Below are 72,089 nucleotides of genomic sequence, written 5' to 3'. Positions count from 1 at the left end.
CCAGTTAAAGATCCTGCATTTACCAGACCTAAAATTTTCGGCTCTTATAACACGTCGACATAAATAACAATGGTGAAATAGGTTGTTAAGTAGACGCTTGTTAGAATAGACAGCGGCTTGTTGCTCCCTTTTGAACTGTTGCACATGTTAATCATTGCCGCAACGTAGAGTACATAAGTGATCGACCATTTGATATCGTGTTTGCTAGGATTTTATTTGGAGACAAGATAATTTTACAGCTACAGCTGGAACACTAGATATTTTTGAATCAAAGTATGAGCTTAAATATCTTCTTCTAAAAAAGACCTTGCAACAACGTAATTTGTGTGGCAGACAATTACACAGTTACTTTTTTCTCAACAGTTTGAATCGTAAGTATATTTTGTGACAATTTTTGTTGTTGATAAAATCCCAAGGCGCACCGCAACCACACTCAAACACACACACACGCACGCACGCACGCACATACACACTATCTCACACACTCTCTCACACACACTCACACACTTTCTCTCTCACACACACTTTCCCACACAGACATGCACTCACACACTCATACTCACACTCTCTCACATACACACAAACGCACTCACATACACACATTCTCACACACAAGCTCTCTCACACACTCACAACACAACACAACGGCGGAGATGTCAACATCAAAACCATTTACTTATTTCAGTGGAAGAAAATTAATAACCTCAAGGTGACCAAAAACCCAACAAATATTCGATCTAAAAACCCAACACGGCTCTTTTACCTCTGATAATGACGTCATTGGTACCAGACAGATTTCTTTGAGGCGATCATTATCGAGTGATCTTGTGCGTCTCATGTTACGGTACTAGGATAGAATGATGACTGGTGTGCTTCACATCAAGCAATACACAACGTGTGATGACATGATGTATCGAGTGTGTGAGATGGATGTAATGCTGCTTTAATGATGTATCCAGGAATCGCGGTAATCCAAAACCGCGCTCACACAAAAACTTGTTTTCAACTTCCGGGTCTAAATGTGATAATGCATACCAGTATATACGTGTTGTTAGGTCATTCCTGTGGGAATTCATGTTAAAATAAGACTCGAGCAACCCATGCTTGTCGTGAAAGGCGACGAAGTGGATCGGGTGGCCAGGCTTACTGATTTGGTTGATTTTGCAACACTGTACCCGACAGCGTAGGACGTTGCACATAATATCGATCGATGGTTTGTCCGGTTAAAATTCGACTATATACAGGTTCCCGCCTTGTAGGTGTAATATTTGTGAGTGATTTTAAACACCAAACACAACTACAACAACAACAACAACAACAACAACAACAATTGCATAGTAACGTACAAAGCAGCGTTAGACCCAACTCACTCAGACATGATCATCAGACATGATCATCAAGTGCTCACAATACAGACAACTATCACGTGTTCACCTCAGACAAAACCCTCAGGTCCTCAAAACATCGAAGGTCATCACGTACTCACATCAAATAAAACCACCATGTTTTCATCAGAATAAACAGGTAAGTGCTCACATCAGACAAAACCGGCACGTGCTCATATCAGACAAAACCATCAGGTGCTCTCATCAGACAAAATCACCACGTGCTCCCATCAGAAAAAACCCATAACGTTCATACGTCAGACAAAACCATCAAGTGCTCACATCAGACATTACCTTCACGTGCCCACATCAGACAAATCCCGGACCTGTTCACTTCAGAAAATGCCGGCACGTAATACTAATAATATCTAGTCACTGGGAACAGAATCATCTGACCTACAAGGAATGAAACACGATATCATATCGCACCATATGGTTGCACAAATCTTGACGTGGAGGGAATGTATTTGCTTCAGAAAGCTTTTAATCTATGGTACACTTTCCACAACTTTGCGACTCTGAAGAATATATTTACGCCTCTTTTTATCTTAATAGTTAGAAAGATCAAGCTATACGTTAGTTGTGGTTAGGAAATATGGAAAGGGTTTTGTCGCTTTATTAGGGATTTTCAGTGATCCATTCATATAAAAATATTGCCTTATATGATGTTTGTTTCTTTCTTCGTTGTTTAAAGCCGCACTCAGCAATATTCCAGCTAAATGACGATGGTCTGTAAATAATCAAGTCTGGACGAGACAATCCAGTGATTGACATCATGAGCATCGACCCACGCAATTGGGATACGATGACATGCATCAACCCAGTCAGCATGAACCATAGCTGGTCTTGTGTAATGTTGGCACGTGTATAATGCGTGTGATTTTCAGTGATCCATTCAAATAATTTCCACCACGACGTCGCCTTTGCACCCCATGGAATATGTTTGGTCGGATAATCGAGATTCGTAGTTCTCTGGCGTTGACGTTGTATATTCGCTGTGATAAATTAATCATCACGATTATTGGATTATGCCCACTTACCAGCTGTAACAATCAGTGTGGTGCAATCAACGCTGTATGTTTCTTCCACTTATGGTGTAATGCTTCGTCACTGAAATTGACCGCCTCCGTGGTCTAGTGGTAGAGCGTCCGCCCGGAGAGCGGAAGGTCCGGGGTTCGATTAACCGGTCGCGTCATACCAAAAGACGTTAAAAGATGTTTCTTGTTGTTACCCTGTCTGGCGCTCAGCATTAATGGGCTAAAACAAGGACTGGTCGGCTCGGAGTCAGTATACTGTGTCTGAGTGGGGTATTCATGTTAAACTGCAGCATGGTATCTAAGTGAGCTAGCACTATAAATCGGCATCAGTCCAGACTAGTACAAGAAGCCACACACACACACACACACACGTGCATGCACGTCGCTATATAAGTGCAATAATCTTGGACGCGATGTTCAACCCCATTTCACCTTACCTCACCGTCACTGAAATTAAGATTAATTCTGACACTATGTACGTAATTGTTCTATATTAATGCAAATCAGGGGTGGTGGTGTTACACTGTGATTAAAGCGTTCGCTCGTCATGCCGAAAGCCCGGGTTCAATTTTCCACATGGACACTTCGTGTGAAGCCAACTTCGGTTGTCTCCCCCGGGAAATGACGGGAATATTGCTGAAATAGGCGTAAAATCATACTAACTCACTCAGTTTGCAAAGCAAACTATCATTGACAAACGTATCAGGAACTGGACATACACAAAAAATGTAATCCTTTTTCAACACCTTATGTTGTCCCTCAACTCCTAAATGCCTTCTAGATGTGAGAACAAGCTACATAGCTGTATATTTAATCTACTGAATGCATTCAAGATTTTGAGTGAGTGAGTTAGTGAGTGAGTATGGTTTTACGCCGCTTTTAGCAATATTCCAGCAATATCACGGCGGGGGACACCAGAAATGGGCTTCACTCATTGTATCCATGTCGGGAATCGAACCCGGGTCTTCGGCGTGACCAGCAAACGCTTTAACCACTAGGCTACCCGACCGCCCCTACACGATTTTGAAATGAGATCGCCTCCGTGGTGTAGTGGGCAGAGCGCTTGTCCGGGGAGCGGCAGGTCAGTGGTTCGATTCCCTGGCCTCGTCATTCCATTAGGCCCTTAAAGGGTTGTTATCCTACCTAGCGCTCCGCATTTAGAGGATAAAACAAGTGCTGGTCTGCGTCTAGTGATGATGCCATATGATAAAAGGTGAGTGTGTCCTGCCCCAACGGTGATACACGTGACAAACACATGCACAGGCAAGTCAATTTATAAACGAGAAAACAAGGAAACATATGATACAAAACACATAGTACAACCCAGAGAAGTTTCAATTGAGGATATTATTTTGAATTATAAGAACAAAATGGCCTTGACAGTTGACATGACCTTGACATGGTATTCACAAAGGTATCTATCAAATTATGTGTTATCACTTATTAAAAAGGGATGTGTCAACACATGCAAAAATAACATTGCTGAGGTTTGCCCAATGTTTTATAGTATGACGTCTGAGGCGACAAAATTTGCTGTGACGTGTTGCGTCCCTTGGGCACCTATGATTGTGGGTTCGAATCCCGGTTCGCCCCTATTATGTTTCTGGGCGGTCGGGTAGCCTAGTGGTAAAAGCGTTCTCTCGTCATGCCGAAGACCCGGGTTCGATTCCCGACATGGGTACAATGTGTGAAGCCCATTTCTGGTGTCCCCCGCCGTGATATTGCTGGAATATTGCTAAAACGGCGTAAAACCATACTTACTCACTCACTCACTCACTATTATGTTTCTAGGGTAAGTGTTAAACGTCTGAGACAATCACTTCGGGCTTTCCTCCAACATTTAGCTGACACGCCGTGAAATAATTGGAATACTGTAAAAAGCGGCGTTAAACCCACTCACTCAGTACGTCAACCTTATTGTTCTCAAATGGAGATCAGGTATCGTTTGATAAAACTACTGGTATTTCTACTTGTTTTATGATAACTGACCTGGATCTTCTATGTCAGTCAAAGAATAAATAGTCCGGTCGAACACGAATATTACTGTAACAAATGTCTATAAAAGCATGTCAATATAACATATAACACTATACTATAATAACTTTTGACCATTGGATAACCGTGGCCGTAATGGATAGGGCGGCTACCGCAGAGGTCAAGCTCAATGGTTCGATGCCCTGGCCGCGTAACACCAAAACGGTTTGTTATCCTGCCAGGCGCAAGGCATTAATTGGATCAAACAAGGACTGGTCGGCTTCGAGTATAATCTGTCGGGTACCCATATCAAGTTGCGGCATGGTATCTCCGTGTTTGTTTGTTTGTGGTTTAACGCCGCACTGTAAATAATCTGTAAATAATCGAGTCGGGACCAGACAATCCAGTGATTGACAGCATGAACATCGATCAACGCAATTGTGATCGATGACATGTATCAACCAAGTCAGCGAGCCTGACCACCCGATCCCGTTTTTTGCCTTTTACGACAAGCAAAGTCGCCTTTTATGGCAAGTATGGGTTACTGAAGACCTATTCTACCCCGGAATCTTCCCGGGTCTGTATCTCCGTGAGCTAGCACGTGACATTGACAGTATCAAACCAGAATAGGTGCGGAGTTAGACTGACATAGAGTAAATTCTTGTATAAGGTTAATCGAAAATAATCTTAAACGCGACGTTAAGACACATTTCATCTCACCTGACAATGTCATCATGTATAAGTGTTCGTGTGCACTGACTGATTTTTGATCAAACTGACTATGCGACAGCCTGTTAATGTAGACTTGGAACGTGAAGGTTTTGACCTTTCAAAAGCCGGAGCCTTGAGGAAGTTAAAAATGTCACTTACGATGTCGTTTCACATGCATCATTTCACTTTGACACATATTAATCAAAATGTCTAAGCTAAAACATAAATCAATAAATCGTTAAGCACTTCGCCACTCACATCCACCGCACCGAGTCGTCCTTTACGTCACAACTCAAAAGATACATCACTGTACAAATCTACACTGACTGAAGCATTATATAAAGTCAAATTCTTTAAATGATTTTACATCGGATTTCATTCTCAATATTAACTGTAGAACAGGTATCAAACTGTCATTGCCATTATACATTGCCTGTAGCAAGCTTATGTCACGTCAAAGAAGCCACGTTGAAAATGTTACAGTTGTTTTATGAACATGTCAACTGTCAAAAGCGGACCTCATACTTGTGTAACATATGCTTTCGATACGTGTTTGTTCTTTATCAAATCATGTAATCAAATTTAAAAGTTTCTAAATCTTATCCAAACTTTGGATAGGCAATTGTGTGAAAAATATTAAATAATTAAATTGAAATACTGTTAAAATCAGCTTCATGATTACCTTAATATTGCAAACAGGGTTAACAGTTTGTGTCAGAATGTATCCCGGGGTTCAATAATTGGTAGGTGAAGCAGTCTTCAAACACACAGGAATCCGTGTATGTGTCCACAACACTTTTTGTATTAAGTTGGTTGGTTGGTTGGTTTGTTTGTTGTTTAACGCCGCACTCAGCAATATTCCAGCTATATGACGGCGGTCTGTAAATAATCGAGTCTGGAGCAGACAATCCAGTGATTGACATCATGAGCATCGATCCACGCAATTGGGATCGATGACATGCATCAACCAAGTCAGTGAGCCTGACCACCCAATCCAAGCATAGTCACCTTTTACGGCAAGCATGGGTTGCTGAAGACCTATTCTACCCCCGGAATCTTCACGGGTCTTTGCATTAAGTACAATAACACAATGGCAATAGTACAACGTACAGGCGGAATCTCGGAGGTGTTACTCAGCCAACCTACGTGGTCGTTGTGCCAGGGTCAAGTCCCGACTAACGCAAAGCATCCCACATTTAACACTTAGGCTAATGGCTGAACGTATTGTATAGAGTCACCAGTATGGTCAGCCTGCGGTACCAGCACCTCATCCACAATGCCATGCGTCAGTGGGCAACCGGACATTCTCCATCTTGCAGCCTAACTGCTTGTACATATATCTAATTTGACTGACAGCACTGTGAATACGTAGATATAATATATATTTAACCTACTTAACTCAAGGAATTTATACAACTTGTATGTATTCCCTGTTAAAACCCATATCCGGCCACAGTGCCTGCGATACTTGTCTGTGCCAACAGTGGAAAACCACAGAAATAACAGTCATTGCTGACTGAAGGGGAGACACGGTCCAAGGCTGATGGAGATTTAAAAGTAGAAAGGTTCTTCAACTGTTTGTGGCGGCATTGTTGGATTTGAACATTTTTTATCAACTTTCTGGAAACTAATACATTACATGACGTGAAAGAACAGGAGATTATTGAAACATTTTGCTGTGTTTAACAGAAAAACGACTTTCAATTGAATCAACATGGTGTTGGCTTTCTCTGGACATCTAAATGTCATTAATATATCAATTCTATTGATGATTTCTATTTTTTATCAATGTAGATCAGATTGACTTGATTTTCTTTTCGCCCATAATAGCGATCCAATTTAAATAATCCCTCATATTCGTGAAATTATCATTTTTAGTTTGAAAATCCCAATTTTCAGCATCAACATATTTAGTATCAGTACATTCACACATAGTAGTAGACCCGTGAAGATTCCGGGGTAGAATAGGTTTTCAGCAACCCATGCCTGCCGTAAAAGGTGACAATGCTTGTCCTAAAAGGCGACTAACAGGTTCGGGTGGTCAGGCTCGCTGACTTGGTTAATGCATGTCATCGATCCCAATTGCGTGGATCAATGCTCATGATATTAATCACTGGATTGTCTGGTCCAGACTCGATTATTTACAGACCGCTGTCATATAACTGCAATATCGCTGAGTGCGGCGTTAAACAACAAACCAACCAACCAACCAACACATAGTAGTAACGCTTTGTGACTTGGTTGACAGTTTGACGTTGGGCCACAATGGTGTGAATCGTTGATACTGATCACTGGATTGTCTCATTTACATGGCGATGTTGCGTGGCAGGAAGACTGGTTGTCATGCTTACCCTTTTCGCGAACACCCGGTGTCATCATTGATTTTAATTATCCATTAATACAATCTTCATCACTATTTTGCCATTCACGTACAATTGATCTGTTTGGGCGATAATCGGGAGTGATTATCCCCGTCTTTGGCGTCTACTGTGTTGATTCAACCTTTATCAGGGGAAACTGAATTAATCGCTGGCATATGTATTAGTCATAATCGCTTGCTTGTCAGTTTCTCTGACATTTCGGGGTCCTTTTCCAGCTGGTGGTTGTCTGGAGATGATGGCGGCAGAGTCTTCCTTATAATGTTAACCTTTTATTCCTCTCAGGTAATGGCTGACACATTTGTGGAAACCATATATGACCTCATCTAGAGATGTTGCTAGGCAGTTAGGCGGCGTTTTGTCGTGCAAGTCTACAATCGAGGTGTACTTGGGACAACAAAGTTCAAAGTATATACTATACACAGATGTGGTCTCTGGGTAGCAAGACCGGGATAAGTCTGGACTAGCACAAGCACCAGTACAAGAGGAAGATGTCAACAGGTAATAGTTATGTCATCTGTATAGCGCATTTCGGGTGTTAAATAATAGAAGTTTGTGGTACCCTACATCAAATATATGATACAGTAAACTACGGTTATAACGAACTCACAGGGACTACTAATTTTAGTTCGTTATAACCGTAGTTCGTTATAAGCATATATACAGCATAACTACAGCATATTGTCGGGACTAAAAAGTTAGTTCGTTATATCCGTTAGTTCGTTATAAGCTTGTTCGTTATAACCGTAGTTTACTGAACATATTTGTTTTTCTATTACCCGACATGAGTGCAATGAATGGTTTTGTCCGCTTTAAATTCATACAAATTATACAAAAAGTAAAATCCTGTGACAACAAAATACAATAACGATTATAATTGTTTCCATCAGCCTCGACTCGCCTCAACCGAGCTGTTGTTCCTGGCATTGTGCAGCAAGGGAAGAAGAAGTCGTTGGCGTTTTGGCATTGCCAACCAATTGCTCATTTAGCGCCATTTCACTCGGAACATCTTCTCAGCAGTTATAAGCAATACGTTATCACCTTGCAACGTGTCCCCACGGGAAGATGCACAGATAGCCTTAGAAGTTTTGAAGACACGAGCCATTTCTTAAGATTCTTTTTGCAGCTTGAACAGCTATATAATTGGTGTAGGGTTTATGGGACTGGGGTTTAAGTCGCCAATGTATCGATGTATAAAAGAAATGACTACTCGCTTAATTAATCGGATCAACAACTATTTGCTTTTCACGTGTGTCTGTATCGGTCAGGGGTGGGGTTTTGGAGAGGGGGTGGGGTGGGGTTTGGGAGAGGAAGTTAGTGCAGGATTTGGGTTGAGATCAACATATTAGTTTTAATTTTTAGGAAGTTATAAATATATTTTCTTCAGCATACGCAGGTGCTCATTTTTATTTGTTTTATAAATATATATCATATTAATGAATTGTATTCCTTGGACACTGTTCTATAGTAATAACCGGTTCACCCATTAAAATGAAGTGGTTGTTCCCTAATTTCAAGACCAATGCAGCTGACATTGTTTATGTTCTGTGACAATAGTGTATGGACTGGATTGTGCTGTTTATGTTATATTGTATTAATGTAGAACAATACAAGTACAAAAGAGAAACAACAATATGCACAAACATGTATGTTCATGTTTAACATGAAAAATATGTAGAATGAAATAAACAAGCTGTAAAAAACTTTTTTAACCATTTCATCCCTCAATCACACGAACTTATATAGCGTTTCCTAATGTCTGCTCACTGTGTCTTAATATGACCGTCACTGTGTATGTATCCCAAGCATTGTCTGCATTTACCCTTGATGATGCGGGCATCATATCTACAGACAATATACGACCGACATGGCGTTACATAATCTCAATTCAACCTTGGATCCAGGTGAGCTACAAACGAAAAGGGGCGGTGATGTAACCGAGTGGTTAAAGCGTCACACCGAAGACCCGGGTTCGATTCCCCTCATTGGTAAAAGATGTGAAGCCCATTTCTGGTGTCCCCTGTCGCGATGTTGTAATATTGATAAAGACGGCGTAAAACAATACTCGCTCATTCACTACAAACGACAAACACTTCCATAAAATGTATCTAAGGACATTCGGTATTCAACTACTGGTTAAGTAAAGTAAAGAGCCAGGGTGAGTGAGTGAATTGAGTTTTATGTCAACGGAATTACAGCAACAGTACGGCCATAACACGACAGAGAGAAGAACGTAAGACAACAGTACTGCACCGAATCGCTTGTTATACACGAGAAAGGTGACAGATCCAATTAATTATGCAGGCTGTAAAACTGACACAGAGCATTATTAAGATTTAGTGCACTTAGTGGACTGTCTGTCACGTGTCCGAATAAAGACGCCAGACATAGACTGGCCGATATCTGTTTATGACAATAAATCAACAATCCTCTGTTACCATCATCACTGTACTAACTTTCTCATTAACCCCACTTCAAGCCGGAATTAGAGTAATGACAATAGCCTGTGGAGTATTTGTCCCGAGCGGGTTGGTTGGTATAAGTTCTCAGACTCACGGAAGGAATAATATAAATAGGTGACATTTTAAGCTCTCCTGACCAAAAGTAAGGACGATGTTACAACATTTGCTGTATAGTTTTCAGAACTCTGCATGAATGCTTGTCTTCAAAATAAGGTGGGCGTGTTTTGAAATCCATTAAATGATCATGTTTGTTTGATTCATTTTACAGTTTAAAATATTGTTTGGTGTCCGAATTTCAAAATTATTGAACATGTTTCAAAAAGCCTACTTCGAATTTCGCTAAAAAAAGCAATATAAAAGCATATAAGGCCTACTTCTCAACTTTTGAGGTAGAATCGAGCACGTTCTTTCAACGAAGATTTCAAAATGGCTACTTCGACTCTTGCTTAAAGTTGTTTGGTCACGGTAACCTAAATAAAGCTATGAAAAGGTTTTAAGGCAGACATGGCGTCGCCTAAGAAACAAACAAACAACTAGAAATTAATTGATATGATTTTGAAGCAACAGTAAGTATCAATTTTCTCATTTACAGATAAATGTTATGTTTTTGTAAGAATACCCATATATAGTAGGAAGACATCTCCATAAGTAAATTCAATTGGCGTATTACGAATATTCTTGATCAAAGTTTTAACCCAAAGAAGAGATCACATACATGTAGTTGAGACAGCTTATTGTAATGAATTCATCACCCTTCATGGTGTAGTTCAGCTGACAGATCACAAATTTCACTCCCAATGTTCACATTGTAAGTTGATAAATGCTAACCAAATGGTTCTATCTCCAAATGAGTCGGAACTATGCAGTCCTATCTCATTGCCACATGATCTGTGTGAAGAATTTGACTTGACACATGGACATGGACATAGAACATCCTGGTTGTAAGTAACGTAAGAGTATTGGGACATAGAATAACCGAAAAACAACTTTCCAGAAACATGGGGCTTCATGAAATTTAGAACAATGTTAGAAAAATACCCATTTGGATAGAAAATGCTAAAACATTAATTTTGGTCAAATGTGGACATAGGACCATCTGGTTCTGGGGGAGGGCGCAATTTCCAAATTTGACGCGCCGGTGACCAAAATGATTCCCTGTTTTGATTTGTACCATACATTTCCATTGTTCTTATCAGTTGAACAAATGTCTTGCCTTTGCGTGTGTTTGTGGTGGTGCCACCGGTGGGTCAGGATACGCTCATCTTTGCGCGAACATCTGATATGTGCACTACTTAAAAGTGATTCTTTAACACTTGCTTATGATATAGTCGAACTCGTTCAATGGATGTCAGCAGATATTTCTTATTAAACCTTCAACCACGGATATGGTGTCGACAAACCAAGAAAAATTATCGGAGCGAACTGGGATTCGAGCCCACAATCATAGGTTTCTGGCGTGCCCAATGGACGCAACTATGCAAAGTCAATTGCGACGCATTAGATGACTGGGCCACCCGTGCCCTTACTTGTACTGTGAGGCTGAATGATGCAGATACTTTCATCAATTTGTGGAAAGAAATGCTATAAATGATGGAATACCCTTGGCTCTGCTCTTCTGCTGTCGAGAAGTTGAGTGCTTATTGTTCATTTATTATTGCAACCATTTAAGACAAGGTACATGCTGATAGTTACCATTCAGATTTGACATTTTCCCTATGAGAAATCTTCTTTGGGAAATAAGATATGAGACGTCCGAAAAAAACAATAATTTACTTTGTGTTACCTTCGGGTGTTTTAATAAAGATTACAAGCTTTTGATCACGAATCAACGGCGATATCAGGTCGGCGGCCTACTTTGTTGTATATGAATTTGACTACTCATCTGGCAAGAACTTCATGTAAGCACGATAACAATATTCATTTTAAAAATCAATCGATGTATACAGTTCAGTTTGTAACAATAGAAAAACCATTTCAAAAGTACTGTCATAAAAGTTTCAGCGCTGATCGAGAAATGCCATTGAAAGATTTGCTTGAGCGGTCGTAGTTCCAACGCCTCTCGATGACAGATTACGATGAAAGTTGCAGGTCTTGAAAGTACTGCAAGGCTCGTTACACCACTAGTTTCCGTTTTACAGGAAGACAGATAACATTTTCATTTGAACCAAAAACATGTGTAAATATGTATTTCTACATTACTTCGAATTTGGAAATTTAGATTATCAATGTCTCATTTCAACCTTCAGATAGAATGCCTCTATACCCTCAGTCATGGCCCCTTAATACACCTATCAATTTGAGGATGTTCGTTATAACCTAGCTGACGTTAAACTGTTGTCATTCAATTCTTCAAACTTTAAAAACCCCATCTGAAGACTGCCCTTTTTGATGTCAGGCCCAAATAATGCATGTTTCTGTTCAACGAATGAGATTTTCATTGCCAATTAATTTTGGACTAAATAAATGGAGGACAATGCTTCAGTGCGGATGACAAAAGTGCAATCGCATCTTGAGTGAAGTTTTTCTTAAATTATCAAAGCTTACGTGAGCGACAACGAAATGGACATTTGTCATTCTGTTCAAAAGTTCAGACTTCAATGAAGGCAAAAGGATATGTACTGGTATTGAATCTTGTGGGATATTCTCGCAAAGTCATTATGGCTTGTCTGGATCAGGTATACCCATTGACCCTGAGGTACAGCGTAATTCTATCACTGCCTGAATTGTTGTGGGGGCTGTGGAGACGGAGAGATAATTCAGAGAGTGCATTTAGATCACATATTCTGGTGAAGAGTAAAGGCTTCTCGAAATGTGTGTTGAAGGGGCAAAATCTACCTATATGTGTAATGTTCAAGGAGAAAGCTCTGCCCCTAAGTAATGTGTTGAGGGGGAATGCTGCACCTCTAGGCGCAATGTTGAAAGGGAAAGATCTACCTCGTATTGTTCTGCTCATTCTGGCGAGTTAAATTGTTATGGATACATATGACATCATCTATTTTCCATCAACTTTCCAGAGCGACACCATGTTTTTTACACAACTGAGAATTCACGTAGAGAGAGCTACGAATTTTTTGGATAGCTTTTCACATTTCGATAAACATTATATGTTTGACATTTGTGGGTATTTGCCTTTGATGCCTGGAATTGAAATACTCATCAACACCCGCAACTCTGAAAAAAACATTATGTTTATCACCTAAATTCCAATCTGTTGTTAGTTTGAACATGCACTTCTGAAACAAATCGTGCTTCTCTGAAACCACAGGAAACCCCAGAAGGCTTCGTAGTTAAAACTGAAGTGGTATTACAAAAACACGTTCTCCATGTAATTGGACTGAGTGTGTCTCACACTGTCACTTGACTGTTGAAGGGGCCTTGGATGTTATTTGCGCGTTGACTTCCCACCCACGTTAAAGCTCCAGCATTCCAACTGACCACAGTTGACATTGGCTTACGGTACCATTATATCTTTAACAGATTCATAACGTCACAACGACCAAACATGTTGCTAAGGCCGCTAGAGAAAATGATAATTTGATATTGCTCACTGTCGTCATTTCGCGATATGGGCATAATGCATGGGCAACGATGCAACGAGGGACTGCTTATTCTTTTCGGGAATACCAGGGCCAGCTTGCACAAAGCGATCTTAGCGCTAAGATGATCGTAGCTCCCATAATTTAACATAGGCTTACAATAGTCGTAGCACTAAGATCGCTTTGTGAAAGTGGGCCCTGGTGTCATGACTGATATCAAGCGATCCATTCATATTATTATCACCGTTATTTTGCATTTTACGCCAAATGGAATTTCTTTCGGTAATGTAAGCCATGGGTTATTGTGGTGGTGCACAGTTGATGGTGATGGAAGCCATGGCTTATTGTGGTGGTGCAGGGTTGATGGTGATGGAAGCCATGATTTATTGTTGTGGTGTAGGGTTGACGGTGATTTAAGCCATGGGTTATTATTGTGGTGTAGGGTTGATGGTGGTGGAATCCATTGGTTATTCTGTGGTGTAGGATTGACGGTGATGGCAGCCATGAGTTACTGTGGTGGTGAAGGGTTGACGGTGATGTAAGGGTTAGGTACACAGAGATTGAGTCCATGGGTTATTGTGGTGGTGTAGGGTTGACGTGATGGAAGCCATGGGTTATTGTTGAGGTGTAGGGTTGACGTGATGGAAGCCATGGGTTATTGTGGTGGTGTAGGGTTGGCGGTGATGGAAGCCACGGGTTATTGTGGTGGTGTAGGGTTGGCGGGGATGGAAGCTATGAGTTTTTGTTGTGGTGTAGGGTTGACGTAATGGAAGCCATGGGTTATTATTGTGGTGTAGGGTTGACGTGATTGAAGCCATGGGTTATTATGGTGGTGTAGGGTTGACGTGATGGAAGCCACAGGTTATTGTAGTGGTGTAGGGTTGACGGTGATGGAAACATAGGTTATTGTTGTGGTGTAGGGTTGACGTGATGGAAGCCATGGGTTATTGTTGTTGTGTAGGGTTGACGGTGATCGAAGCCATGGGTTATTGTTGTTGTGTAGGGTTGACGGTGATGGAAGACATGGGTGATTGTTGCGGGGCATGGTTGACGGTGATGAAAGGCATGGGTCATTGTGGTGGTATAGGGTTGACGAGGAAGGAGGGAAAGATGTTGATAATAATGAACACCCACATCTATACCAGTCCTCTGTACGCGTGCTCAGGGACGCATCTTATAAATATCGCCTTCCTGTTTTTAGCCTCTCAAAGCGGTGAAACCATGAAAAAAATGCATTCAAGGCTTCGATGTCATGCCTGCAAAGAAACTTACTTTACAAAATGAGTCATGCTATGAACCGTTAAGGGGCAGAAAATCAAAATAGCTTTGACCGACCCTTCCAAATGCACCCATACTGACATGCATTGCAGCTCCTCTCGGTTCTCTCGCCACGTGGAAGAAACAGGGTTAGAATATCAAAATTACAGAAGGAGCTTGTGGGTAGGTATTTCCTACTTTCAAACTTATGATTTATTCATTTTACGTTCATAAATAGCCATTACCCAGATCCCTGATGTTCTGGCCTAGTCAACTGTTAGCCTTCATCATCTTCGTCTTGACTTAAGCTGCAGCATTTGTGAAGCACATCTTGAAAGAAATATAAAATCTATTTAAGTGTCTTTGTCACCTAAGTCGGCCGATTTCCGACATTTTTTTTCAGAAAAGCCGAGCTTGAATGCAGTTGATTTGCGATTGAAAAACCTGTAGTTACAGATGTTAATTATGATGGCTTGTTTCACTGGGGAAAGCATGGCGTCTTGTTTTCCTTTGGGCAACTTTGAAGTCGTACGAAGCTAATCTAGATTTAGAATTTCAAAAAAAAAAAAATGAGGGCATTTAATAGAAATTAATTTTGATTATTGCAAGAATCCGTAGGCATATGCTTGGCCATTTGAAGAAACAGTTGCTTTGGTAACATGAGGTCGAAATGTGTCACGTGAAGAAGCTCTGTTGTGATTTTGTCTCTGGTGATGTAGAGTTGTAGAATGCAGTGGAGGCAGACTACATGGTAAGCCGTGAATGTTGTTTTTTTTAAAAACATTCGTTAAATTGTTCAAACACTGTAGGGCGACTGGAATTGTTGGCTATTGTGTCAAATGCTAGATCGACTTGAAATTCACCATTCTTGCTGCCAGGATTGATCTGTTCTATCACCAGTTATACAATTCAAAAACGTCGACCCCAGGGAATATGAAGTTTCGATTATCTGATTTCATTCAGCGTAAAAGGCAAAATAGTGATGAAAAATGATATGAATGGACCACAAAAAATCAGTGATGACACAAGATGTTCGCGAAAAGGGTAAGTGTGGTAGCACCCGCCACTCACACACTTTTCATAAACACGATCTAAATCGGATCAAGAACAGGATCTCACATGAACAGATGTTAAGTGACGATACCAAGAACTGTACACAATCTTGGAAAATAATTCATGCTTTTTAAAAACATATCCCATGTTGAAAGAATGATTTTCGAAGGTTTGTAGGGGCACCCGTACGTAAAATGTGCAAGATGTCATATCGGGAACATATGAACATGCACCAGACCAACTCAGCGCCTACCCCCAAAAAAGAAAACGCTCTCAGTCCCCCATCCGCGCGTCCATGTTTCGCTCAGTGAAGACGAGGGTAAACCTAGGGAATTTCACGCATGATCAACTCGATAAAAACTCCAAAGCGCTATGCACACTTAGCCTCCTCCACCGTATCAGTCACAGCCTTCTACCAGTTAAATTACATGTAGGCCTGTATAAACCGAGTCGTTTCTGGTGTTTATTAAACCTGATCACACAGTCTTCTAAGATAAAATGTACAACTTGTAGTCAGAGGTTATTGAAATTCGGATTACAAGGACGCTTTTTCGTTCTTACCCTTTGTGTACATTTAAAGTGCAAAACGTCTTGTTATACTGATCAAGCCTTCCAGTTGTTCAGACCAACGGTATTGTATGTACTTTCATTAGGGGCCTTTTCCTTTGAGAGTTTTATGGAAGACATGTGGAAGACAGTTCCAAATTGGACGCTTCAGTGACATAAATGCCTTTACCTATATATTGGGTGTTAATGTTTTTTTCTTCCGGGTCACAAATGACTGGCCTTTGCATGTGTTTGTGACGGATGCCACCGATTTCATATTCCAATACGATTTCCTTTAAAGCACTGGTCGCGGATTTAGGCATGCCGAAAGTCTGCGCAGATATAAAACAATATCGTCATCAATTCGTCGAGAAAGTGGTCACGGGTATATTCCTGTGACAATCAGATTTAAATTCTATATCATCCATCTCTAACCAACTGATAACCTTTAATAGCAATTTGGACCCGTGAAAATCCGGGGTAGAATAAGTCTTCAGGAGCCCATGCTTGCCGTTAAAGGCGAGTATGCTTGTCGTAAGAGGCAACTAACGGGATCGGGTGGTCAGGCTTGCTGACTTGGTTGATGCATGTAATCGTATCCCAATTTCACGGATCGATGCTCATGATCGATCACTTAATTGTCTGGTCCAGACTCGATTATTTACAGACCGCCGTCATATAGCTGGAATATTGCTGAATGCGGCGTTAAACAACGAACAAACAAATAAACAAAAAATAATAGCAATTTGGCAATACTGATATAACTGTTGCACTCCCATTTAATCTATTGAAACGTTGTCTCCAAATTCTAAAGAATATTTAATGTTTCTAGGTTTGTAAACGCTGGATTCCGGATAAAAGTGAGTTTGGTTTAACACCGCTTTAACGCCGCTTTGAAACGCTCCTGTCTACACCAGTTGGGAACATTAGTCAAACGTCTATTGAATCGATGTATGGAGATTAAAGATTAGAACCAAAAGAAAGTATACCGAGTTTGTTCTTTATGTATCATCGGATCATATGTTTTGGGACATCATACGTTTTCAGACGGCCATGTTTATTGCGATTACACGATGGCATGTTTTGAAGATAAATTCGTGGTTTGTAAGTGTGTGAGATGTTTTACAGTTGTTCTTGTGATCAGCGAGAAAACTACGAATGTTTCTTAAACGTCCGAAAACCCATAACACGGGGATAACTGAAAATTGAAAGAACTATTGTTTTTTTTTTATGTCCATTTAACAATCACTCATTCCTGCAACAGTTAGCAAAACGTAATCTGTAGCTGGGTAATTTTGACCAAACATAAATTGGTTCAATGAAGACTAAGGAAAGAAATGAACTTACAACCACATGATCGGTACCGCGTTTGAAATGTAAACGTGTGTCGAAAAAAAGCAAGATTTTCAAAGATAACAATCGGGGATACAAATCATCTGTTTTACTGTCATAATGCGGTTTTTGTTTCATTTTTAAAAGTATCAAATCAATTTATATATTGAAAGTAAAACTAAGAGCTTTGTGAGTTGACTAGGATATTTTCAATTGAAAATAAAAAAATATCTTAAAATCAACTGTTTCATTTGCTCCTCAGGTTAGTTCCAAATCACATCTTCCAGTCGACAGCATTTGCATATTTATTGGATCGTGACACCAAGTCTATAGGACTAGTTTATCGCATCGATGACACTATCCATTATGTGATAAAACAATGTCTAGACCTCGGGATGAATTAAGGCACAAGATCGTGAAGCGTAGTTCTTAACTTGAATAACTTTAGCATTGCTACAATTAATCATTTTTAGATAGACCAATACTACACTCAGTAACCAGTAGGATCCCTGGTTAAAATCGATCCACAACAACCGATGCTTGGCGGAAGAGTTTACTTGATGGATCGCGTTGACTTTGTTTATTGCGTGTCATCGCACCCCGGCGGTGTGGCAAGTTGCTCATAATATCAATCATCCAATTATCCGGTCCAAAATTGATTATGTACAGGCAGCTGTTATATAGCTGGAATTTTGCTGAGTGCGGCAAAACACGCACACGCATGCACACAAATGCCGTTTGACACTGCATATATGGATCGGGGATTTCGAGTTACAATCAGTCCCCAGCAACCTTTGTTGTGACGGCGCAATAGATCATGTGGTCAGATTCCGTGAGAAGGCCTCGTAAGTGTGTCACTTGTGCCTAATCCATCTGTGACTTGGTGTATTGCGGATTAACGTACCCGGGCGGCGTGGCAAGTTGCTCATAATATCAATCACTGGTCCAGGATGGATCGTGTACGCGCTGATGTTATTAACTGGCATTAACTAGCAACCAAGCAAGCAGCATAAAGACTTGTGAAGGTTTTATCTCCAGGTGTTTCTCCACTGATCCAGCAAATGCCTAATTTCAAAAGAAGAAGAATATTCCTCACATTCTCTCTCGTTTTTCTTTTTTAAATGAAAAACAAACAACATGAACTTTACCTTTATTGCACGTATTGCGCAAAAGAAAAATGATAACTCGTGTTCGTGCGCTATGTTGAACATAATCCATAATTGTATATAATCATATGTTCGTGTGATTCAATTTTCAAGATGTGATTGATTTACTCTTGGTCACTGTGTCAGATTCCATTGATCTCAGCTAACAGCAAATGTCAATTTAAAGTTAAAGTTTTAAGAAATATTCTTAAGGTTCCACACGTTAATCATCTGTTCTATAGATACTTTGTTATATGTTTCTTTTTAAGAAGTTCTTTTCATAAATCGATATGAATACGACGCACGAAATGTGATGGGTTTATTGTATTTTTATTTGTTTAGTATTTTATAAATGATGACGTAACTTCTCACTAGCCGGTTGTTAATGCTAGTATGTCATCATCTGGAAGATTATTTATATGATTAATAATTAATTTTAGTTATGTTTTTTTGCAGGGGTGGCAACGTGAAACCAGAGGAGGCGTACGGGAACTAATGATGATGGGTTCGGACTCGACCTAATTATGTTTCTATGTTTGATGGTTTGTTGTTTAACGCCGCACTCGGCAATATTGCAGTTTTATGACGGCGGTTTGTACGTAATCGAGTCTGGACCAGACAATCCAGTGATTGATATCATGAGCATCGACCCACGCTTTTGGGATACGATAACATGCAAGTTAGCGAGCTTGACCACCCGATCCCGTTAGTCGCCTTTTACGACAAGCATGGGTTGCTGAAGACCTATTCTATCCCGGATCTTCACGGGTCCCACCGTGAAGGGAGGGCAGAAAGGTTTTAAGCGTGGCGGGGAGAGCACTGACGTCCACAACTCCAGAAATGATGAAGAAAATCCACGATATGGTATTGTTAATTCAGTAAGCAATTCTCAGGAGAGACTACATTACTTTATCATTAAAACTTTGGCAGTTAAGACAGTATCAGCTCGTGTAGTTCTAAAGCTTCGGACATCTGATAAACACGCACAAAGGATAACATCTTTTGTGATAATCAAGCTGTTTGAAGATGATCCAGAAAGGTACTTGCAATGATTCGCGATTATGGATGAGTCCAAACAACAATCAAAACAGTGGAGGCATTTGACATCACCATCAAAGGTGGCAAAGACTGTCCCATGAGCTGGAACGGTTATGGCATTCTTGTTCTTGGATGTCGAGAATGCCATCATGGTGGATTATCTTCAAAAGTCTAGACAATAAACGAGGACTTTTGAGGCAAAATGCTCTTTGAGGCAAAACCTAATGCTCTTCTGAAAGAACAATGTTTTAGTGCACACATCGGTCATTGACGTGGCTACAATTCCTTCAGCATCACCTGTATTTTCAAATCAGGTTTCGTCAGATTTCCATCTGTTCCAAAACATAAAGAAAGCTCTAACTGGACCCTCTTACGATTCGAACGATGACGTCATAGCAGCTGTTTTAGACACCCAAGAGAAAAGGACCTTACCGAAACTGAGATGAAGGCCCTCAAACATCGTTCGCAAAAGTGTATCAATGTGGAAGGTGATTATGTTGAAATAAAAATGAATCATTATAATATCCTTAGGTCTTTCAGTGTGAGACTGGTTCAGTCCTCGCATGTCATCTACAGTCTGTAAGAGAGACTACACACACTAGTGTGTATTAATGAACGCTTGTAACGATTAACCAGGTTGGTAGCAGCGTGTGTTCGTGATGATGGGAACAAACTGGGATCATCGATGAACTTAAAAGTGTCACAAAAAGACTGAACACTGTTAGGTAACGTCGAAATAACGTAATGAGTTTTATATATTTTCCCCGTTCTTCAGGGAGTGTAATGTATCATTGTCTTGCTTGCACTTAGATTTATTTCCATTTAATGTTGTCGAGCGCCATCGAAATTGAATCACTTACTAACATAACAATAGATCCAAGTCAATAGCATGATGAAAAGGGTTTCCGGCATGTAAGAGTACTGCAGAGGTGCTGATAAGAAAATACCCATGTGGGCACGTTATTGACTCTTTGCATGTCAATAATGCATCAGCTGGTGTTTTCCCGCACGTTACAAATGTCATTGCAAATGAATTAGTCTCTGAATTTGTAATCGTGTTAGGATTGCGCCTCGGGAGATTATGGGACAAAATGCGTCTCCAATATCGCACGCACGTCGTAATAACAGACTTTAAAAGATCGGGTGGTCAGTCTCGGTGATTTGGTTCAGTATGTGTCTTTGTCCTGATGGCAGAGATCCTTCTTCATGCTCCCCGGTAAGACTTGATTCTTTTCGCGAACACCTGGACCCACTTGCACAAAGCGATCTTAGCGCTAAGATGATCTTAACTCCCATACTTTAACATAGGCTTACAATAGTTGTAGCGCTAAGATCGCTTTGTGCAAGTGGGCCCTGATGTCATCACTTATTTTCAGTGGTCCAGTCATATGATTGTCACCGCCTTTTTCGCCCAGTGGAATCTGCTTGATGAGTGATAATCTTGACTGGTTTCTCTGGCGTTGGCGTTTTATGCTTGCAAGCCGCCATGATAAAAACTAATGTCCAAAAGAAACGATACCACGTGTTTGAAAGGACATTACAAAAAAACTAACCCATACAGATATTTCAAATTGGTAAAAGACTTGTGAGTAATGTTTTCACAGTATGTGTACAAAAATTCATTGTAATCAATCCTTTACAATCATGAGGACAGACATGTAAAGACGCGGGGGTTCCAAAATGAAAATTTCATTTAAACACAGTTGATGAGTCAAGTGTGGAAAATGTCACAACACACGTCTCAAAGTCACGTTAGTACTGGGTATGTCCACCGTGAGCGTAAATACACGCTAGTACACGTCTACGGGCTGATGCGTTGCCATTCATGAAGGAGGCATTGTTCGAATTCCTGGAGGTTGACTGGAGGCACAGGACGATTCCTGACTTTGTGAATGTTGGCGTTTGCTAGGAAGTTCTGGGTCAGCCTTGCCGTGTGAGGCCTCGCATTATCGTGCTGGAAAATGATACCATTAGGCTGTTGTTGGATGAATGGCACCACAACTGGTTGTAAGATGTCATCACGATAACGCTGCGCATTCAGGTTTCCTCGAATAACGACGAGTCTCGTTTTGACGTCACCGAAGATTCCACCCCAAACCATTAAACCTCCGCCTCCATATGGCCTGACTTGATGGATGCAGTTCGGTGCCAAACGTTCACCTACTCTTCGGTACACACGCTGCCGGCCGTCGTTCCTGAAGATGCAAAATCTGCTTTCGTCAGAAAACATGACACGTGCCCAGTTCCACCGTTGCCACCGTCGAAGTCGCCTGGCCCATATCCGTCTGTTGAGTCGGTGTTGAGGTGTCAGGAACGCTCCGCGGTAGGGGCGACGTGCTCGGATACCATGTGCCCGCAGTCTCCTGTACACGGTTTGTCGACTTATCACGTGTCCCAGTGCCGTCCGTGCCGTTAACGTCGCCGTTACGAAGCGGTTCCGAAGGTGAAGTACCCGGATATGGCGGTCTTCAATAGGCGTGGTCACCCGTGGTCTCCCGGTTCTCGGCCTGTCTGCTGTCCGACCTGTTTGACGCAACCGCTGCATTAACCTGGTGACGGTTATGCGCGCGCATCCTAACCTTCTGGCGACGTCGCGGTGCGTAGCTCCCCGTTGGAGCATTCCTACGGCTCTCTCTCTCTCAATCGCTGTCAAACGTGGCATTTCTTTTGTGTGCTTTTTGAGTCAGCAGTTTTATACAGAAGATATGCACGTGCATTTCGTGTTACGGGACGGAACGTCATTTGGGCAAATTGCACGCTTTTTTCTCAATTGATCAAATGTTCCCGGTTTTATCGACCGAATACGTTTGGTTTGGAACGTAGGATACGCAAAAGTACCTTTTCAGACGAAAATTAACTCTTCATAATAAAATATTTAGAAAACCGTGTGGCATCGTTTCTTTTGGACATTAGTTTTAGTTCATCCAACAATAATGATGATTAAATGTCCAAAATGACAAACTGCTGATAACATTGCAACATGAACGCTGTGCTATTAAGCTTAAATAAAGTTTCTTCGGGATAATGAAGTTTTAATGTCATCGCTTACGAATATGTATCCTCCAATGATGAGCTACACACACTAACGTGGGTGTACTGTTATGGGTTATTTCAGATGTCTTTACGACCTATCAGTACATAAACATTTACAACATATAATATGTACACATAATAATAATATTGATGAGGTGGCTTATGTAGCTTCATTGCTTTAAATATGTATTTTGATAGCTGTACAATTGTAAAGTGTAAAGACAAACACATAAGAATTGCAAAAGATTCAATTGAAGATATTGCATAAAAATTAGGATGAATGTAGATTTGTCTGAGGTCAGTAAAAGCATGAACAAGAAATGATATTCGTTTTCAGTCTCTCTTACATTATGTCGGATACAATATTTACATAATCTGTTTTCTAGGTTGAGGCCATGTGTCTACCAGTTCTATCATTAAGTGGTGACATCCACGTCTAAATCTCTTTGGGGCTTCAAAACAACGGAGTTAATTTGAGAAACATAAGGTTTCCATTTGTAATATTGATTTAAAAGTTGCATATGCCTCGGTTTAGAAGTTGGTATTTTTGATGTATGCCACCTCTGGATGTTACAGTCAGATAGTCGGTGTGTAAACTCAGCTGGGAATACATCTACATTGCCTGCATCTTGCATTATCCATATGTATCCAAAGCCAAATCTAAAAAAAATAAAAAATTATAGACCGCCTCCGTGGTCTTGTGGTAGAGCGTCCGCCCGGAGAGCGGAAGGTCCAGGGTTCGATCCCGGGCCGCGTCATACAAAAAGACGTTAAAAGATTGTACTTGTTGTTACCCTGTCTGGCGCTCGGCATTAAGGGGCTAAAACAAGGACTGGTCGGCTCGGAGTCAGTATACTGTGTCTGAGTGGGGTATTCATGTTAAACTGCGGCATGGTATAACACACACACATACACGTGCATTCACGTCGCTATATAAGTGCAATAATCTTGGACGCGACGTTAAACCCAATTTCACCTCACCTCACCTAAAAATTATATACGTTATGTTTGTTTCACACGACGTTCTGTTGACACAGTCCAGACCATAAAACATGAAATAATTTCGTTTCAAATTGGAAGTCGGTCATCTCTTGTTTTAGAATTTTGTCCCGTATTGTGCACACCTTACAACGTTTGTGATATGTACAAGGTGTCTGCCACATTCTCCAAAAACTGCATCGTTGCAAGAATTAATTGGTAAAATTAGAATTCTTATGAGGAATTTCGTTTGTATTCATTCTATTTCATCCACATCTCGTAGGCCCAAAATTTCAGCACCATACGTTAATATAGGGCGAACCACGCTGTCGAGGGAATTAATATAATGTGGATTCTTAAAGACTCAAAGGATTGGGTCGAAGAGCCAAGTTCAATTTTGTCATATCGTTTGATTTATTCAACTTTTTACACCAATATCACGCACGATTAACTTTTGTTACTAAACGTTCTATCTTCAGAGGTTCAGAACAATTTGTCAAGAATGAAAGAATGTCATCTTAGAAAATACGACATTTAAGTAAGAAGTAGGCATCCCCACTGGCACCAATTGTGGCCCCTTCTTGCTGAGTTGTTTCTTTAGGCATATGAATCGGAATTTCTGCTCGGAATGGCAAAATCAACACAAGGAAATTTGACCAAGTTAACTTAAGGTTCAGGTAATATCGATGATCTGATATCGCCTGATCTGTTTCATATTTAGAGCTATGCTTAAAGATTCACAAAGAATACTCTCCTCAAGACAGCTTTTGAGGTACGACCGAGCATGTTCTTTCTAGAAGGTTTTCTGAAAGCGTCATATGACTCTTGTTCAAAAGTTGTTGTATCAGGGTTACATCGTTCAATGCCTCAGCAGAGCTGTCAAAAAGGTTTATGGTAGATATGTGGAGGAAATTCCCAAATTAAACAGTGACCAAAATGATGCCCGATGTTTCCCTATTTTGACGTGTACTTTACGTCCTTGTGTTGTTATTCAAGGGAACAACTGACTTGTCTTTGCATGTGTTTGTGACGGATGCAACCAATGGGGCAGGATACGCACACCTTTTCGCGAACACCTGGCATCATAACTATTTGATAGTGATGCCACACATGCTTATGACATGGTCGAAATCGTACAATACACTCTGCTTATAATTGAAGAAAACGTATTCGACGATTTTTATGTGTGTTTGATTTAAGCTCCATTCTCGGACAAAGGGGGCATTTAATGTCCAAAAAGAATATTAACGGCCATACTTCTGTAATGTCTTTCTTTCATGATACAAAATCACATTGAGGCTGAGGCCAGTGACCATACTTGACAACGTTGCCGCAGCCGATGGACATATTTCCTACATTGACATCAGTGTCTGGAGTTTTTGTGCTGGAATATTTTTTAGATAATGGACTTATAATTACAGGAGAGCAGATGCCCTGTGTGTAATGGCGACGTTGAAGGAGCACGTAGTTGGCAACGTCAAAAAAGTAACGACGACCTCTGCTTTAACTACGTGGCTGTTTTTATGGCTCGGACTCGTCGACAACTGACAAATGTCTTGTTAATGGACTCACTACAAGTCTCCCATTGACGCTTGTATTGGTGTAATCTCTGGTTTTATTCCGGGCAAACCATAGGTCACGAAAAGAGGCGCGTTGTGACGAATGTATTGCTTGGTCAAATGTAGTTTGGTTTTGTGTGTGTGTATGCTTTGACCGGTCTTTTCCAGCACCATAAAGGCAGGGGACGCCATCATGGTTTCGTATTGTACCCATGTGAGCAATCGAATCGAACCCAGATCGTTGGTGTGCCAAACGAGCACGGCCACCCATCATCCTCTCTAAGAGCTGGAAAAAAACGACCAAGAACAGAGCATACTTACAGAGCACGTTAGTTCTGTCACAATTTGGATAATCATATTTACGTTCAGTGAAAAGGAAAACAAGTGTTCACAAAAACCCAACCATTAGATCACAAATAATCGGTATTAAGTGCGCATGTCGTGATCGAAGAGGCAGTTATGTTTTTTAACAGCAGAATGGCTCTATGATATTTTCAATTCGTTCATTGCTGTGACATTTCAAAACATTAATACCTCCCAGGTAACCACAGTACTATCAGAACGTTTTAAGAACGTAAATCCATAATGAATAATACCGTTGTTCGGAACATGTCACTGGATTTAGTATTTAGTATTACATGGTGTTTTCTAATACATTTTACATGTTGACGAAATGGTTCATGTGAGATTAGGGCATTGAGTGTTTATGGAAATTGTTTGAGTGGCGGGTGCTACCGGTAGAGAAGCAAAATTCTCAAAATTGTCATAAATTGTGAACTTCACGTCAGACTGATCTAGTATTTAACACAATATCCCCACAAATATTTGAACAACAATTTAACACATGTTCTAATTTCAAAATATTAATCATCTTAATTCAAACATGATGTTTTCATAGCAGCCCTGTTCCTGCAAATGGTCATGCATATGACAGCGGATTCTAGCAATAATGAAAATTAATTTCCATTAAATCCTTCTCAATATTTTCTTGAAATTATTGATCTAGATTAGTTTTGTACATGACTTCAACGACGTTGAGATGCCCATAAGGAAAACATTAATACGTTCTCCCCAGAAAAACAAGCCATCATAATTCACATCTGTAACTATGGCTACTTCAATAGCAAATCTGCCTTCAAGGTCGGCGTTTATAAAAAAGTGTCTGCAGTCATCCGACTAAGGTGATAAAGACCCTAAAATGGGTTTTGTAAATGATTTTTTTCAATGTTCTGCTTCACAAATGCTGCGGCTCAAATCAAATTTTAAATGAAAAGGCTAACAGTTAACTGGACCAGAACATTAGGAATTAAGGGAATAACTATTTATGAAAGTTGAAATTAATAAATCATAAGTATTAAACAAGAAGTCTGGCCACATGTTGCTTCAGTAATCTTTATATTCTAACCCTGTTTCTTCCATTGTAAGGGTTGGTCCGAGCTTCTGTTCTTGTGTTTTGCCACTGAGCGGTACAGTTAACAAGGATCATAGAAAGAATCATTCTGTAACCTTGATATGCTAGGCATGGTATGGAAGCCTTGAAAACATAGGGGCGGTCGGGTAGCCTAGTGGTTAAAGCGTTCGCTCGTCACGCCGAAGACCCGGGTTCGATTCCCGACATGGGTACAATGTTTGAAGCCCCTTTCTGGTGTCCCCAGCCTTGATATTGCTGGAATATTGCTAAAAGCGGCGTTAAACCATACTCAGTCACTCACTCACTCACTTGAAAACATAACTGTTAATGCAACAAAGGACTTTGCAGCCACCGATCTGATTAGTGATGTTGATAGCTTCTCAAGATGATACAACTATTAAAAGAACAGTGCTAACCTAAGGAAGGCGATATTTCCCATAAGCATCCATGAACATGTGACCTTGGGACGAGATTGGATGTCAGTGTTTGTTATATCATCACGTATTCCATTCTCACCATCCTCGTCAACCCTTCTCCACCACAGTATCCAATGCCCTCCGTCGTGTCAACCACACATCCAGGGCTTCCCTCCCCGTCAACCCTTCTCCGCCATGATATTCCATGGCGTCCCTCCCCGTCAACCCTACACCACAATAACCCGTGATCTCCATCCCCTTCAACCCTTCACTACAATAACCCACAGCTTCCGCCCCCGTCAACCCTCACTACGCTTACCAATGGCGTCCCTCCCCGTCAACCCCACACCACAATAGCCGGTGACCTCCATCCCCTTCAACCCTTCACTACGATAACCCAGAGCTTCCGCTCTTCCAACTCTAAAGTTGTCAGATGTAGACACCAAAGGCTGGAGCAGCAGGAATATTCCTCAACATAAAGGGAAATTTGATAAGATAATTGTCCCTCTTGTCATACAGTCTTGTTGAGATCGTTTTGTTCTAAATATGAAACAGATGAAGCGGTCTCACGGGTGTCTTTTATTTCTAGTTCAGGTAGGTAAATCAGTGGAAGGGAATTGGATATTTGATGGTTATGGAACGACACCAGATAATCGATATCCCTCAAGCTAATTTAATTATTTTGACTGCCAATCCAAGCAGAAATTCTGTTTCATATGCATAAAGAAAGAGATCAGCTAGAAGAGGAGCGCAGTTGGTGCCGATGGGTATGCTGCTTCTTGCCTCAATGCCTTAGCCCCAAATTTTACATTGGCGTTATCAATGAGGAGGTCCAGCATTTCTCATATTGTTTTTTTCAGAATACTTCAGATGGCATTTGCTTTCATTTCTGACAAATTATCCTGAACCTCTGAAGATCCATATGTAACTGTATCTATGGTCACCACGTTCTACAACAAAAGCCCCACAAAACAAGGAATGAAGTTTTTCCATAAGTTTGTCATTTGGGATTGTGGATCACAAAGTTGAAAATTAAATGTTTTGACATACTAGTAATTGAACATGGTTCTTTTCTTATATTTTAAAATATCAAGCAAATCCTTTGAGTATTTGAGAATACACATGGTATTAATTCAACATAACTTAAATACTTTCTGTGAATATAAAGAAGTACTTCAATTATTGTATTTAGGCTTATGGTTAATCTTAGAGAGTGGAATTTGTCGGTACATGTGCTGGACCCAGCAATATATCATTCTTTGAAGCTTTGGTATCCAGTACAAAAGAGGAATCGACATGTCTTAACGTTTTAGAGTCAAATCAAAAGTCGATAGTATTCATGCATGGTTGTGCCAGATTTCTTCCTCAATTAACATACTGGCCTTATATGTGGCATTATGTGATGTTGCACTTATACCAGCTTATCAAACAATTGATGTAGTGATTCTTACATATAATGGTGATGTCAAAACAACTACAAACGTTTCATGTAAGGCAGCCAAACTTTGGATGACAGCTGGCTGGGACAGAATGGGTTTGTACCATTTCTGTTTCCCCTTTGTAAGTTTGTGCATTCTATCAATGACAACATCACGCACTGACTTAACCCACACTGAAAGAAATTAAACAGGTTCTGCTTCTCTCTGGCCCACCTATTGGCAGCAGCAATAAAGATTTTAAAGTTGTGATCCAAATTTGTAGGAGGTTCCTCAAGATATTGTGATCCATATTTGAAACGAAAGTTGTATTGTCAATAACAGAGAAATCACCTGTGATCATATGACGTACAGGTGCGATTGGGACCCGGGTTCAATTCCCGACAATGTGTGATGGCAATTTCTTGCGTCTCCCGTCGTGAGATCGCTGAAAGTGGCGTAATATCAAACTCACTAAACATTGGTAGCAGAATGAGTCTTGGCAGCCAGAAGTAGTGGAATTTACATCCACGTTCTGCAACACTTTCCTATCTCTGAACAACCTGGGTGTCATGGTGTTCGCATCGGAAAATGTCAAATTCAAGAACATGCCGTCTTTGTCTGATTAATGGTGTTTGAAGGGGGAAATTAATTTGTTGGTGGTTGTTGAAATTTGAAATATCGTGGCACATTTTTGGAAACTGATTTTTGGCTGCGAATGTTACTTACATTTAAGACATCAATTCCCTTGTTTGAAAATTTTAAATTCAAGAACATGCTGTCTTTGTCGGATTAGCAGTGTCTGTTTCTGGTTTGGGCAAACGTTTCAAAGCAATATCAAAACTATACTCTCTAGTCGATATTGTGTAAATGGAAAATACAAAATATGTCTAACCTTTTAAAAAGCGTGACAGGTGAACTTTTAACGTTATTGAGTTTTGAAAATCAGGTCTTGTGTTTTTGCAGCTGTCAAATCATATCCATATTCCGAAGAACGTTCAGAACTAAAAACGAAACACTGAAAGTTATTTGAAAGAAAAATCTTGAAGATTTCCATTCTTTTTTTCATTTTTTTAATTATCCTGTATTTTCACAAACCATGGTTGCAAATAATTGACACACAAGACAGAATATTCTTTTATTCTATGTGGTTAATTTGATATACCATTTACAATTGCACACTCATGATTAAAACGACAAAACTATAAAGACTTATGTCTTATTAAGTTGTTTAAAGATTGCCATTTACAATCAGATTAAGAGGAAGTTACAAAATTGGTTGCATAACAATCTACTTTTAAAGCAATGTCAGATGATTGTGTGAGGAAGGCTACCAGATATATATAGAAACATTGCTCCCCACTCTGTGAAACGCTTATTTTCCTCAAAACTGTCAAAGTGGCATATGATAAAGGTTACAAACTCGATAGTGAAGTACCGAGCCCAATGTTCGAGATATATGTATTTATATCTCGATTTCGAGATAAGCGGTCAAATTTATATGGCATGTCTTAACACAGTGAGGCGGTCGGGACCGGATAATAGGTTCGAGATATTGTAACATTCGAGATAACGGATCTCGAGATAATGGGGTCCGAATGTAATATGATATGATTATATTTACTGAACATGCATCATGACAAAGATTGATGGTAGCTTGCTGTCAATAATGTTGCATGTGTATACAGGAAGCTAAAGCAAAATATAATAAATGGCTGTAGCAATAATTTAGTAACTTTAAAATACACTGACAAGCAAGAGAAACTATGATAATGTAGATTCGAAGAAGTAATGTTAATAAATTATGTAAAACCCATCGTAGACTATCTGTGTAAACATATTTTATTGTCTTAAATTACAACTACACATGCAGCATGATCACAGGATCCATATATATCTATAAATCAACTCACAATGTTCGTCAATATATAATAAGTCCAGCAACCAGCAGTGGCACACACATTTATCGGCAGAAGAAAGAAAAGGGCAATTGGTATTTTGCAGTTTGGAGCAAGAGCCGCGTTCTTTTCAAATCTCTGTCAACACTATCAAGCCGCCTATGCCCCACCTCTCAAAACAAATAGTCCACATTCTTTTCAAGCCACTGAGCAACGTTCAAGGGTTTCCAACCCTCAAAACCGTTATGACAGACAAGCACCAATGTCCACTCCTTGCAATTCCCATGAATAGGCCCCACCTCATTCCTCATTCCGTCGCCAGCAAGACACACAAACCTCCGCGTCACCGTGCACGTCGCCCTGCAGAGAGAGCATCTGTGGATACATTTACCTTGTTATAGAAATAAGCACGTTGTCACCATCTTGACTTTTTGCTCATTATATTGTCTCGTCTGTCACAGCCGCAGCCTGAGTTCGATCACAGCCACTCCAGCCACGTCGTGATTGAAAACTGGCTGTGCCAACCCAGATCCATGACAGCTATTTCCAACCTATCGAATCGATCCTCCCTCATTAATGTAACACATTCTCGCCGCTTACGATGCTGAGTGAGCTCGATCCCTCCCAATTACTGCTTGATACATTGCAACAACCGCAAATGATGCAAACATGCTCAAGGGCGTATTACCTCAAGTTCCTGTGCTGTGCAGTGTTACTATATATATTTGGAGAACTGTGAATAGTTTGGAAAGGGCCCTTCAACCAGTCGTGTAGAAAATGGACTTTACAGGCAGCTTGTTTAGGGAATTTGTGCTCACATGCTGAATGCACTATTAACCGACATGGCCTTTACTGCATGCTTGCGGACCCAATGATACATGGTAAAATGTCATTAGGTGATTTGCTAGCATGATAGGGATATTTGCAGCAAATTGAACATTTTTCAGATTTTGCATCTTTTTCCTTCTTCTGTTCAATTAGAATCAATCAGATTCGGAAAGAAATGACAAACGAAGCAATCTTTCTTTGTAATGCATCAATAACACAACTCCCATGTGACGTGAGAAGAAAATACATGATCATCCTTCAAGTAATCTTCAAGATCAGCTGCTCAGATATGTTAGTGACAGCATAGCTTCACCTAGTATTAGGGGATTGCTCATTTTCCAACACTAAATTTTACAACCTGCTGTGGGGAAGTATGAAGTGACAGCCATTAATGCTGATATATTAACAATTAATCCACAGCCAGGTTATGTCTTAGAACTGCTCCTAGTTAATCTTCCACGTACAGCCTTGTATTGAGGGTACAACTTTCTGATGTAGTGCGATAATGATTTTGCACTTGAGAACATGTAACAACTCTCCAACGACGTCCGTCATCTGAAACAGTAAGTTAAAAACTATGATCATCATGGTATGGGGTTGATGTGTGAGTGAATGAGTTGGGTTTAATGCTGCTTTTAACAGTATTCCAGTTACAACGCCTTGTGTCAGCTTTATGTGGGAGGAAAACCCGAAGTGATGCAGGTCTCAGACATTTACCACTTCGGTGAAACCCACGAGCACGGGTAAGGTAGTGACAAAACTAGAAACATAATCGGGGCGAACCGGGATTCGAACCCACAATCATAGGTTTTGGCGTGCCCAAGGGACGCAACTCTGCACAGCGAATCGCGACGCCTTAGACAACTGGGCCACCCGTGCCCCTAATAGAGTGGATGAATCCAAAGTTAGGAATCAGGATGGGAGTCAGAACAATGTCAGTCTTCCAGCGACGACTGGCTATGAGTGTAATGAGGAGCAAGTAAATGGGCGAGTCAATGCTGTTTCAACGGTACAGTCAGCAATAATCCTGATTATTCTTTGGCCTGTCAATAATCAATAGAAGTTGAACATGAAAATGATAGAGAACTTTACTGACGTATTGCACTTTGAATATATTTTATAAAAAATGCTAAGTACATGAACAAGGTAGTTTATACTCTTTCTTCCAAGATTTAAAAGAGCGTCATAAGACCCTGGCTCAGAAGTTGCTTGATCAGGGTTAAAACATTAGAGACTCTCGGGTATTGTTTCAGATGGACATCGTTGCTACATGGCAGAAATAATGCCAATGCTACGTTAAATTTAACTCACTCAGGTGAACTTGCCGTTGCATGTGTTTGTGACGGCTGTCACAGGTTTGGGCAGGATACGCTCATCTTTTCACGAACACCTTGTATCATCACTCTTAAATACATGCTTATGCTTACGGAATCGGACAATCGATATGTCTGATGAATTTGGAATGGGTTTTGTCGCTAATATTTATCTCATATTGTGAAATGCTATGGTGAACTTGTTGATCGAAATTGTAAGAACGAAAAAGCGCCCTTATAATCCGAAATCTCAAATACCTCTGCATTTTATCCTGTTTCAAGTTGTACATTAAATCTGAGAAGACTGTACGAAAAGTTTTAATAAACGCCACAAAAACATCAATTCATAACTGTAATTTGAGTGATCGAAGGATGTGTCTGACACTGTGGAGTAGTTTGAGTGTGAAAACAGCTTTGGAAGTTTCTGGACCTGAGTCTATTGAAATTTACCAGGATTAACCTCGTAACCAGCGGACGGGACATTGACGCGGGGATAGGGGATTGTGAGGGATCGCTTGTGGGGGATGGGCGCTGAGGGCTGTGCGCTGTTCTTGGTACGTGTTGGAAATTTTAGCCACTGGACGCCCTACAGCGATTTAACAAAAGTTTTGGTTCAATATAGAAATCGAACATATTTCCCCATGGCCACTACATGTATAACCATCACTCCACCTTCTCTGCCGACATTCTTTACATCTATTTATAACATCATAAACAAAAACTACCACCCGTCTCCGCCCCCACCGTTCCTTACTCTGGCATCTGTCCCGTCACGTCTCCCTTTTCTGGTTTTACCAGTTTTCTACTCCAGAATTTGAACATATGCCATGTCCAAGACGACCTACAGTAGGATAATGCCACACATTCTAATCTAATTTGACCTTAAAGAAATCACAGGCCGAGGCATTGTTGGAGAACGGGGTAATAAGCGATGGGCCCTAGCCTATTAGATGAACCATGTTCAGTGCAGGGAGGTCCCTTGCCAGAAGCAAACAATGTAGTTTACCAGACGTGTATGAGAGGCTACTGTTGCAAGATCCAGTTACGAGTAAGCAGGAACATCAATTTTAATGCATCCTAAAAGCTGATTAAACAGGGATTCGTGTCGTTCTCAGGAGGACTGCAAATACGCCAAGACTGGGAACACAAGGAATCATGGGTTGCACGTTCTTACTCGGGCTGTCTGCAAATCAAATGTGTTCACCAACCTTAGTGTTACCCCTTAAGTGATACGTTTTAAGGGGCTATTACAATTTCCATTGTCCAGAACCAGTAACATTTAGCTATGTGTATAATCACTGTCGTATCCATTTTTACGCTAACAACCACATGTGTGTATATATTGTATGTAACTTGGTAATGAGATTGTAATCTGACTCTAACAACTCCCCTGTCTGTCTTTTCAAAGTTGGATGTGTTCGGCTTTGATATATCGAATCAAGCCAGGAACATTGCGTTCTGTGAAAGAAAAGCTGCTCCTTGTACTGACCTGATGGTGTTACAATATCAGTATAACTCCTGCATTACAATACTTAATGGGGAAGTGTACACGCCAAAATCACTATCTTTCTTGTTTTAAACAAAACGCAATTTTAGAATTAGTTAGTATCAGTGTTTGAAAATATACACTCATTTTTCTCACAGTCAATGTAGCGAGCTCACAATAAGTGTGAAAATGTCATGCCGTTATGAGGCCTTCGTTTTCCGAGCTAAACAGGCCTGAGTTATCCCCCTTAGATTATGACGTAATTGGTGCCAATTTAACTGGGTCCCTGTCTTGTCACAACGCAAAAGATATCAAGTACCAGTTTATGGTGAGACAACATGGCATCCGATACCTTGCCTGGTCCGAAAAAGGTCCCTTGACCCTTCAAGAAATCGCAAAACCATACGATTTTGAACCAAAACGAGCAAGCTTCGCGGTATGGAAACGGTGAAAAATCAAGTGAAAACAAGTGAAGACCCACATCACCTAATTTGTCACCCGACCGCGACTCGACATCTACACAATTAGGCTGGGCCTACCAGTGACAACGTGGTAAGAATAACACTTTGATGTGTGTATACCTTAAATTACCTATATGCTCATTATTACGTTTTCAGAAGCGGAGAAGAGATTTTTGTCACGTCTGGTGACCCGCATGCTTCGTCAGCAGGCCTATTCATCCTGTCCCACCCTGAATGTTACGACCCTATTGTATATGTGTGTAAATTGCATTGAACATGAAATTTGAATATTTTGGGTGGTGGGTGGGAGATGATTTTGGATAGTGACTGGATATTTTGTCAGCTACAAACCAGCAAAACCAGATATATTTGTAAATAAAGCCTAAATAAAAAAAATAAACATGTTGCAACGATGTATTTTTGCGGCTTTTTGCTTCAACCGTCTGAATCAAAAGGATTGTACATGATTATTTAAGGATTAGGTACACACACAAACACACACACACACAGAATTTCAATGAGTTTATATAATTTATAATTTGTTTTCCTGTGTTATTATAAAGTTTATTAATTACCGAAATGAAATGATTTGTATTAATTCCAGACGGGAGTGGCTGTAAAACTAAAACAATACGTAACACAACTTACTCCATCAACAGGAGTTTGCTGCATTCTGCAACGATCAGCTGATTAGGAGTATCGACATAACCATGCAGGAAGTGAACATGTGAACGAGACAACATCGCGGATATTCATGATTATCAAGTGAAACTATGTACAAATATCACCCTTCCCCTGCTAAAATACATTTCTTAAATACTTCAGTGGTTAGAATAAACTAAAACAGCAAACTTACCTGATCGAGTTACTTCAACTTTATGGCGTTTGTTTACAAAAACATCCAAGTCAGGGTCTTGATGAGAGTGCTGTCCCTTTAGCCGGCTGCATATAAGGATCGTACACCATCCGCTTCAGTTTCAGCACAGGACCATGTTACTAATAGTAACAAAAACGGCCTTCGGCCTCGTCTATAATTTTTTGGCGATTTTTTTAAAAATTGTTATTATTAGTTATATATGGTCCTGTGGTTTCAGAACCAGCAGGTATCTAAACTCTCACGGAAGACGACAGCAACTCAGCAAGAGCCAATATGCGCAACACAAATGAACGAATAAGCGCAATTCATACAACGGACCCTTCCAACCATAATCGCGAATCTTACAGTATGTTATCCATGCATTTTGGAAAACGAAATAATTTTAGAGTCATTGTGCTAAGCGTTGTATCTTGGACAGCTCGGCACCGAACAAAACAATAGGCTGCGCATCTGAGAAGATAGAACCACACACCTCTACATACACCATGTGAAACGCGTCTAATAAAGTCTTATGACATCATTCCTTTATCAATTGGCACCAATGATGTCATATTGCAAGGGGCATAAGCCATGGTGTGTTTATTATGGAAATAGAACTCTCTGTAAATGTGTAAAATATGAACCCATTTTATGAATAAAATAAATTAGATACGAGTGATATTTTTATTGTTTTGCCTCCGAAACTACTAGGTAAACACTTTTCATGATGAAAAAGTACAAGAAAGATAGGTTTATTTTCGTGTGAAATTGCCCTTTAAAGGGTCAGTAGCTATTTAACAAAAGAATCATCTGTCTTCATTGCTCATTTTTAACATGTGTCACATTGTAAGAGTTACATTAGAGATGTATATGAAAGATATGACGCGGATGGTTCAAACAAGACCGGTATGATCTCGACTTTTAAACAGTTCATAACAAAGTGTTTACGAAGCTATTATTATTCACTTAAGAATTGACTGTGTATGTTTTTCGGTTCACAAAACCGATGTGCAAACTGTTTGAATCCGCGTATGTTGTTTTCGAGGCTTAAACTAACTTCTCTTATTGAACACGTACCTTGAAACAAGACAGAAATACCTACCTGCACCCTATGTTAGTGTCGAACTGTAATAGCATGGAGTGTTGCAAAGAAAGTGTTGTTAAGACGCGTTATAAATTCGATTACATGTAGATGATATTTAAACACATTCTTAGTTTCACAGAATAGCCTACATATGTTTGAAACAAATCAAACAAACTGTAAACATATCTTATATTGAAAGCTTAAAGTCTGTTTGTAGTCAAAGATTAAGCTGCATCAAGCCAACTGTATAGGAACGGACAGAGCATCACAAAGTCTGTTCTATGTACACGAATAGAGCATAACAAAATATGTGGTTCAAATACTGAGCATCACAAAGTCTGTTCTATGTACACGAATAGAGCATAACAAAATATGTGGTTCAAATACAGAGCATCACAAAGTCTGTTCTATGTACACGTACAGAGCATAACTAAATATGTGGTTCAAATACAGAGCATCACAAAGCCTGTTCCTTATTATATACTTCAGTGTTAAAGTAAGAATTTTCTGAGGTCGTAAAAGTGATATTTTTATTGCAGTGAACATAACAGTTGATATTTGACTGCAGTGATCATGAACATGACACTTTGGCGGAACTATTGTCATACAAGAGTTACCTCCCTTCAAATAGTCTCCCTTTATCGTAAGTTCACCGTACTTTACCGTACACAAAGTGTTGACGTCATTTTTACACTTGTGACAAGGCGAAATAATGACAGATGGTCTTTTATCAAGTTGATACCGTATGTTATTCTCTTGAAAGTGTTTCGTTATAATCTGTTATTTTCTCATTTAACTCGTCAATCGAGACTGATCGTTTCGCAAAGCGCCATTTTTGTTACTTGATCAGCGTGTATCCTTTCACTTCTAACAGCGGTCTGGTAGTTTTAAAGAGTATTTTTTTTGTTGAAGTTGATTTTGTATATAAGCATATTTAAATGTATGATAGAGAATTTTCGTGACCTTAAATATTCTTTTTATACATTTGGTCATATTTTTAAGATTTTGCAAACATAAAGCTTGTTTTTAGGAGCAAATACAATGTGCTGTGAACCGTCCCTGTGTGTTAGGTAGGGAGAATTTTCGTTCCAAGGTTTAACATTTGTAATGAAATAATTTAATTTTCCCGTAGACAACTACTTGTAAACAAAAAGTATATAATAAATAGGACATTCCATGTTTCTCGTAAAATTACCATGTTTCTCTCATCCCGTAAAGGGGGAAAAGGAAATATTTTCACTCGTGGATACGCCACTCGTGAATATATCTCCTTCCCCTCCGTCACTCGATTAGAGAAACATGATAGTTCAATCGATACAAGAAATATCTACATATACCCAGATAGGGAATCACACTGCCTGTTATAAAAACACGCGTAGAACATCACCCAAAGATGTTCTAAAACAAGAAAAGAGCATAATCAAAACTGCTCTGGACACACGAATATGAGCATCGCCAAATGCATCGCTCAACCGGTTCTGTAATACTGAACCGCAAAAGAAACGCCACTTCATGAAAATAATTCATTAAAGTTGATCATTGAAATATCAATGCACTTTTGGAGGTATGTCGTTTTTGACATTAGCGCGTTCCAAATTTAATGGCAACGACCAAACGGTGACACAAATATGGAAGTTATGGGTCACCAAAACGCAGCTTAAGAAACATCTATGACACGAAGTCCCGAGTGCTTTCCATGGAACTCAATCTTCACTTGCGCTTCCTTGTGTCCTTTAAAATAAACTGCATCCCAATACGTGGATCCAACATTCTTGTATCGATACTGGCGCCATACCAAGACTTATGAAGAATGAAACAAACCAGGCTTTATGACGACTGCATGCTTGTCAGACTGCACGAATGGTTGCCAATGCTGGGAATGTCCACGTGAAAACCATCTACAGACCACAGCAACGATACCAGGTCACCAAACGCATGCAGTCGTCACAAAGCCTGGTTTCTCAAACCCATGGGTCAAATAATTGACACACCAGACGGACGTTCATATTCTTGTTGTTTTTATCTTAACGAAGTTGTATGTGAGTGGCAAAAGTAAATCAAGTTTAAGTCTTTGAAACATAGATAATGTGATATACTATTTACAATTGCAATTAGAAAAAAAACCTACATAGACTCATGTCTACTCGAGTGGTTTACTTTGTCAACAACATTTGTCATTTACAATTAGATTAAAGGAAAAAAACTAAACTTGTTGAACAACTCTGTATTTGTACAGCGATGTCAGATGAATGTGGGAGGAAATGTATTACATATATCAGGGAGAATTGCTCACCACTCCGTAAAATACTCATCTGCACTTTTTTTTAAACTGTTAACGCGGCAGATGATTTAGATAGAGATAGAAAATCCAACAGTAAAATAATAGTTGGTTCCGAGATACAACTGTGTATTTTTATCTCGAATTCTAGATAAACGCTCAGGATTATAAGTATTTATATAGTGAGGCAGTCTTGAGAATAGGTTCGAGATATGGGTAAATTCGAGAAAACGGATCTCGATATAATGGGGCCCGACTGAAATATGATATGATTACACTCTCTTCACACGCATGTTGTTTGCTGTCAATAATGCTGCATGTGTTACATAATTCTAAAGCAAACTGTAACAATTGGCTGCAACAATTTTGTGTTAACTAAAAAATACACTGACAAAAGAAAAGTAACCGTGTCCAAATCATATTTATTATCATTTCAAACACAATGTTTTATACAAATTAATGTGAAACAAATGGTAGAAAAGCAACAGAAAACGCGCAGTCGAATATCATGCTCTAGTTCACTAAACGTGTAAATTTACTATATTCGCTGAAATCGGAAATGCAGCATGATCATAGGTTTCATATATGTGTATAAAACAACTCACAATGTTCGTCAATATAAGGAGTCGAACAACTAGCAGTAACATACAAATGTATCGACAGAACAGAGACAAGGGCAGTTGGTATGCTGTAGTTGAAAGCCACACATGCCACTGTGCTCGACTTCCCGTCAATGTGTAAGCAATCCAACAGTCGGGGTTACTGTCACGATAACGACAGGGAGAGGAACCCGGGGAAAGAGGATACACCCAACGAACGATAGTTGTCTTGTCTTTATCTTATAAACCGCTTCTTGATTGTTACGTCATCTGCGCCAAGGACATTGGACATGTTATCAGACGCTCATCCGTATAAAGATGCCTGAGTTACAAATGCCTAAAATGAACTCTTTACCCACTATCCACATTTGTACAACCATCGAGAAAACCTCTGTATCCACGATCCACTCTTGTAGAATAAACCGAGAAGACATCTATATCCACCACTCACTCTTGTAGAATTACTGAGAAGACCGCTTTACCCACTACTCACTTTTGTACACCATCGAGAAGACCGCTTTACCCACTACTTACCCTTGTAGAATCACCGAGCATACCTCTTTACCCACTACTCACTCTTGTAGAATCACAGAGAAAACTTCTTTGCCCACTACTCAATTTTGTACACCACCGAGAAGACCGCTTTGTCCATTAACGACTCTAGTACAACCAACGAGCAGACCTCTTTGCCCACTATCCACATTTCACAGAGAACCTTACAAACCACAATGATGTCCACACTCTCAACATACACTTAATGATGGTGACAATTCGTTGTCCTATCCCGAACTGACCGTTGGCAATGCTCACCACTGTGCGCCCTGTCACTATCAACAGCTGTCCTCACGCTCAACACCCAATGACCACCCTCTCAAGAACCAAATACAAGCTCTTAACAACCAATGTGCACCCTCCTAACAACCAATATCCACAACATCTAAACCACTGTACGCCCTTTCAGCAACCAGTATGTACACTCTAAACAACCACTGTCCACCCTTTGAACAATTGTCCACCCTTTCAACAACCAAAGTCCACCATCTCTAAAACGACTGTCCGCCGTCTAAACATTAACTGTTCGCCCTTTCAACAGTCCATATCAATGTTCTCAACAACCACTGTCCACTACCTCAGCAAATATTATCCAACCTTTTAACAGCCCTTCTCCAGGCTATATGTTGCCGCAATCTGAAGTCGATGTCTGCCACTCCAGCAACATCGTGGTTGAAAAGATGACTGTAGCAAGCCAGATCAATGACAGCTATTTCCAAAACTATCGAAACGATCCTCCCTTATTAATGTAACACATTCTCTTTGCTTTCGATGCTGATTGAGCTCGATCCCTCCCCATTACGACTTGATACATTTCAAAAACTGCAAATGATGCAAACATGTTCAAGGACGTGTTACCCCAAGGTCCTGTGCTATGCAGTGTTACTATATATATTTGGAGAATAGTTTTGGAAAGGGCCCTTCAACCAGTCTTGTAGAATATTCACTTTCCAGGAAGCTTGTTTGAGCGATTTTATATACACATGTTGCATGCACTATTGCCCGCCATGTATGTTTTCAGACCAAATGATATATGGTAAAATGTCCTTAGGTGATTTGCTAGCATGACGGCTGTCTGCAGGAAATTGCCAATTTCTTTCAGCTTTTGCATCTGTGCTCTTCTTTCGTTCAATCAGAATCATTCAGATTCAGATAAAAGTAACAAACGAAGCATTTTTTTCTTTTTAATGCATTAATAACAAACCTTCCATGTGACGTGAGAAGACAATACACGATCATCCTTCATGTAATCTTCAAGATCAGCTGCTCAGATCTGTTAGTTGTTTCGTTATGCGTTTTGTTGTATTCGAGCATGGTGCATAACTTAAGGATCACAGGAGGCGTCTGCTTGATGTTGGTTTTACTCCGGAAGTCGGTACATGGAATCACGTGATGTCCCATTGACATATTTGGGGACGTGATGCACGAGATGAATATTACATATCGTAACATCTCCCTTTTTTTTAGAACACAATTAAAGTCAATGAGATAATAGGGAGTGTGAAACTGTTCACATTAAAGTCACTGTTCCTATGAAAGTCACTGTTGAAATAAAGAAACATATGCATGTAAATAAGATTAAAGTCCATGAAATTAAATTGATGTTCACCCAGCACTTAATAGATACACAAAATTAAAATTCATGTTAAAGTCTTTCAAGTGTGCAGGTGGTCTTGAAACTCTACCACTTCTCGTGATTCTGGGTGATGAGTTGTTGTTACTTGTTGTTGTCACCAATGGCTGTGTCTGTGACTGTTTAACTTTCTTGGGAGACGGTTGTTTCAGTGGCTGGTCTGTACCTGGCTCTGGTGCTTGTATAATTGCTGGTGCTTGAGCATGTTGAGATGCTGGTTCTGGTTCATGAGGTGTAAATGGTACTGGTCTCAAGTGACGTCTATTTCTCCTTAGTGTTTGACCATCATCAAGGTTAACTTCATATGATCTGATGTTAACTTGTTTGTTTACTGTGCCTTTTTTCCATTCATGATCACCTAGTCTGATTGGTTGAATGCGCACTTGGTCGCCTTCATACAATGGCAACAGGTCTTTTGCATGTCTGTTGAAATACTTCACTTGACTCTCTACTTTCTTCCTCTTTTCAGATTTGACTGTTGGACAAACAGCTGGTTGGAGTAACTGTTTGGTCGTAGGTAGTAGAGTCTTGGTGCGGCGATTGAACAGGCGCTGTGCAGGGGATGTAGACATTCCTTCAGTTGGTGTGTTGCGGATGTCTAACAAGGCTAGATAAGGGTCAGAACCTGCTTTTGAGCATTTCTTGATTAGTCTCTTGGCTGACTTTACTGCAGACTCGACTTTACCATTCGACTGTGGGAAGGCTGGTGAGCTTGTTATGTGAGTAAACTCATACTTGTTGGCGAGATCAGCAAAGTCCTGAGAATTGAACGGTGGACCATTGTCTGAGATTATGGTATCCGGTATTCCGTGTCTAGCCAAATGACTTTTGAGTTTCTGGATCACTTGTTTTCCTGTTTTGTCAGTGATCATATCTACTTCAAAGAAGTCACTGAAGTAGTCAACTAGGATTACATAGTCTTTCTGATTACAGTTGAACAAATCAATACCTAGCTTTGACCAGGGTCTGTCTGGAGTGTCATAAGGAATCAGAGGTTCCTTGGCTTGCTTGGAATCATAGATCTGGCAAACTTCACATTTGGATATGAAGTCTTTGATTTCAGCATTCATGTTAGGCCAATGAACACATTCACGGGCCCTTCGCCTGGTTGATTCTATGCCAGTGTGAGCATTATGTAGACGTTTGAGAATGTCAGATCGTAATGCTATTGGAACAACACATCTGTTTCCACGAAACAGAATTCCATCTTGAACACTAAGTTCATCCCTCACATGGAAATATGGTGTTGCAAGATTAGGTATGTCACTCTTTGTCTCGGGCCATCCTACTTGTACCATCTTGGCTACAACCTGGAGGGTTTCATCCAGAGCGGTTGCACGTTGGATTTCAGTGAGTCTTTCATTAGACACAGGCAGGTAGTCTAACATGTGGATTTGTTCTGTTTCCATCTCCACATCCACAGCTTCTTCTGTCTCTGTCGTATGCACGAGACAGGGTGTCGGCAAGATACATTTCCTTGCCTTTCTTGTATGTGATGGTATAGTCATACTTCTGCAAGGCGAGAAGCATGCGTTGAAGACGCTTGGGAGCTGTGACCAGAGGTTTCTTGTGTATAGTCTCTAAAGGCTTATGGTCACTTTCGACTTGTACTTTGCGTCCATAGAGATACTGGTGGAATCTAGTAAATCCAAACAGGATGCTCAGGAGCTCTTTCTCAATTTGAGCATAGTTTCTTTCTGTGGGAGTAAGAGCTCTGCTAGCGTATGCTACTGGTTGTCCACCTTGAAGTAGAGTAGCTCCAAGTCCTGTTTCTGATGCGTCACTTTGAAGAGAGACTTCTTCATGACTGTTGAAGTACTTGAGAACAGGCGCTTGAGTGACAGCTCGCTTGATAGAGTCGAAAGCAGCATCATGTTCGTGTGTCCAATTCCAAAGGATTCCTTTCTTTGTCAATTGCCGTATGGGTTCGCACAGATCTGACAAGTCTCTGAGGAACTTGGATAGATATGTAACCATCCCAATCACACGTTGGACACCTTGAACATCTGTGTAGGTGTAGGCATTTGAAGGATTGCTTTCACTTTTCTAGGGTCAGGTTTGAGTCCATGATCTGTTAGAAGATGACCAATGTAAGAGACTTCTGACCTTTTCAGATCAAGTTTGTCTGAGTTGAGTCGAATACCTTTCTCTCGGCATCGTATCATGAATTGCACAAACCGTTTGTCATGGTTTGCTATTCCTTCTTCCTTGGTAGAGCCTTCACCAATGATCAATATATCATCTGCTATCCTGAATACTCCAGGCAGATCTTGGAGAAGCTGATCGATTCTCTGCTGGAATATCTCTGGTGCAGGGGAAACACCAAAAGGAAGTCTGAGCCACCGATAGCGTCCAAATGGAGTTCCAAAGGTTGTGAGATAACTAGAGTCCTCATCAAGTACGATATGCCAGAAACCATCTTTCAAGTCACATTTAGAGAACACCTTGGCTTCTGCAATATCTGGCAGTATATCTTCCATTACAGGCAATGGATAGTGACATCTTTTGAGAGCTTTATTGAGAGGTTTAGGATCTATGCATAGGCGTAGACGACCTGAGGGCTTCTTAACGATCAAGAGACTAGAGACCCAGTCTGTAGGTGTATCAACTGGAGTAATTACACCACGTTTTTCTAGACGTTCGAGTTCTGTCTTGAGGTCTTGCTTGAGAGCATGTGGAATTCTCCTGAGTGGCTGTTTGACAGGCGTTATACTTGGATCAATTTCTAGCTTTTGAGTTCCTTCAAAAGTTCCAAGTTCATCGCTAAAGATGTCTGGGTATGTCTTCAGTATGTCCTCTTTTGTAAGACCAGTTGAGGATGTGACTTTCTCAGACGGAGGTTTCTCTTCAGAAACTTCATGAATATTTTCGTGGAGCACTTTCATAAAGTTCATTTGTTGAGCAGAGCGGGATCCAATCAGTGGTGTTCTGTCCTCAGCTATCACAACAAACTTGCCATGATACTTTTTAGAGTTCTTGGGATTGCGTAAATGGAGATTAGCAGTTCCCATTGTAGTAAGCTTGGACCCATTGTACATCTTCAGGTTAACCAACGTATCCTGCATGTCAGTATCCTCTGGGAGATACTTTTTAGAGATCACATTACAGGTAGCCCCGCAATCTACCTGAAATCGTACTGGTTGAGAGTTCACTTCAAGTGTTGTGAAGATTTTAGTAGGGTATTTTCCTACAACACAGTTGACAGATTCTTCACAGGTATCTATAGTCATCAGTCTCTCTGTAGGATCAATATCAGATTCATCACATTGATCATCGACTCTGTGTACTCGGGAAGAATGTTTCTTCTTACTCTTGCACACGGAGGCATAGTGTGAAAATCTACCGCAGTTACTGCATTTGACACCTTATGCTGGGCAATGCTCTCGTTGAGGTGGGTGACGTTTACCACAATATTTACAGTTCCACATGAGAGTTTTCTGTTGTGAGTCATTTACTGGCTTACTATGTTTACTTTTGTCTGGGGGTTGACGTCTGCATGGAGTTTTAGATTTCTTGCGAACAGCATGGATATCCTCTTGGGCACTTGACATCTATGCATCTCTTCAAAGTCAGCTTAGGTTCTTGCAATAGTTTTCTACGTGTTGCATTATCTCTCAGACCACACACAATTCGGTCTCTGATGAGTTCATCATGTAACGTTTTGAAATCACAAGATGCAGCCAATGTTCTGAGAGTGTTTGTGTAGGTATCTACAGATTCACCTTCCATTTGTGATCTTTGGTTGAAGATGTATCTTTCATATATGACGTTAGTTTCACCTAGACAGTGCCTTTCCATGAGAGTTAACACTGTATCCATGTTCTCCTTGTCCTCCTCAGACTCATAAGGTAAGCCATTATAGATATCAAGAGCTTCTGGACCTATGTAGGTTATGAAAGAAGCAAGTCTGTATTTATGGTCATTTGCATCAATTCTGGCCATAACTTCAAAAGAGTCCCAGATTTGTCTCCATCTTTTCCAGTTCTGTGCAAGATTTCCCTTTAATTCAAGTCTTGGAGGTGGGGGAATATTGCCTTGAAATGTAGCTTGAGTAACAGGTTGTGCTTGCTCTTCAGCCATAGTGATGATAAAAGTTGTCAGAATTTTTTCTTCCTAAAAGTTCATAAAACTGCTTCAAAATTACTCATTTGCTGTTTAAAAGTTCAAATTGCCATAAACAATGACAATTAAAACAATGTCCCTTTTAGGTTTCCATAGAAAAAACATTCACCATCAGCACTTCAGTAGATTTCTTGCGAAATTGAATTATGGCCCACACAGGCTTCCATACTTTTTCAATTTTGTCATATGTAGTTCTTAGAGAGAGTTTTCAAGTGCAAATTATATCACAATCAAGTTGTTGCGTATAATAAACATCAATCTTCAGAATGAAAATTAGTTTCAGCTTTAGTTCACTTTGAAGAAAGTTAATTTAGAGTTATGCAATGCAGCGAGTCGAGCAACGCACGTGGGTTTGACACGATCGAGTTTGCCGGTCAAATACATTTAGTTCACTAAAACTCACTTGAGTTGGGAGTAATAATGTTCATTTAGTGACGAGAGTGAGTTGTCACCACTTCTGACACCATGTTTCGTTATGCGTTTTGTTGTATTCGAGCATGGTGCATAACTTAAGGATCACAGGAGGCGTCTGCTTGATGTTGGTTTTACTCCGGAAGTCGGTACATGGAATCACGTGATGTCCCATTGACATATTTGGGGACGTGATGCACGAGATGAATATTACATATCGTAACATTAGTGACAACATTGCTGTTGATTTTGTGTTAAGTGATCGCCCGTTTTCCAATTTGAATTTAAATTTGTCAAACTGCTGTAGGGAGAAGTATGAAGTGACAGCCATTAATGCTAATGCATTAACAATTGACCCGTGAAGATCCGGGGTAGAATAGGTCTTCAGCAACCCATGCTTGCCGTAAAAGGGGACTATGCTTGTCGTGAGAAGCGACTAACAGGATCGGATTGTCAGGCTCGCTGACTTGGTTGATGCATGACATCGATCCCAATTGCGTGGATCGATGCTCATGATGTCAATCACTGGATTGTCTGGTCCAGACTCGAATATTTACAGACCGCAGTCATATAGATGGCGTATTGCTAAGTGCGGCGTTAAACAACAAACCATCAAACACACATTAACAATTAATCCAAAGCTAGTTTATGTGTTGAGGGTATACCGTTTTGATGTAGTGCGATAATGATCTTTCCAACGACGTCCGCAATCTGAAGCAGAGTCAGCTGAAAACTATGATCATCATGTTATAGAGTGGGTGAATCAAAAGTTAGGCGTCAGGCTGGGAGTCAGTTCAATGTCAGTCTTCTTACGACGACTGGCTATAAGTATAATGAGGAGCAAGTAAATGGGTGAGTGATATTCCAGCTAAATTATTTGACCTGTACATAATCATTGGAAGTTGAACATAAATAATAGGTAAGTTTACTGTCAATAAAACGTGTATGTAAATAGACACTTGTTGGATTCTAACATAAATTATAGGTAAGTTTACTGTCAATAAAAGGTCTATGTAAATAGACACTTATTGGATTCTGAATGTATTTTATTAAATTGTTAAGGACATGACCAAAGTAGTTAATGCCGTGCATTAACTAATTTCATCTTCATATAAGTTAGATACAACTTTGTCAGACAGATGAGATTTTGATTTTACTTTTAACCTTGACCAACTACACTCTCACACCTCCCGAATTCCTCACCATTGTAAAATGCATTATGTCATATCTGTGTATTATGCTTTGGTGAACTAGTTTTATTATACACATGTATAAAATACTATGGTGAATTCGTTATATTATGCCCACGTATAATGTTATGGTGTGCTCGTTATATTATATCCATGTTCAGTGCTATGATGAACTCCATAAATAAAATCCATATATTGTGCAATGGTGATCTCGTCATATTATGTCCATATATTGTGCTATGGTGATCTCGTTATATTATATACATATATTAAATTGTGCTATGGTGATCTCGTTAAATTATATCCATATATTGTGCTATGGTGATCTCGTTATATTATATCCATACATGTGCTATGGTGATCTCGTTATATTATATCCATATATTCTGCTATGGTGATCTCGTTATATTATATACATACATTGTGCTGTGGTGATCTCGTTAAATTATATCCATATATTGTGCTATGGTGATCTCGTTATATTATATCCATACATTGTGCTATGGTGATCTCGTTATATTATATCCATACATTATGCTATAGTGATCTCGTTATATTATATCCATATATTGTGCTATAGTGATCTCGTTATGGTATATCCATACATTGTGCTATAGTGATCTCGTTATGGTATATCCATACATTGTGCTATGGTGATCTCGTTATATTATATCCATACATTATGCTATAGTGATCTCGTTATATTATATCCATATATTGTGCTATAGTGATCTCGTTATATTATATCCATACATTATGCTATAGTGATCTCGTTATATTATATCCATATATTGTGCTATAGTGATCTCGTTATGGTATATCCATACATTGTGCTATGGTGATCTCGTTATATTATATCCATATATTGTGCTATGGTGATCTCGTTTTATTATATCCAGGCACAATGCTATGGTTAACTCGTTATATCATATCTATCTATCTATATCAGAAAAACTCATGAAGCAGGATGTGTGTTCGTTTAGCATTTCAAAACTATTAATGTATCTCAGGTGACCACTGCATGTACTACCAAAAGAGAAAGCATCTAATGAATGTAAATACAATACCGTTGTTGTGAACATATCACTGGAAGGCAGGATTAGTATAACTAGACGTTGTTGTATGCCCTCAAAATGTTGGTGTGATAGTAAGAACGAAAAAGCATCCTTTTATTCCTAAATCTCAATTACCTCTGTATTGTATCCTGTTTCAAGTTGTACAGTAAATCTGAGAAAACTGTGCGATTCATTTTAATAAACGTCACAATCACCTTGGTTTACACATGTAATTTGACTGAACGCAGGATGTGCCTGACACTGAAGGAGCTTTCGAGTTTTAACCTCATTATCAGCGGGCGAGACATTGATGCGGGGACAGGGAATTGTGAGGGGTCGCTTATGGGGGGTGGGCGTTGAGCGTTGAGCTGATCTGGGTACATGTTGATATATAATCGATATGAAATCATGTATTTTTTAGACAAGGGTTGCCCAACACGTGTTTGAACAACAATTTAATGAAAGCTTTTGTTCAATATAGAAATCGAACGAAATCAAGCTTCACCAACGGATGTAATCTGAATCCACTCATTCTCCAACTCCACGTCACCAGAGACAAAATCACAAAACGAGCTTCGTCACGTGACACATTTCAACTCATGTTTCCATAGCAACCGTTTCGTCAAATGTCCAAGCGCATGCGTACGGATACTTGTAATAATAAAAAAATATTTCCATAAAATCCTTCTCAAGACTTCAAAGATGTTGAGATGCCTCAAGGTTAAGCATTAAGACGTTCTGATTTCGCCAGTGAAACAAGCCATCATAATTCACATCTGTAACTACAGCTTCTACAGCAAATCAACTGCATTCAAGCTTGACCTTTTATAAAAACAAATGTCTGCAGTCGTCCGACTAAGGTGGTAAAGACCCTTAAATGGATTTTATAAATGATTTTTTCAAAGTGTGCTTCACAAACGCTACAGCTTTAGTCAGGACTAAAATGAAGAAAACCTACAGTCGACTAGACCAGAACATCAGGCATCTGGAAAATGATATAATTTATGAATGTTAAAATCAATAAATGATCCGATTCATATGCATAAACAACCAGATAAGTAAAGAGGGCGGGGGGTACAGTTTGTGTCCATGGAGATGTCAATGGGGATGCCCTTAATGTTTTACCCCCAAATTAACAGTAAGGAAGTGCAGCACTTCAAATATTGTTTTCACAGTAACCTTCAGATGACCCATGGCACCTACAAAAATCACCTTTTCGTAAACACCATAACATGGTTCCTACATCCGCCATCTCCTCTCCGCCGCTTTAACTGATGGCACCTATCACCATCAACCCTTCTCCACCACCATAACCCATGGCTTCTATCACCATCAACCATTTTCCACCACCATATCCCATGGCTCCTATCCCATTAGCTCAACCCAAGGCACCTATCACGGTAAACCTTTCTCCACTACCTTAACCCATGGCTCCTATCACCACCAAATCTTCCCACCACCTTAGCCCATAGCTTCTATCATCGTCAAATCATCCCAACAAGCTTTATCAATGGCTTCCATCCACGTCAACCCTCCGACAGTCGTAGTATCTATAACAGTCACACTATCAACACACACCACCAACCCCACCGTTCACGTCCCTGGCATCTGTCCCGTCACGCCTCCCTTGTCTGGTTGTAACACTTTTCTACTCCAGAATTGATAATCATGTCGTGTCCAAGACGGCCTAGAACAGGATACTGCCACACAATCTGATCTAATTTGAACTCAAGGAAATCACAGGCAGGAAAACTATACTTTTATAGGAACCAGGTTCAGTGCAGGGAAGTCCCTGTCCAGAAACACACAATGTAGGAATATCAGACATGAGATGTGTATTAGTGGCTACGTTTGCAAGGTCCCGCTACGAGCTAGTGGAAACATCAATGCGAGGGCATCTATATTAAGTGATTCAGGAAGACTGAAATTACACCACGACGGGGAACACAAGGAATGGATTTCACGTTGTAACCATGTTCGGAATCAAACCGTACAAGATAACTGTTTGCAGTTACCACGGGACCCTGCCTATACTAGATACACCGATAGAGCATCTCCAAAACCTGTTCTTGAAACAGGGACAGATCACCCCAAGCTGTTCTAGAAACAGATAGAGCATTGTGAAGCCGGTCCTAAACACGTATGGGAGTCGATGTTCTATTTACAAGCATAGAGCATCCCCAAAAGCCGCTCTAGAAATTCGCAAAGAGCATCACTTAACGTTTTCCATTGACACTGAGAGAGTATCACCCAGGCTGTTCTAGAAACACGGATTTGACCCTTGCCAAACCTGTTCTCGACTTGACATTTGTGCTCATTGGACGTGTCATCTCATGGATAGTCGTCTCAAACGGACCTTGATTGTTGACGTGAGGTTCAGCTTCCATTCATCTTTCCCCTATCAGGATATCTGACCTCAGTGCCACCATCTTCAATCAGTTGTGTCGGGATGAGATCAGTAACTCAGGGGGATGTAACCTCACCGATGCTAATACATCAAGCTCACTTCCCTATCTCTCAACTAGTGCAGTTTATTACTTATTTTCCTTCTTGTGTTATTTGTCATGGGTCCAGTTTATTATCCGAGGATGTCTAGCAATGTTAACCGAATTCCATGTGTGTCGTCTAAGCTGACTGAAACGAAAGTAGTGGCCACAGTGCCTGTTAAAATAGCAAAAAAATGTACGTCTGTGACATGGGCCGACCTGGGCCGACTTGCAAACAATGATAGTGCTAAGATGATCTTAAATCCCATACTTTAATATAGGCTTACGGTTGTCGTAGTGCTAAGATCGCTTTGTGCAAGTTGGCCCTGACTGCCAATATATGCAGGCTGAGAGGATCGTTCATCACACTTTCAATCGCTGGTGTGTCCAGGAAACGATACTTTATAACCATAGTAAAAAGTTATTACAAACCCATAAGACAATTTACCATGGTTAATTATTCAACGTTATTCCGCACTTGACAGGATTACATAGCGATATATTTCTACTGAGTGCAGTATAGGAGTGTCCACAACCAACAGAGTAGTTGAGAAATGAGAAAGCACGATACGGTCGTTATCGTTACGTCAGTTGGTGGCAGGATTCGTCCTGAATAATTATTCTTAGTTTTTCCGCACCATACTCGTGCTCGGTTTCACCAAAAAGGTAAACTCCAAGACCTGCACCACCTCTGATTTCCCTTGCAGGAGCTAACAGACCTGACACAATTGAAATATCATCAAATTCGTTCAACGCAACTCACATTTAACCGGTAATGTATATTCAACTGCATCGTATCTTGGGTCAGTTATGTGATTGTAACCGGGGAACGGTTGGTCCACTCATTGTCGGTGCCGCTGTGCAGACCCTTAATACCTGGGGCCCGCTTCACAAACCGTTTCGTAGAACTACGACTGTATCTCAGAATCGTCTTGATTATGTTCTTTGTCACCACCACATCCTCTTGATTGTGGAACACAACATTCGCCACTTCAATAGTTTCCTAACACGTTGTGATAAAACTGAAATACTGTTGGAAGAAGCTTTTAACTCAGTTCACTCAAAGACAACGTTTGAATGTGCAAAGGCCGCGCTTCTTTGATGCATTTTAGGCTTCGTGTCCTATGACAACCTTGCATTGTTTTTATGAGACAAAAACATCACCATAAAAACATAAGGTAAATCTTTTGAAAAGCGAGACAGAATGATGATTTTAACGTACTGAATTTTAAAAAGGTCTTGTTTTGTCGCAGCTGTCAACTCACACTCGCACACACATAACTAAAAAGAAAAAAAACTATATAGACGTATGTGTGCTCACGTTCCTGAATTTGTCAGTGAAAAGTGCCATTTACAATTGAATTAAGGAAGTACAGAATTGGTTGAACAACTGGATCAAATTACACTGTTCTTTTACAGCGATGTTAGGTACTATAGATATATCTAGGAGAATTGCCCACCACTCTCTGAGATGCTTATTTGCGCTTTTCAAAACTGTTAAAGTAGCCATTGCCAACTAGTACTTCGAGATATAAGTAGAAAATTCCACAGTTAAGTAAAAGGTTACGATGGAGTCCAAGGTTCGAGATTTGCAAACTATAACAATGGCTGTAATAATTATGTGGTAATTTTAAAACACTGACGAGCAAAAGAAACTATACCAAAATCACATTTATCAGAATTTGGATTCGAATAAGAAAGGTTGTTTATAAATCATGTAAAACCAATCGTAGAAAAAGCAACAGACATGGGAGCAACTGAAAATCATGATTTAGGTCACTAAAATCAGGGACAATTACTTTATTCGCTGAAATTGGAAACGCACATGTGGCATGATCACAGACTAGACATGTGTATAAAACAGCTCACAATCACGATATCGGCGTACACGCCCAGGACAATGACACGATTCGCCACACCTAACGAAGGTCTATATTTACGTCATCTTTGTTTTTGGAATCTCTCCTTGATTATGACACCATCAGCGCCAACGACCCCAGGACATGTTATCAGCCGCTTTGCTGTATCCAGACGACTGGATTTCAAAACTACATTTGACATAACCTCATGTCATTGGGTTATCGTTTGGTTTAGTTTCCTTTTCTCGTCAGTATACTTTGAATATTACCCTCGCATTCACCAATCACTAGAACACCTCTTTACCCACTACTCTTTTACAACCCCAAGGAGAATACCTCTTCACCCACTATCAAATCTTGTACAACCACCGGGAAGACCACTTTTGCCACGAGCCACTTTGGTATAACCTCATGTCATTAGGTTATAGTTGGGTTTAGTTTCCTTTTCTCGTCAGTGTACCTTGAATATAACCCCCACATTAAACATTCACCAATCACTAGAAAACCTATTTACCTACCACTCTTGTACAACCCCACCGAGGAGACCTCTTTACCCACTACTTTTGTACAACCCCACCGAGAAGACCTCTTTACCCACCACTTTTGTACAACCCCACCGAGGAGACCTCTTTACCCACCACTTTTGTACAACCCCACCGAGGTGACCTCTTTACCCACTATCAAAACTTGTACAACCCCACCGAGAGGACCTCTTTACCCACCACTTTTGTACAACCCCACCGAGGAGACCTCCTTACTCACCACTTTTGTACAACCCCACCGAGAAGACCTCTTTACCCACCACTTTTGTACAACCCCACCGAGGAGACCTCTTTACCCACCACTTTTGTACAACCCCACCGAGAAGACCTTTTTACCCACCACTTTTGTACAACCCCACCGAGAAGACCTCTTTACCCACCACTTTTGTACAACCCCACCGAGAAGATCTCTTCACCCACCACTTTTGTACAACCCCACCGAGAAGACCTCTTTACCCACCACTTTTGTACAACCCCACCGAGGAGACCTCTTTACCCACTATCAAATCGTGTACAACCCCACCGAGAAGATCTCTTCACCCACCACCTTTGTACAACCCCACCGAGGGGACCTTCTCAAACCTAGTTGTTTGCATCCTTTCGAACCTCTGTCCGCCCATTCAAGCAACCTCCGTTCATCCCCTCAACATCTCACTAAACCATTACGAAAGAAAACCTCAAAGCACCAAAAGACCCCATCTCATTCCCCATTTCCCTGGCAAGACACACAAGCCTCCGCAACACCGTGCACGTCGTCCTGCAGAGAGAGAGCGTCTGTGGATACATTTACCTTGTTATAGAAATAAGCACGTTGTCACCATCTTGACTTTTTGCTCATTATATTGTCTCGTCTGTCACTGCCGCAGCCTGAGTTCCATCACAGACACTCCAGCCACGTCGTGATTGAAAAATGACTGTACCAACCCAGATCCATGACAGCTATTTCCAACCTAATGAATCGATCCTCCCTCATTAATGTAACATTCTCACCGCTTACGATGCTGAGTGAGCTCGATCCCTCCCAATTACTACTTGATACATTTCAACAACCGCAAATGATGCAAACATGTTCAAGGGCGTATTACCTCAAGTTCCCGTGCAGTGCAGTGTTACTATATATATTTGGAGAAAAGTGAATACTTTTGGAAAGAACCCTTCATTCAGTCGTGAAGAAAAATCATTTTCAAGGAAGCATGTCTTCGCGATTGTTAATGCACCATTAACCGACATTGCCATTCCTGTGGACCCAATGATACATGGTAAAACGCCCTTTTGTTATGCTAGCATGATGGCTATCTGCAGTAAATTGCCCATTTCTTTCAGCTTTTGCATCTGTGCTCTTCTTTCGTTCACTCAGACTCATCCAGATTCGGATAAAAGTAACAAACGAAACAATTATTCATTGTTATTCATTAATATCACAACTCCCATCTGACGTGAGAAGAAAATACGCGGTCATCCTTCATGAAATCTTCAAGATCAGCTACTCAGATTTGTTAGTGACAGTGTTGATTTCGATTTTGTTTTAAGGGATTGCTCACTTGCCAGCACTAAATTTTACAAAGCGATGTGATGAAGTATGAAGTGACAGTCATACATTATCAATTAATCCGAAGCCAGATTATGTCGTAGACCTGCTTCTATTTAATATTCTACCTACATCTTTCTACATGTATTGAGGTAATAACTTTCTGACGTAGTGCGATATCGATTTTGCACTTGAGAACATGTAACGAACGTCCGTAATCTGAAACAGAGTCAGCTGAAAACTATGACCATCATGTTTTGGAGTGGGTGAGTTAAAAGTTAGAAGTCAGTATCCGACTGTGAATGAGTGATTGAATGTTGTTATTGACAACGCATTCGGCAATAGTGCAGTTGCACCACGGCGCCCTGTAAATAATCGAGCCTGGAAGAGAAGCGTGGACAAGGATCCCCGCCCACAGCTGCTCTTACATGCAATGAGACGTCACACATCGTCGGCTCTTACATACGTGGGTTTCTGAGAAACTGTTCTACGCAGGGATCCACATCGTGGTCGCCTTTACGTGCTTAGGGTTGTGGGAACCTGTTCTACGCAAGGATCTCAATGGTATCGTTGATTAAGATGTGGATGACTTATTCCACATGTTGAGATTTGAAGTGTGATGAATATAACATAAATCTTTCTTCTGCCTGTGCTCTTTTAAAATCGTTGACTTTAAAATAAAGAAGAGGTAAGCCTCGACCCTTATTCCAGGGCTTTAGGTCATTTTTCGGACAAAGAAAACATTTCCAGTTCATACGAAGTATTAACCCTCGTTCCCACGTATTTTTCTCCTTTCATACTACAATTCCAGCAAAATAAATAACATTTTGTATTATGCTCTGGTGGACTCTTTTGACACCATTGCTGAAATATAGATGGTAAAAAACTATCAGAAAAAACATACGCCTCCCCATAAAGCCAGATATGTGATCACCTGGCTTTTCAAAACTCACAATACCTCTCTGGTAAGCACAGTACAAATAATGGAGCCAGCATCATATGAATGTAAAAACGATACCGTTGTTCTGACCATATCACTGCAATGATCATTTTAATTACTCGACGTTTTCTGATACAGCATTGATGAATTCAAGTGTGTGTGGAAGTTTCGCGAGTTGAGTCTAATATTCTTTCCCTATGTTCAATCTCGTTATTTTTCTGGCCGAGACATTGACGGGGGGATAGGGGACAGTGAGGGGTTGCCTGTGGTGGATCGGCGTTGAACAGGTCTGGGTACATGTACATGTTCATATGTTATCGATATGAAATATTGCATATTTTTAAGCACGGCTGGCCCACACACTTTCCAAAATCATTCTTTGACCGTGGAATATTTAGCGTAACAGTGTAATATAACATTGTAAAGGATCTTGGAAGACTTTAAACATTTCCATTGCTTCACTTTAGAGCTGTTTATGTTCACGTGAGATTCTGTTATTGAGCCAATTTTGGACTTGTTTATGGAAATTGTGTGAGTGGCGGGTGCTACCGGTATAGAAGGCCATGCTTACCCTTTTCGACATATTCATGTGTCATCACTTATTTTTAGTGTTCCAATCATATCATTTTCATCATTGTTTCGCCCTTTTACGCCGAACGAATCAGATAATTGAAACTTAATATACCCTGGGGTCGACATTTCGGAATTGTATGACTGGTGATAGATCAGATAATTCCTGGCAGCAAGAATGGTGAATTTCAAGTCAGATCGATCTATTATTTGACACGATAGTCAACAATGTTTGTCGCCCTACACGTGTTTGAACAACAATTTTACAAATGTTCCAAGAAAACAACAATTCAAGGCTTACCATGTTATCTGCCTCACCAGAAACAAAATGACAATAGAGCTTTCGACTTCATGTTTCCATAGCAACTGTTTCTGCAAATGTCCACGCATATGCCTACTGATTCTAGCAATATTAAAAATTAATTTCTGTAAAATACTTCTAATTTTTCTTCTTGAAGTTCTAAATTTTGATTAGCTTCGTACGACTTCAAAGACGTTGAGATGCCCAAAAGGAAAACATTAAGACGCCATGATATTCCCTAGTGAAACAAGCCATCATAACTCACATCTGTAACTACAGGTTCTTCAATAGCAAATCAACTACATTCAAGCCCGTCTTTTCTGAAAAAAATGTTTGCAATCGTCCGACGAAGGTAATAAAGACACTTAAATAAATCTCATAAATGATATTTTTTCGAAGTGCGCTTTACAAATGCTGTGGCTTAGGTTAAAACTAAAATGACGTTCACAGAGCCAGGACATCTTGCCCCTTGGGTATGACTATATATGAACGTAGAAATGAATAAATAATAAGTTCTAAACGTGGAAAAATCTTCCCGCATGCTCCTGTTATCCACGTGACCATAGAACCTAGAGGGACTGAAATGCATGTCATTATGAACCAGTATAGGTGCATTTGGAAGGGTCTGTCAGAGCCGTTTTAATTCTTTGCCCAGATAATTTTACAAAGTAATATACTGAACCAAATTAAAAACTTCACAATCCTAAAATTTTCACATTATGACCAGTTATCATTGTGGACCATTATTGTGCATTTAAACAGTAATGGCCACGTATTGTCTTCAGATAACAACCGTTTTTGTGTAGGTGAATCGATCAAAATCATGTACACAGCACTATAGTGGCAAAAGTGGTTTTCACGTGCAACTGGTCACGTGGCCATAATACCGCACGTGTTTCCAGCCATACTTGTTAGCAGTCATTTACAAAAAAAGGAAACACAAGAAAACAAAAGTCTTTACGGCTATTTGTCATGCCACACCTTTCAAATGTGCAACGTGAACGTGCCATCGGCATGTTGCAGACGGGAACGTCCGTAGCTGAAGTCGCAAGGACGATGGGTTGTAGTCGACGGACTGTTTATGATTTACAGACGCGTCTACAGCAAACGGGGACCACCGCTGATCGCCCTCGGCCAGGTCGACCACGTGTGACGTCACATGCAGAGGATCGTCAGATTGTCTTACGTCACCCCCGTAACCGATTTTTGACGGCTACATCAACCAGAAATGAACTGTTTAGGGGTAGACTGAGTGCGCAAAACTGTTCGAAACCGTCTGAGAACTGCTCACCTTCAAGCACGACGGCCATACTGCGAGCCGATTCTGACTCAATTTACACAGACGTCAACGATCCAATAACCCATGACTTCCATCACCGTCAACCGCGCACCACAACAATAAACCATGCCTTCAATCACCGTCAACCGGCCAAAAACAAAAATATCCCATGGTTTCCATCATCATCAACACTACACCACCACAATAACCGGCCATACTGCGGACCGATTCTGACTCAATGACACAGACGTCAACGATCCAATAACCCATGACTTCCATCACCGTCAACCGCGCACCACAACAATAAACCATGCCTTCAATCACCGTCAACCGGCCAAAAACAAAAATATCCCATGGTTTCCATCACCATCAACACTACACCACCACAATAACCGACGCCTTCCATCACTGCAACCCCGCACCGCAACAATAACCCATGGTCAGTTGGAGTGATAGAGCTTTAACGTGGGTGTTATGAAGTCAACGCGCAAATAACATCAAGGCCCCTTCAACAGTCAAGTGACAGTGTGAGACACACTCAGTCCAATTACATGGAGAACGTGTTTTTGTAATACCACTTCAGGTTTAACTACGAAGCCTTCTGGGGCTTCCTGTGGTTTCAGAGAATCACGATTTGTTTCAGAAGTGCATGTTCAAACTAACAACAGATTGGAATTTAGGTGATAAACATAATGTTTTTCAGATTTGCGGGTGTTTTTGAGTATTCGAATTCCGGGCATCAAATGCTAATACCCACAAATGTGAAAGATATAATGTTTATCGAACTGTGAAAAGCCATACAAAAAATTCCCTTTCTACGTGAATTCTCAGTTGTGTAAAAAACATGGTGTTGCTCTGGAAAGATATGATGTCATGATGCAATAGATGATGTCATATGTATCCATTACAATTGAACTCGCCGGAATGAGCAGAACAATTCGAAGTTATATACTGATATATATTGATCACAAGAAACCCGTGATTCAATGACATTAACAGCATTGTGTGTGAGTTCGTGTTTTTTTCGATTGTGTGTGTGTGTGTGTGTGTGTGTGTGTGTGTGTGTGTGTGTGTGTGTGTGTGTGAAAGTGAGTGAGTAAATGTGTGTGTGAGAGTGTGTGTTGGTGTGAGTGTGTGTATGCGAGTGCGTTTGTGACTCTGCGTGCGAGAGTGTAACGAGGGAGACTTACAATATCCATAGCGACGCGCAAGCACGTGTATGTGTATGAGTCAACACACACATTATACTGACTTGTACCATGTTTTAACGTATTTCGATCAGGGAATCTCATCATCGCCCTTCCGCTCCCCGATGAGACATTACAGTGAGGGCTTCTCTCAGAGTAAACACCAAAACGTGTCTTCAGATACTGGTCATTAGACTGTAGCAAATAATGACGACTTGACAAATGGTTATATTAGACGAATTAATTTTATCTTATTTCATTAAATACTTTGTCTTTGTAAATATAACGGTCAATTGGTTGTTTTCATTAGCAGGATATTGTCTATAATGCAACAATAGTAAATAGTAAGACACTATCACATGAGTTACCAGCTTTTCAAACATAGGGGATTTTTATCTGTCATATTTTTCATCATTCGTTGTAGGCTAAGCTCAATGTGATATTACCTTGATGCTCCATATCTCGTCCACGGTAAACACATGTGAAATGTACTGGTTGCATCTTGCAATTGTCATTCGGTCTCCTCCATTGCATATTTTATTATCATTTTATTATTCTTTCGAATTTGTCTCTTTCATATCATTTCACCACATCAATCACTGATATGTCTGGACCAGATTTTCTTATTTACATGCCGACGTCATAGAGGTATAATATTACAGAATGCAGCTTTAAACAACAGCCAAAAAGCCCAATGCTTTGGTTAGACATTCCTTCACCATAAGGCTTGGTGTAAACCTTTTTCCTTCACACAACCTTTCAGGGTAGATATTCCCACTAAATTCAACACCAGTACATATCCTGTGGCCGCCTTGATTGAAGTTTCAACTTTTGAGAACAAAATAACAAATGTCCATTTCAATGTCGCTCAGTTCAGCTTTGATAATTTAAAAAAAATCTTCACTCAAGATGCGATTGCACTTTTGTCATCCGCACTGAAGCATTTTCCGTCATTTATTTAGTCCAAAATTAATTGGCAATGAAAATCTCATTCGTTGAACAGAAACATGAATCATTTGGGCCTGACATCAAAGAGGGCTGTCTTCAGATGCGTTTTTCAAACTTTGAAGAATTGAATGACAACAGTTTAACGTCAGCTAGGTTATAGCGAACATCCTCAAATTGATAGGTGTATTAAGGGGCCATGACTGAGGGTATAGAGGCATTCTATGTGAAGGTTGAAATGAGACATTGATAATCTAAATTTCCAAATTCGAAGTAATGTAGAAATACATATTTACACATGTTTTTAGTTAAAACGAAAATGTTATCTGTCTTCCTGTAAAATGGAAACGAGCCGTGCAGTATTTTCACGACCTGCAACTTTCATCGTAATCTGTCATTACCGAGAGTTGGAACTACAACCGCTCCAGCAAATCTTTCAATGACATTTCTCGATCTGCGTTGAAACTTATATAACACTTCTTTTGAAATGTTTTCCATCGTTACAAACTGAAACTGTGTGCATTGATTGATTTTTTTAAAAATGAATATTGTTATCGTGTTTACATGAAGTTCTTGCCAGAAGAGTAGTCAAATTCATATGCAACAAAGTAGACCGCCCACCTGATATCGCCATTGCGGTGTGATCAAAAGCTTATAACCTTTGTAATCTTTACTAAAACGCCCAAGATAACACAAAAATAAATTATTGTTTATTTCGTAAGTCCCATATTTTATTTACCCAAATGTTATATCTAAATGGTAATTATCTACATGTCCCTTGTCTTAGATGGTTGCACTAATGAGTGATCAATAGGCACTCTTCTTCTGTATATAAGAAGAGCAGAGCCAAGGGTATTCCATCATGTCTGTCATTTCTATTCCACAAGTTGATGAAAGTATCTGCATCATACAGCCTCCAAGTACAACTAGAGGCACGGATGGCCCAGTCGTCTAAGGCTAATTCACTGTGCAGAGTTGCGTCCCGTGGGCACTGCAGATTGTGGGTTCGAATCCCAGTTCGCCCCGATAATGTTTCTTGGATGTCAGCACGATATTCATGGTTGTGGGTAAGCGAGTAAGTGAGCGAGTGAGTGAGTGAGCTGAGTTTAATGCCGCTTTCACCAGTACTTCAGTTATATGACGGGATTTGGAAGGAAAGCCCAAAGTTTTGAAGGTCTTATCCTTTTCTTGAAAAGCATGCTTTGGTGATGAGAAACGAAGAATCTTAATCAGGACGAACTGGGATTCGAACCTATGATCAAAGCTTTCTGGCATGCCTTAGGAACGAATTTGCAACCTCACGACCCTTACCATGTTTAAAATGTTTTACACTTATGAAGTAAAAAGCAATTTGATTGATTTTCAAACATAAGGAGTCAACATTTGTGTATTAAATGATTCATTTTAATTATAAACTTTACTAAATCACATTATATATTAAAATAGAACAATGTAGAAGTATTCTTCGAGTGCTGGCTTAGCACCAGTTCAGTTCATTGTTGGATATAATATCGCTTCCTTAAGATATATAGAGATAGATAGATCTTTCTATTATCCAACCAAATATTCGTTACCTGAGCTAACTGTTGACAGTCTGTCAGTTAGGAAACTTACACTTCTTCATCCTGTACAAGTAAGTCAGTACAATATTTGTTTGCAAGAGTGTAATATCGGGCTCATAATTGGTTAACGCGAGACCATGTTTAATTATATGACATGTACTCCTTCTCGGGATAAGACCACAAGCCACCGAGGGTTATTCTGTGTTACAGGTTCAGAAAATGATGTGCGGTAAGATAACATTAACTGAATTACAGGCTGATAAGAATCAGTGGTCATAATTATAACGACCCTTTGCCGTTTAAGCGCGCCATAAGAATTAAATTAGTACACTTATCAATATACCAAAAGTCAATTTCGGGGTAATGACAGTCTGTGTCCGTCTATGGTGGTATTAACAAGGCAATACATCGTGTCAAAGGCTCTTTATAAATAGCAATGGAGCCAGTCTCAAATTCATGGTCCACCCACATCAATCTCTGTAGATGTGTCCTACTTAACCTTCTTCCCTTCTGATGCATGCAGACTGGATAGTGACGTCACTTTGGCTGATCGTAGGTGTCACGATGTATAGGAAGTAGATGTAACCTTTTGAAAACAATATAAAGAGTTACGGACCAACCTTTTAATAGTCTTGGGTTCAGGAAGAAAATATTCTGTGTCTATCATTTTTTTTCTGCAAAAGAATGAGAATTTGTTTCTTAACACCGGTCCATCGAACTAGTGTGTAGCTCACCTATATCCAAGGTTCAAATGAGATTATGTGATTATGTCCATCGCATGAGGGATGAATTAATTAGAAATGAAAGTAAAAGTTCTTTATAGCTTGTTTATATCATTCTATATATTCTTCATGTTAAACATGGCTATAGATGTTTGTGAATATTGTTTTTCCCTTTTGTATTTGTATTGATCTACATCAATACATTTATACAATACAATATGAACAGTACAATCCAATCCATACACTGTTGTCTCAGAATATATACTATGTCAACTGCATTGGTCTTGAAATTAGGGAACAACCATTATCATGGGTGAACCGGGTTTTTGTCATAGAACAGTATAGAAAGAATACAATTCGTTATTATTATTTGTTTAAAACAAATAAGAATGAAGATCTGCGTACACGGGAAAAATAAATAAATTCCTAAACATTGAAAAAACATGTTGATCTCAAACCAAAGTCTCACACTAACTGAATGAGCTCGTGGTTAGCAATGGCAAAACTCCAACGGCTTCTTCCCCTGGTCCACAATGTCAGGAACAACAGCTTGGTTAAGGCAAGTCGAGACTGAGGGAAACAATAATAATTGTGTCTTGGTTTATAAAAGAAAGAAATATGTTTTGTTGTAACTGTGTTATTGTGTAATTATGTATAAAAAAGTGTTTTGGACACATACATGGATTCCTGTGTGTTTGAAGTCAACAACTACACCTACCAATTATTGAACCCCGGGATACATTCTGACACAAACTGTTAACCCTGTTAGCAAAATTAAGGTAATCATGAAGCTGATCTAAACAGTATTCCAGCTATATCACACCGTGTCAGTTTCATGTAAAAGGAAAACCAATGAAGATTAAACACGTCTACGACTTTGGGGGAGCATGCGAACAAGGGAATCGTAATGACAAGTTAGACTTTTATTCAAGGCGAAAGTGATCGTGGATTTCACAAAAGTTGTAAACGTCTGAGACATGCATCACTTTGTGCTTACCCTACACATTAAGCTGACAAACCGTGATGTAACTGGAATATTGTTCAAAGCGGCGTTAAACCCAACTCACTCGCACACAAATTGTTCATTTAATATTTTTCACAAAATTGCCTATCTAAAGTTATGTTATGTTTAGAAACTTTTAAATTTGGTTACATGATTTGATAAAGAGCAAACATGTATCGAAAGCATATGTTACACAAGTACAAAGTCCGCCTTTGATAGTTGACATGTTTATTTAACCACTGAAACATTTGCTTTGAATATTTGACGTGACATAAGCTTGCTACGGGCAACGTATAATGGCAATGACAGTTTGGGGCTTGTTCTACAGCTAAATATTGAGAATGAATTCTGATGAAAAATCATTTAAGGATTTGGCATTATATAATGCTTCAGTCAATGTAAATTTGCATAGTGATGTTTCTTTTGAGTTGTGACGTACAGGACGACTCGGTGCGGTGGATGTCAGTGGCGATGTATGTGTTAGTAATGATGATAAATATGCGTCAAAGTGAATGATGCAAGTGAAACAACATCGTAAGTGACATTTTTAACTTCCTCATGGCTGTGGCCTTATAAGGTTAAAACTTTCAAGTCTCAATTCTACATTAACAGGCTGTTGCATAATCGTTTGGATAAAAATCAATTACTCATACATAACATTTTCAAGGTGAGATGAAATGTTTCTTTACGTCGCGTTAAAGAATATTTTTCATACAAGTATTTTTCATATATGCGGCCTTTAAGAGTTTGGTTTGGTTTGTTGTTTTTCGCCGCACTCAGCAATATTCAAGCTATATGACGGCGATCTGTAAATAGTCGAGTCTGGTACAGACATTCAAGTGATTGATATCATGAGCATCGATCCACGCAATTTGGATCGATGACATGCCTCAACCAAGTCAGCGAGCCTGACCACCCGATCCCGTTAGTCGCCTCTTACGACAATCATAGTCGTATTTCACTGATTTTGCGACTCGTTGAGCTGCTTATACTAGTCCGGATAAGCAGTCTCTATTTCTTTATTTCTTGGAGGAAAGCATGAATTGATGCAGGTCTCAGACGTTTAACACTTTAGCACTGACAAACCTAGAAACATCTGGGTGAACCGGTATTCGACCCGACAATAATGGGTGCCCAAGGGACGCAACCCGTTCATCGAATTGCGGCGCCTAAGACGACTGGGTCACCCTGGCCCCTCATTCAATCTTAAGATGACCAACCGCCGTCATATAGCTGGAATAGTGCTGCCCGCCAGCTTGATAACAGTGTAAGAATCTACATCGAAACGTCGCTATATGCAATAAACCAGAATTTGTTATCCATTAAGTTGTACGTTTTTCTTACTTTTATGCCAACTTCTATATATAATGCCAGTCAAACATTTAATATGGAAAGGGTTTTGTTGCTTTGATGTAACGTCGCCTTGAATATTATTGCACCATTATATCGATGTGCAGGCACGTATGTCTGTGGCTGATTGTACAAATCCGAATTTATTGCGGTTTTATAATGTTTGCCCGCTGAGATACCGTGCCTCAGTTTAACAGGGATAACTCCCTCAGACAGTGACTAGTACTTGTTTTATCCCCTTAATGCCGAGCGCCAGGCTGGTTAACAACCGGAATCTTTAAGTGTCTATGGTATGACGAGGCCAGAGAATCGAACAACTTATCTTCAGCTCTGAGGCAAGCGCTTTATCCACGACACCACGGAAGCGATCCCATTTCAAAATCTAAAGCAGATTAAATATACAGTTATGTAGATTGTTCTCACATCTAGAAGGCATTAGAACTTTGCTTTGAGTGAGTATGATTTTAAACCTTTTGTAGCAATACTCCAGCCATATCACGGCGGGGGACACCCTGAGTTGGCTTCACACGAAGTGCCAATGTGGGGAATTGATGCCAGGATTGGGGCGTGACGAGTGAACGCTTAAACCACCGGGCTGCCCCACCGCACCTGATTTGCATTAATAACGTACATAGTGTCAGAATTAACCCTATCTTCAGTGACTCATACGAAGCACTATGCCATAACACAGTAGATTACACCACACTGATAGTAAGTTGGCATACCTTGTCTGATGTGAGCACATGATGGCCTTGTCTGATGTGAACACATGGTGGCCTTGTCTGATGTGAGAACATTATGGCCTTGTCTGATGTGAGCACATTATGGCCTTGTCTAATGTGAGAACATGATGACCTTGTCTGATGTGAACTTCTGATGTACTAGTCTGATGTGAACACCTGATGGCCTTGACTGATGTGAGCACATGGTGGCCTTGTTTGATGTGAACACCTGATGTACTTGTCTGATGTGAGCACATGATGGCCTTGACTGATGTGAACACCTGATGGCCTTGTCTGATGTGAACACCCGATGGACTTGTCTGATGTGAGCACGTGATGGCCTTGACTGGTGTGAACACACGATGGCCTGGACTGATGTGAGTACATGGTGGCCTTGTCTGATGTGAACGGCTGATGGCCTTGTCTGATGTGAACACCTGATGGCCTTGACTGATGTGAGCACATTGTGGCATTGTCTGATGTGAACACCTGATGGCCTTGTCTGATGTGAACACCTGGTGATCTTGTTTGTTGTGAACACAATTACAGCCGGGATCGTTTCTTAAAATATCGTAACTATGCAATTGTTGTTTGTTGTGTTTGTTGTTTAACACCACTCAGCAATATTACAGATGCATGACGGAAACCTGTATATAGTCGAGTTTGAACCCGACAGACCTTAGATCGATATTATGTGCAACGTCCTACGCTGTCGGGTACAGTGTTACAAAATCAACCAAATCAGTAAGACTGGCCACCCGATCCACTTCGTCGCCTTTCACGACAAGCATGGGTTGCTCGAGTCTTATTTTAACATGAATTCCCACAGGAATGACCTAACAACACGTATATACTGGTATGCATTATCACATTTAGACCCGGAAGTTGAAAACAAGTTTTTGTGTGAGCGCGGTTTTGGATTACCGCGATTCCTGGATACATCATTAAAGCAGCATTACATCCATCTCACACACTCGATACATCATGTCACCACACGTTGTGTATTGCTTGATGTGAAGCACACCAGTCATAATTCTATCCTAGTACCGTAACATGAGACGCACAAGATCACTCGATAATGATCGCCTCAAAGAAATCTGTCTGGTACCAATAACGTCATTATCAGAACTCAAAAATGAATCATTTTGTGTTTTTTTAGATCGAATATGTGTTTGCCTGAGTCACCTTCATATCCAAAAGGTTAATTTCATAAAATTGTCCCATGATGTTTTTGAAAAAAATATGCTTATTCTCTTATAACTGTTGGAATAAAGCAACCATGTAATTGTAAGCCCAATAAATTCCGTTCTTTCAAAGTCTATTCTAGAAGAATATATATATAGGCTGAAACTTTTGATTGAAAAGATATCTAGCTGTAGCTGTAAAACCCAGCAACTCCCCCCCCTCCCCCCCCCCCCCCCCCCCCCAGAAGAGTAGTCAAATTCATATGCAACAAAGTAGACCGCCGACCTGATATCGCCATTGCGGTGTGATCAAAAGCTTATAACCTTTGTAATCTTTACTAAAACGCCCAAGATAACACAAAAATAAATTATTGTTTATTTCGTAAGTCCCATATTTTATTTACCCAAATGTTATATCTAAATGGTAATTATCTACATGTCCCTTGTCTTAGATGGTTGCACTAATGAGTGATCAATAGGCACTCCTCTTCTGTATATAAGAAGAGCAGAGCCAAGGGTATTCCATCATGTCTGTCATTTCTATTCCACAAGTTGATGAAAGTATCTGCATCATACAGCCTCCAAGTACAACTAGAGGCACGGATGGCCCAGTCGTCTAAGGCTAATTCACTGTGCAGAGTTGCGTCCCGTGGGCACTGCAGATTGTGGGTTAGAATCCCAGTTCGCCCCGATAATGTTTCTTGGATGTCAGCACGATATTCATGGTTGTGGGTAAGCGAGTAAGTGAGCGAGTGAGTGAGTGAGCTGAGTTTAATGCCGCTTTCACCAGTACTTCAGTTATATGACGGGATTTGGAAGGAAAGCCCAAAGTTTTGAAGGTCTTATCCTTTTCTTGAAAAGCATGCTATGGTGATGAGAAACGAAGAATCTTAATCAGGACGAACTGGGATTCGAACCTATGATCAAAGCTTTCTGGCATGCCTTAGGAACGAATTTGCAACCTCACGACTCTTACCATGTTTAAAATGTTTTACACTTATGAAGTAAAAAGCAATTTGATTGATTTTCAAACATAAGGAGTCAACATTTGTGTATTAAATGATTTATTTTAATTATAAACTTTTCTAAATCACATTATATATTAAAATAGAACAATGTAGAAGTATTCTTCGAGTGCTGGCTTAGCACCAGTTCAGTTCATTGTTGGATATAATATCGCTTCCTTAAGATATATAGAGATAGATAGATCTTTCTATTATCCAACCAAATATTCGTTACCTGAGCTAACTGTTGACAGTCTGTCAGTTAGGAAACTTACACTTCTTCATCCTGTACAATTAAGTCAGTACAATATTCGTTTGCAAGAGTGTAATATCGGGCTTATAATTGGTTAACGCGAGACCATGTTTAATTATATGACATGTACTTCTTCTCGGGATAAGACAACAAGCCACCGAGGGTTATTCTGTGTTACAGGTTCAGAAAATGATGTGCGGTAAGATAACATTAACTGAATTACAGGCTGATAAGAATCAGTGGTCATAATTATAACGACCCTTTGCCGTTTAAGCGCGCCATAAGAATTAAATTAGTACACTTATCAATATACCAAAAGTCAATTTCGGGGTAATGACAGTCTGTGTCCGTCTATGGTGGTATTAACAAGGCAATACATCGTGTCAAAGGCTCTTTATAAATAGCAATGGAGCCAGTCTCAAATTCATGGTCCACCCACATCAATCTCTGTAGATGTGTCCTACTTAACCTTCTTCCCTTCTGATGCATGCAGACTTGATAGTGACGTCACTTTGGCTGATCGTAGGTGTCACGATGTATAGGAAGTAGATGTAACCTTTTGAAAACAATATAAAGAGTTACGGACCAACCTTTTAATAGTCTTGGGTTCAGGAAGAACATATTCTGTGTCTATCATTTTTTTTCTGCAAAAGAATGAGAATTTGTTTCTTAACACCGGTCCATCGAACTAGTGTGTAGCTCACCTATATCCAAGGTTCAAATGAGATTATGTGATTATGTCCATCGCATGAGGGATGAATTAATTAGAAATGAAAGTAAAAGTTCTTTATAGCTTGTTTATATCATTCTATATATTCTTCATGTTAAACATGGCTATAGATGTTTGTGAATATTGTTTTTCCCTTTTGTATTTGTATTGATCTACATCAATACATTTATACAATACAATATGAACAGTACAATCCAATCCATACACTGTTGTCTCAGAATATATACTATGTCAACTGCATTGGTCTTGAAATTAGGGAACAACCATTATCATGGGTGAACCGGGTTTTTGTCATAGAACAGTATAGAAAGAATACAATTCGTTATTATTATTTGTTTAAAACAAATAAGAATGAAGATCTGCGTACACAGGAAAAATAAATAAATTCCTAAACATTGAACAAACATGTTGATCTCAAACCAAAGTCTCACACTAACTGAATGAGCTCGTGGTTAGCAATGGCAAAACTCCAACGGCTTCTTCCCCTGGTCCACAATGCCAGGAACAACAGCTTGGTTAAGGCAAGTCGAGACTGAGGGAAACAATAATAATTGTGTCTTGGTTTATAAAAGAAAGAAATATGTTTTGTTGTAACTGTGTTATTGTGTAATTATATATAAAAAGTGTTTTGGACACATACATGGATTCCTGTGTGTTTGAAGTCAACAACTACACCTACCAATTATTGAACCCCGGGATACATTCTGACACAAACTGTTAACCCTGTTAGCAAAATTAAGGTAATCATGAAGCTGATCTAAACAGTATTCCAGCTATATCACACCGTGTCAGTTTCACGTAAAAGGAAAACCAATGAAGATTAAACACGTCTACGACTTTGGGGGAGCATGCGAACAAGGGAATCGTAATGACAAGTTAGACTTTTATTCAAGGCGAAAGTGATTGTGGATTTCACAAAAGTGGTAAACGTCTGAGACATGCATCACTTTGGGCTTACCCTACACATTAAGCTGACAAACCGTGATATAACTGGAATATTGTTCAAAGCGGCGTTAAACCCAACTCACTCGCACACAAATTGTTCATTTAATATTTTTCACAAAAGCCTATCCAAAGTTATGTTATGTTTAGAAACTTTTAAATTTGGTTACATGATTTGATAAAGAGCAAACATGTATCGAAAGCATATGTTACACAAGTACAAAGTCCGCCTTTAATGGTTGACATGTTTATTTAACCACTGAAACATTTGCTTTGAATATTTGACGTGACATAAGCTTGCTACGGGCAACGTATAATGGCAATAACAGTTTGGGGCTTGTTCCACAGCTAAATATTGAGAATGAATTCTGATGAAAAATCATTTAAGGATTTGGCATTATATAATGCTTCAGTCAATGTAGATTTGCATAGTGATGTTTCTTTTGAGTTGTGACGTACAGGACGACTCGGTGCGGTGGATGTCAGTGGCGATGTATGTGTTAGTAATGATGATAAATATGCGCCAAAGTGAATGATGCAAGTGAAACGACATCGTAAGTGACATTTTTAACTTCCTCATGGCTGTGGCCTTATAAGGTTAAAACTTTCAAGTCTCAATTCTACATTAACAGGCTGTTGCATAATCGGTTGGATAAAAATCAATCACTCATACATGACATTTTCAAGGTGAGATGAAATGTTTCTTTACGTCGCGTTTAAGAATATTTTTCACACAAGTATTTTTCATATATGCGGCCTTTAAGAGTTTGGTTGGGTTTGTTGTTTTTCGCCGCACTCAGCAATATTCCAGCTATATGACGGCGATCTGTAAATAGTCGAGTCTGGTACAGACATTCAAGTGATTGATATCATGAGCATCGATCCTCGCAATTTGGATCGATGACATGCCTCAACCAAGTCAGCGAGCCTGACCACCCGATCATGTTAGTCGCCTCTTACGACAATCATAGTCGTATTTCACTGATTTTGCGACTCGTTGAGCTGCTTATGCTAGTCCGGATAAGCAGTCTCTATTTCTTTATTTGTTGGAGGAAAGCATGAATTGATGCAGGTCTCAGACGTTTAACACTTTAGCAGTGACAAACCTAGAAACATCTGGGTGAACCGGGATTCGACCCGACAATAATGGGTGCCCAAGGGACGCAACCCGTTCATCGAATTGCGGCGCCTAAGACGACTGGGTCACCCTGGCCCCTCATTCAATCTTAAGATGACCAACCGCCGTCATATAGCTGGAATAGTGCTGCCCGCCAGCTTGATAACAGTGTAAGAATCTACATCGAAACGTCGCTATATGCAATAAACCAGAATTTGTTATCCATTAAGTTGTACGTTTTTCTTACTTTTATGCCAACTTCTATAATGCCAGTCAAACATTTAATATGGAAAGGGTTTTGTTGCTTTGATGTAACGTCGCCTTGAATATTATTGCACCATTATATCGATGTGCAGGCACGTATGTCTGTGGCTGATTGTACAAATCCGAATTTATTGCGGTTTTATAATGTTTGCCCACTGAGATACCGTGCCTCAGTTTAACATGGATAACTCCCTCAGACAGTGACCAGTACTTGTTTTATCCCCTTAATGCCGAGCGCCAGGCTGGTTAACAACCGGAATCTTTAAGTGTCTATGGTATGACGAGGCCAGAGAATCGAACAACTTATCTTCAGCTCTGAGGCAAGCGCTCTATCCACGACACCACGGAAGCGATCCCATTTCAAAATCTAAAGCAGATTAAATATACAGTTATGTAGATTGTTCTCACATCTAGAAGGCATTAGTACTTTGCTTTGCAAGAGTTAGTGAGTGAGTATGATTTTATACCTTTTGTAGCAATACTCCAGCCATATCACGGCGGGGGACACCCTGAGTTGGCTTCACACGAAGTGCCAATGTGGGGAATTGAAGCCAGGATTGGGGCGTGACGAGTGAACGCTTAAACCACCGGGCTGCCCCACCGCACCTGAATTGCATTAATAACGTACATAGTGTCAGAATTAACCCTATCTTCAGTGACTCATACGAAGCACTACGCCATAACACAGTAGATTACACCACACTGATAGTAAGTTGGCATACCTTGTCTGATGTGAACACCTGATGGCCTTGACTGATGTGAGCATATGGTGGCCTTGTCTGATGTGAACGGCTGATGTCCTTGTCTGATGTGAACACCCGATGTACTTGTCTGATGTGAACACCTGATTGCCTTGACTGATGTGAACACACGATGGTCTGGACTGATGTGAACACACGATGGCCTTGACTGATGTGAGCACATGGTGGCCTTGTCTGATGTGAACGGCTGATGGCCTTGTCTGATGTGAACACCCGATGTACTTGTCTGATGTGAGCACATGATGGCCTTGACTGATGTGAACACCTGATGGCCTTGTCTGATGTGAACACCCGATGGTCTTGTCTGATGTGAGCACGTGATGGCCTTGACTGGTGTGAACACACGATGGCCTGGACTGATGTGAGTACATGGTGGCCTTGTCTGATGTGAACGGCTGATGGCCTT

At 40.1% G+C, this 72,089-nt stretch overlaps 1 protein-coding gene across 1 annotated transcript; it reads right to left on the bottom strand.

Annotated features, from left to right (window-relative positions):
- Nucleotides 1-43,636: 43,636 nt before the first annotated feature.
- Nucleotides 43,637-45,734, bottom strand: LOC125383449 (uncharacterized protein K02A2.6-like). Its single transcript, XM_048401585.1, has 2 exons — nt 45,377-45,734; nt 43,637-44,892 (listed from the first exon to the last, which is right to left on the bottom strand). Exons 1-2 carry the CDS (start codon nt 45,732-45,734, stop codon nt 43,637-43,639), a joined length of 1,614 nt encoding a protein of 537 aa, XP_048257542.1.
- Between the last annotated feature and the right edge of the window lie 26,355 nt (nt 45,735-72,089).

This window comes from Haliotis rufescens, unplaced genomic scaffold, assembly GCF_023055435.1.
Source record: "Haliotis rufescens isolate VD_foot unplaced genomic scaffold, xgHalRufe1.0.p SCAF_23, whole genome shotgun sequence".
Taxonomy (NCBI): Eukaryota; Metazoa; Mollusca; class Gastropoda; order Lepetellida; family Haliotidae; genus Haliotis; species Haliotis rufescens.
Note: the sequence above shows the minus strand (reverse complement) of the source record. Positions and strands in the feature narration are given on the sequence as shown.

Bases quoted from the DNA above. Each gene is read 5' to 3' on its own strand.
- LOC125383449 (XM_048401585.1), bottom strand. From the start codon at position 45,734: ATGGCTGAAGAGCAAGCACAACCTGTTACTCAAGCTACATTTCAAGGC. The intron at 44,893-45,376 runs GTGAATCTGTAG...TTGATCCTACAG, and splicing joins CCAAAGATCACAAATGGAAG to AGAGACTGATGACTATAGAT.